The sequence below is a fragment of the Pipra filicauda genome, unplaced genomic scaffold (genome assembly GCF_003945595.2).
Source record: "Pipra filicauda isolate LSUMZ 115617 unplaced genomic scaffold, ASM394559v2 scaffold471_size599564_pilon, whole genome shotgun sequence".
In the NCBI taxonomy this organism is placed as follows: Eukaryota; Metazoa; Chordata; class Aves; order Passeriformes; family Pipridae; genus Pipra; species Pipra filicauda.
In genome coordinates this window covers 498,620-570,708 of record NW_024104611.1, presented here as the reverse complement: position 1 = coordinate 570,708, position 72,089 = coordinate 498,620, and the positions used below count along the sequence as shown (strand labels likewise).

Here is a 72,089-nt window from a genome sequence, read left to right as displayed (position 1 = left end):
ATGAGCACACCTGAGCAGAGCTCAGACTGGGGCAGAGCTCCAGTGGGGCTCCTGTGCCCCTGGGTGTGGGCAGAGGTGCCAGGTAAAGCTCATCAGGGCAAATGATGATTAAGGCCAAGTGTTAAAACCTGGGGAAGTCCCTGGGCCCTGAGGACAAGGGGCAGAGATGCCTCAGCTCCCCGGGGGATATTTGGGGCAGGTGTCCTGCATCAGCCTCCCAAGGTTCACTGCACAACAAGTAATAAATGATTGGGCTGTTTCTGACCTCCATTGCCACTTCCTCTCCTGAACAAGGGAAGCTTAAACCTCAGCCAGGGAATTTCTTTGGTTTCTGTCTTCTGACAGACTGACTGTCCCCCACCTCCCAGACTAGCAAAGCAAAATGGAGCAGTTCTTTCTGAGAGGGAGAAACACTGCTGCTTTTATGCAGGAGAGCCAGCTAACAGCCTGCAAGGCCTGCATTACAGTTAATGACCCATATGCTTCTCTAGCATTGGGCTAAAATCCAATATTTATATTTTTAAGAGCTTACCAAATTGATCTAGATGGAACCAGGGTGGCTGGAAATGATCTGGAATTTAAATGGCTGATGTTCCTGGGAAACTGCATCAACATTTGAAGCCATTTTTGGAGAAATACTAATTAAATTGCCACATCTCTTCCTGGGGAGGGATATAATTTTCCCCTTTTTCTCCAAATACGCTTCCAAAGTTTACCCTGACCATCTTTCTCCTTTGTCAGGAAATCTGTTACCCCACAATCAACAACTGCAGACTGGTGGTTTGGCTGCTGCTCCTGCTTAAGTGCATCCTAGACTTGTTACTGAGTTACAGAAGGAATTCTGATCAATTATTCTTGGCAGATACAGGGAAAGACAAACCTGCTGAATCTATTTCTAACTCTCCTATTCTCCTTAGCTGTATTTGATTTAGTGCAGTGGAACTTGCTGGCAGTAGTAACACCCTGCTTTCATACAGTACCTTTGTCTTTCAAAGCCAAAGCTTTAAAAAAAAATAAATATATTTTTAAAGGCAAATGAAACTGTTTCACCAAGGTCAGAGTGTGTATCACTGGCAGGGTGAGGAAAAGGATTTCCGAGTCCCAGAGCATCACACATTTCAGAGTAGAGAGGGAAATCATCAGTTCAAAAGGAAATATCACTCACCCAGTGCTGAATTAACTTAAAGAGGAGCTCCCAACACTTTCTCTAACATGTAGGTTTGTTTAATCTCCCTGACTTTACTAGATATTTTCATTTACTTTTAACTTTGTCCACTCTATTAATAAATGAGTAATCTCAAAGACAAGAGTAAAGATGAAAAAATAAAGTTCCTTATGGTCACCAAACTCATCACATACAGTCCTTAGGCACAAGCATGGTGCTTAAATAATATTTTGCCAACAAAGCAAAATGTAGATTTCCTTTTAGATTTGCTTTTCATTACCTGGATTAATACCTCAATCTCTGTGCCACCCCCTTGGGAAATTTTCTCACGTATTTCAGACTTATTTGAAAGCCTTTGTCTGGAACCATTTGGAGGTATAAGCAAAGTAAATGAGAGTTTCAACTCAAAAAAAATAGTGTCTAATGTGGTTTAGGAGCTACTGAAAATCATATAATGAAATAGACTTTAAAAATGTATAATACAGTTTAGAAGCTACTAGAAGCAATGTCATAAAACAGACTTTTCAGTAGTGTGGCTGGAGGTTAAGACTGAAACTGTGCCATGCTCTGACTCCACTGGAATCATCATCTGATCTTCCTTCTTTTGGCTTCTCCTCTGTTTCATTCCCTCTTTCTCTAGGCTGCTATTCAGGGCAGAGACAGTTCCTTCTTTCCTGCAGAGCACCTGACCCAGCAGGACCATGGGCTGCCCTGGGATACTGGGCTTCACATCAGAACGTTCCAACAGAACAACTCTCACCTTTCGTGTTTTATCCACCCATGGAAGTTGAATGATTTATTGTGTCATAGTCCTGCATTCTATCCACAACATCAGTTCCACTGCAAGTCCTTCCTATAAAAGGCTGCTTGGTTGGTGTTTTTTTTTTTTTCAAGCTTGCTTATTCTTGCAAAATGTTGCCAATAAATGGCAGGTTTCTGTAAATAAATAGGATTTGTTCTTATGGGGACCTCCTGCAAGTACACCAATGAATATTGAATTTCACACCTCTGATCGCTGGCAGTGCTTCACAATGCCTGACATATATTTACAGAAGAGGCTCTTGTAGACAATTAACTTGAGCTGTGCAGTATTTCCAGATAACCTGACTGCTCTAAGAGGTCCCAGATTAAGGCTGAGTATCGAACAGCAGGGTTGGGGAGGTGCTCTCAGCACTTCATTCTGTTTGCAATTGCTTTTTCTGTTTTGTTTGTAACTCCGAGGCAGGACTGGAGGACAAACAAATATATCACTTAAGGACAAGAGGACACTTGAATACCTGAGTCTACTTCACAGGCAGATCTGCATTTATAAAGCTGGACTTTCCTCAAGTCCTCTCTTGGCAGCATTTTAAGCATGTGGTTCAGGAGAATAAACATGTTCTGCCTCTTAGGGCTGTGTTTAATACCGGGCTCAGCTCATACTTTAGCAAATCAAGGTTGTACAACAGGAGAATTACCCGGGCTGATTTTCTTCTGGCATCAGTGCACACAAGTGCACAACCAGCAAAACGCTGCTCACATCGGGGGGTTTGATCCTGGTGTGCACCTGTGCAAACCACGGGAAAATCAAGTTCCCTGTGCAGGATAGGGAGATAGAATCCCAGTCCCTTGCTTACGTGGGAGCCAGCTTAGCCAGAGGGATACTTTTTACACCGGGAGGTTCTCAGGCAGCGAGAACAAACTCTGTAGATCGAACAGCTCCATCAGAGTTACCCCAAAATAACCCTAATTTGCATTTAAAACTTGAATAAAAGAAGCAGTTTAAACCCAAGCTTTTGATCCCCCTACCTGCCCAGTCCTACCCTCAACATCCTCATTCACCCCTTTAAAATGGTTACGGAGGAGACTAAAAAACACTGAGGTGTTCAAGAGAAGAAAAAAAAAAAAGTTAAAATGAAGCAATAAGTGAATAAAAATAAGAAGCCAAAAGTGGGAAGAGAGCTGTACAGTGTCAGTCTGAAGAACTGCCAGGGAGACAGGAATGAGAGATTCTCAGTAGCTGAGGACACGGGCATGAAGGAATAACAAAATACTTATTTTTAGTCACGTCTGCATGTTGCTTATGTAAGTGATCTTGTACCAAACAAGAAAGGTGCTTTGAAGTGGAATTCCACATAAAAGAGATTGTAAAGATTGGCAGAATAATGGCATAGCTAGTTATTGCTTCCCTTTTTGTCTTTGCTAATTGGTGTGCTGCGCAGGGCTGGAGCTAATTCGGGTCACAGCAGTACCAGCAGCGATCTTACAGCATCACTTTTTTACTTTTTTTGTACCTTTGCAGGAGAAATAACAATTCTGCAAGACCTGTGTGTCTTGATTTCTCTAACTGATGAAAGCAGTGCAAAACCAACAGGGAAATCAGGGGGGCAGCTGGGACCAAGCTGAAGATTCGAGACACTCAGGATTATACGACATCCCAGAAATGGGGAGAGTGGAGCATTCCTAGAGAGACAGCCAATAATGGGGTGCCACAATTTTGAGATTAATTCATCCCTGATTTGTACCAGTACAGTCAAGATGTTTCTCACACTGTAAGCCTGAAGACCTGCAGTTAAAACATGTGAATGTCATGAAAACAGAGGGTTTTCATTCCCGATCGAAGTTTATCTGTGCTTCTCTCAGCTGTATTCAGGGAAAATCCTATCAGTTTTTTATGTTGGTACTTAATCACCCATTAATTTCAGTGGATAGCTGGAAATCAGAACAGGACAAAAATGCCTGGACCCTTCCTTTGGACTTTGTCACAGAGAGACACCCACTTGTGAATGCATTGAACATTTTGCAACCCAGGCATCCCAGGATGAGACAGTCCCACAGGCACAGCTGTTCCACTGGGAAGAGTCATTAGGAGCAGCTGGAAGTACTAGAAAATGAAGAAGCCAAGGAGAAGAGTGTGCTCTGGCAATGTGGAAAATGATCTTCAACACTTTGTATAATCGTATTTTCTCGCTAAGTTCTTTTAAAATAAATATACGTGCACACACACAGACACTTCCCACCTATAGGAAGCCTCCACAGGAATCTTTTTGTGTAATTATGCCTGAACACGTTTTTCTTAACATGTATTCAATGATGTTTTATGCAACACAGTAGAGAAATATTAGACAACAAGTGGCTCAGGCAGATCCAGCCATTAAACTGGCACTGAACTCAGAGTGTCCCTCAATTGGAAATGTACACAAAGGGAAGGATCCTTGGGTACATATTGTACATATAAATAATTTTTAATATTTTTCTTTAATTTGGGAGGAGGGAATCAGAACTCTGCAAGACCTGTTTGTCTTGTTTTCTGTAATTTTGGAAAACACCACAAAAGCAACAGTGAACCCAGAGGGGCATCTGGAACCAAGCTGTAGATTTGAGACATCCAGGATATTACAGAGTCAAACACCACCAGGAAAAAAAATGGGAGAGGAGGATGAGGGAGAGATCACTGAAGTGCTTTATATGGAGATCATACATTAAGCCACCTCAGATTTTCTGGCTTTTCATGGATCTCTCTGGGCAAGGAAGCAGCTTCATATTTTTTCAGAGATAAGATTTTCCTGATTATTAATTCTCTTACCTTGTTCAGACAGCTCTTTTCTCCTTCAAGGTAGGATCATTATTATTGTTCTTTAAGTACTAACACTATGCTTGGCCTGAGACAAGCTGTCCTATGCAACTAGGAATTTGAATAGGTGGATTACATAAATCATGTACAAAATACCTGCCCTGGGGGATGCCAGAATAATGAGGTAAAGTGACCTTAGCCAGAGTCAACACCAGTATTAAATTTACAGCATTGCAAGCATTGTATGTCAAAAAAAGTATATAAAATACTACCTTTTTTGTTTTTTGGGTTTTTTTTGTCTTGAAGCCAGTAACCCTGTGTAAAAATACAAGATTAAAGCTGGAGATTCAAGCATTTTTGAAGAAATGTAGTACTTGATATCAGCCAGACTGCTGCATAATTCATGGTCACTGATTTTCATAAGATGACCCTCGTGTCAAGCTTGTAACTGCTGCATGAAGTTCCAGTCTGACAATTACAGTTCAGGAACACAGGAAGGAACAGAGGGAAAGGAGGGAAAACAAGGCATCTGAGTCAGGACAAGCTTCCTGCCATCCCAGCAGAGCAGTTTCTTTAGTAAATCAGCCCAGAGGTGAGAGAAACCCCTCTAGTGGAAGCCATCCAGTGCTTTTCTGGGAGCATGGATTGCAGCACAGCAGGTTTCCCTCCCTGCCTCTCCTGCTCGAGAAGTGTGGGGTGTTTTGTGCTGTGAACATGCAAAGTGAAGCATTGCCCAAACAGCACACGCAGGAGAGGAGAGGAGAAAAGAAAAAATCACCCAACTGTCTTACAAAGGTCTCCTTTGAAAACAGACCCCATTCAAACCAAGAACAACCGAAGGAAATTCAGAAATAAGGCTGTCAGACCTTCCTGGGCTGACTGACGATTGGAAGGAGACTGGGGAAGAGCCCCCTTGGGTGACACTTTCACCTGTGGGGTGTTTGGTGTTTATGTTTTCCCCGTATGAAACAGGGAATGGGACTTTCCACCTCGATGCTCAGCCTGTTCTCTCCTCTGTCTTTGCCTTCCATAAATCTCTCTGTGGGGTCCTCACAGTTTTGATTTCATCCTGGACGTGTTTGGTAGGTTTTATGGAATGTCCCACATCTTATCACGTGTCCCATCTCAAAGCAAGGCCATTCATTTCCAATTAGGCATTCTTTAAACACACACCCACCCCGGCAGCTTTGCTCCAAAGCAATCAGGAGAAGGAAAAGCAGCTGACAAAATGGAAACCTCAGGATGTTCCCCTGGAAGGAGGAGATGGGGAACAGATGTCACTGCTGAAAGTGAGAGGTTAACCTGACATAAATAACCAAAGGGAAGCAGTGGGGAGTCCAATCAAGGCTGAAATGATGCTCTGATCTTGCACAGCCTGACAAATCTGTCTTGCTATTTATGGCTTCTCTCTCTGGGATTGCAGGTGGCAATTAGGGGAGAAATTGTCAGAGGTGGGAGGTTTTTTCCCCTTTTTGTCACTGTCCAGCTCACGAAACCTGTCAGAGGTTGATGCTGAATGAGGAAATGCAGTTAATCAGCTGGGATTTGAACATAATGCCAACAGCTGCACGACTCAGGTTTTGCATTGCTTTGACCTGTATATTCCCTATAAACTCCTATAAAAGGCAAAAGACATTTATACCCATTTCAGGGAAACTTTTCATCCAGAAACTTTATTTTTGCCACTTAATAAATCACTTCCTTGCACCATGAGACAAAAGCTGTGGTCTCAATAACATGTAAAAATAAGAAAACTCAAGACAGGCAAAGCTGTTTTTCTCTCTGTAGGTAAGTACTTGTGCTGTAAAATCCCATATGCATATTCACAATAGAAACCAAACAGAGCTCAAAAAGTCACTTTATGAGACCATCTAGTTCATCTTTCCACTACGGGAGGCAGACAAGGCCTTATCTGAGACTATAAATCAGAAAAGCAAAGCACGAAAGACAAAATTTATCAAGAGGTAAAGAGCCTTTTGGCATAAATGATATTTTTGCCATATTGAGCCAGAGAACAAGCTGTTTCCTCAACCCTGTTTGGCAACCCTGAATTCAAACAGCATCCTCAAAGCACCTTTTTCCTCTCTTCCTAGCAGGTGTCTACTTGTTGTTTTCCAGTTCAGCCTCACTGACCCACAGGTAAAACTGCTGAGATTCACTCATGGTTTCCAAGTGTGCCAATGCTTTTCCCAAACACAAAGACAGAGCTGTGCACAGACTTTTCAGGAAGGAATACCCAGACAGGGGCGTCACTGCATCATCTCCTGCTGGAAAAATACCTTTACGGAGTGGGGAACCTATAACCAATCACTAATATAACATTTTCCCTTGAATGTGTCTCCATCCTTAGCAGAAACACATCTTTTAAAGGGTAAGCACTTGTCAGCACTTCAGTGAACAGCAAAGGTAAAAACTGTAAGGCAACAAACTTTTCAGGTGTCAGAATTGTTTTACTTTCAGTCCTGAAAGGACACAGGGAAGTACAAGCCTTCAAAGGTCTGTGGGAGCCTGGCAGGGAGAGATAAAGTGAGTACGTGCATGTGTGTTCACATGGGGGCAGGATGGAGAGTAGGAAAACTCTCAGATGTCTACAGCAGAAAGACAAGCTGAATTTGGTGTGAAGGATCTCAATAAAGCTCCTGTTCTATGTCTGTCCCCACAGCTTTTAGACTTGTAACTGCTCAGAGCAAAAAGCGTTTTCTCTCTCCTCTTATCAACAGCTGAGCTGCAGCATCCTCCCCCTCGGTTCTGCTTGTCTGAAAACACAACCATGGGGAGCTGGGAAGCACAAATTAATGTATTTGTGTAGCATCAAAGAGCAAGACACACGGGGGAAGGGTGATCTGTGTGTGGTAGTCAGAGGCAGCTGCTGTTCTGCTGGCTGGGCTGGCACAGGCACCAACAACGACTTTGGGTGGGTCTGGGAAAGGCAGCTCTTACCAGGTGAAAGACACGAGGCTCAAAGGGCAGGTCAGACCAGCACAGAACATAAGAGCAAACTTCTTCTGGGAGCCAGAGGCCAGAGAAAGAATCTTTGGTCTCTCTGTGATAAATGCAGCTCATCCTGACACAGAGCTTTAACCTGCAGCATCACTGAGCCATGGAGTCAGCACTGGGGGTGCTGGTACAAGGTTCAGGAGAGACATTCCTGGCTGATCACACATTATTTCTCCATGCTTTTCCCCCAGTGTGAATAGGAGTACAAGGCTGCCAGGTTCTGAAAGTCAAGGCTGTAAAATATATCAATTTTTGATCATCACTTCTGACCTCCACTCACCATATTTATTGTCAGTGAGCTCCACATCATGACTTCCACATGTCCAGTGTCATTCCTGCCATCTCCCTCACTGAGCCCTGCCAGCAATGCCACAGATATTCTCCAATATTTTAAATAGATATTCCTGCACAGTGCACAAGTACTGACCATTTCAACAACGTGCTCCTTCCTCTTCCCCACCTCTGAATAAACTCTGCTGGGTGGGTGTCCCCACATGCACACCTCAGCTATGGAATCCTTCTTGGGCAGAACTGTAAGAATAAACTGTGCAAGGTTTGCCTCGTGGTATCCCCCTGGTTCTCTTTCTCCTGGATTTCTTTTGGAGTAACCTCCCATTAAATACCTTTGTTCTACTGCTTTCAGGAATTCCCCACCCATTTACCTTCTGATTCTCCTTATGCTTATGTAACACATTTTGAGTTGTTGTGTTTTTGTTTTTATTCTTCTGAAGGGAAAAAAAAACACCTAAAAGCCTTGGAAGAAGCTTTTTTCTAGTACCATTTCTACCCCTTCTACAAATCCTTATTTAAAATCAAATTAGTCTCAGAGAAAAAAATCAAAGAAACATCTTTAAATTCCTCTGATTTGAATGATCAAACCAACTGTGGGATGTTGCTGGAGCGTGGAAAAAAGAAAGACCTAATTACAGCATGAGATGAGTGAGATGGGTCAAAAGGCATATCAGGGAAATTGAGGGAAAGAACAAGGCAAAAAAATGAGTAAGTTGAGCTGAAAGGGAAGTGGGGGTGGATGGATGGAAAGCTGAAACTACTGGCATAGTATCAGGGAGAAAACCTCAAAGTTCAGAGTCATATTTAAGCATTTTGGAGCTGTCTGGAGCCTAAACATCCAAACCCACTGAGTTAAGTATTCCAATAGAAGACACGTTCCCTGTGTAATTGCAAGTGTCACATGGGGAAAATGTGACTTCCAAAGTAATAGCTCTTGTAAACCATTTAATCTTTGCTTTATTAAAGGCAAAAAGAGGAAGAAGTAAAATGACTGCCAGAGAAATGACTCTGTTGTAGGTGGCATTTAAACACCAGGAGCCTCGTGGATGAGTGATGTGTATATTCCAGGACTGCTGCTGAATAGTACAAAGGCTATTTCACACTTCCCTGACCTTTTTGCTGAGGGAACTGCTGGTTTACTTCCCCATAATGAGATTTCTTTAGTGCTTAGAAATTCAGATTGAGTTGGGAAAGCCACAGGAGCCTGATGCGAGGTGTTTTTACTAAAGGAATTATCTTTGCATTTTATAAGCGGGAGATCAATATTAAATTAGCTCTTGCATTGAAAGAATGGGGCTGTTTCTTTGCAGCAGGTTATCACTGCATGTCACATAAATCAGTCTCTTACCATCAGGAAGATGCTGTAAAAGCAGCCTGGAAAAAAATAAATCCCTAATGATCCTTGGTAATTTATCTTTCCTAGCAAATAAGTGAAAGAAATGGACTTTATCAAGAAATAAACTACAGCCAGAAGGGAACACTGACTTAATTTCTGCCTCTGCAACTTCAGCCCAAACACAAGCTGCCAAAACCACCTGGAAGTATGGAATGATGCCCGTGGATCCCCACTGGACACGTGCTGGCAACAGAGAATGCCAGCAGATCCCCCCTGGCACTTCTGTTGGCAGCCTCGGGTGGGAATGGTCTCTTCTGGCTGCAGAGCTGGGTGTTGTGTCTGCACACACATTATCTGATTTTCCTGGTGCCTCTGTTGTGGGCTGGAAAAGATGCTGTAATAAAGATACCAGTGACAATAACATCCATCACTGCGTGGTTTTGAGGTCATTTGCTGTGGGCAACTCACAATTAACCTGCCCTGTTTCTCACCTGTAGAAGAAGGAATTTCAACTTCCTTAATTCTTGCAGGTTTTGTTAAGATTTAGTTCTGTGGGGATTGGGAAGCACTCAGGTATTATTATGAGAAAATCCACGTAAATTCCAAAACGCTTCATTTCACACATCGCTGATTCCTGCTGTTTGTTCTGTCCCTTTCTGGGAAAAATGCACCACTGAAATAAATATATTTTTCAGTGAAGGGGGTGATTTTCCCTCTCTGCTTTGCTCCTGTGACACCCCACCTGGAGCACTGGAGGCTGAGCCTGCCCAAACCACGCTGGAAACTTGTTCAGAACAAGGTGCTGGAGCCGATTTCCAGAGCAACCCCCAGGGCAGAGCATCCCTCCAAACACCAATCCATCAGTGACACAGCCAGCCAGGTCATAGGTGGGCACCACAAAAACGTTGGCAAATGTGTTTTAATTCAAATCTCTGTTAGACTCTGCTGAATATTTTATGAAGCCGAAAAGTTTTAATTATCTCTGAAAAGCAAGATTCGCTTTTTGACTTTAACAGCTCCTGTTACAGAGGACTTCTGAAACATGAGAGCTCCTGGCAGCTTGAATTACCTGCTGGGTTTGTAAAATCATCAGCTCGAGCAGTTAGAAATTGCTGCAGAAAGTTCTTGGATGTGCATCTGAAGGTTATGTTTAATATGGAATTTGGCTTGGTAGGGCTAATCAGGAGTGAAACCAGAGCTTAATTCTTATGAAATTCAGCCACGCTGGGTGACACTGTGTGATGGGATAATGACCCTGTGCAGGTTTGGAATCCAGTTTTATGGCTGCCACAGGAATGAGGAATTGATGCCCAAAACCTGCCCACAATTGCTGGTGCCCATAAAGCTGCAGGGTCTGGGCCTGGGGCCCACAGGGGACCAGAGAGGGGCTGTTCCTCGGGGGCTGCGGTGACAGGACGAGGAGCAACGGGTACAAACTGAAAGAGGGGAAATTTGGGGTAGATATTGGGAAAAACCTTTTACTGTGTGGGTGGGGAGCTCTGGCACAGGGAAGATCTGGCTGCCTCCACCCAGGGAACTGTGGCTCTTCTTGGAAGCTGAGGGATCTTTGCACTGCCCACAGTTTCAGAAGTCCTCTGTAACAGGAGCTGTTAAAGTCAAAAAGCAAATCTTGCTTTTCAGAGATAATTAAAACTTTTCGGCTTCATAAAATATTCAGCAGAGTCTAACAGAGATTTGAATTAAAACACATTTGCCAACGTTTTTGTGGTGCCCACCTATGACCTGGCTGGCTGTGTCACTGATGGATTGGTGTTTGGAGGGATGCTCTGCCCTGGGGGTTGCTCTGGAAATCGGCTCCAGCACCTTGTTCTGAACAAGTTTCCAGCGTGGTTTGGGCAGGCTCAGCCTCCAGTGCTCCAGGTGGGGTGTCACAGGAGCAAAGCAGAGGGGGAAAATCACCTCCTTCACTGAAAAATATATTTATTTCAGTGGTGCATTTTTCCCAGTGCCTGCTCTTTGAGGCAAGGCTAATTAGGCTGAGTAGGGTAGCACTTTAATTAAGCTCTGCTGATCCAGGAGCTGAACTTGCACCTCCTCCCAGCATGGGACCTAATTCAGGGCCTTGCAAAGTGATTAAACAAACTAATTCAAAGCTATTTCCTATCTATGCATTGGCATAGGTACATACATCTATCTGCACTGATAAAACCTGGAGCTCTCAGATTTCTGCTCACTGACGACATTGTTCCAGACTTTTTGCTTGCCTAGGTTGGATTGCAGCTCCCCAAAAAAAGCCCAAAAAGAACTTTCATTTCTGAACCAACAATCTCAGGTCAGGGTGGTTCACATAAAAACTCTATAGAATTATCACCCAGAAAATCTTGCCTAGCAAAGGGAGCAACCCCAATAAGTAGGTTTAAGGTGCAAATCCTGGGCTTGATTTCCTGTCATATGACCTTTTTTAGCTTCAAGGGATTGCTGTCAAGGCAAACCTTCAAAGCTGTTACCTTGACAGGTGGCATTATTAAAATAACATTCACTCAGTGTTGAAGAATTCCTTATGAGAGAACCTGGAGGAAGTGGACAGGAAGAGGAAGCCCAGTGATGGTCCCTGATTCTGCCTCTTTAATGGCATATATGTATTTTTCTAAGTGATTAAGCCCCTACTCACAGTCTGCTTTCCCACATTTCCAGACACCTACACAAAAAAGGAATGTATGTGCAGGACACTGATAAAAGTTATCTGTTCCTGCAAAGGAGGCTCAGGGACAAAGCTCCATGCAGAGATCAGACAGATCCACACTATGACAGCAGAGAAGTTTGCTGTGCAAGATGACAAAATATTGTGGACTGAGCTTACTCTCAAATTTAAGAAGGAGAAACTGCTTACAAATGTACACATGATGGAATTTTAATGCCTTTTACTGGAATTCATTAATCTTTTATCCTAACAATATATCATAGAGTAACAGTCAGTCAGAGGCATCCAAAGGAACTGTGATAAAACAGGTTTGTAGGTCAGGAGTCCCAGGGAGTCTCTGAAAGATCCACAGGAGCCCAGAATAATGGATTATCCTATTTTTCTAATGGAATTTGGCCCAAGTTGGAATGATCTTATACCCTCTATGCCTCATGTCAGTCACTCCCATTACGAACTTCAGTAATAATAATAAATAAATCAAATTTTTATTTCAATTCCATAAGCAAAAGAAGAGAAACATTTGTATGCATTAAGAACAAATTATCTCTGAATTCCTTCAGCTCCAACTAATTAATGATCTTGGAATCTGGCAGCACTGGAAAGACATTCCAGTAAAGGCAAACCTGGAATCTGGCAGCAGTGGTGGGACTGGAAACTCTGTACAAAAAGGAAGAAAAAAACCCCTAAAATGTAGAATATGAATCACATAACAGGGTCCATTTCAGAGACCTCCTGGATAACACTTAGAGAATTAGTGATTTTTAGCTCTGTCTGGTACAGAATTCCCTCTTCTAAAATTCCACTTGAAAGTTCTAAACACCAGCTAAGGAGGTAGATGTGACCAGAGCAGGAATCTATAATGAAAATACCTGGCTGCTAATAGCCCTCAAATAACTGGTTTGGAACACCTAGAAAGGCAATTTTACATAGAGGAAGGAAACCTAAGTTATAGCAGTCAGGTGGGGGCTGGATGGAGCAGCTGAGGACATGAAATTTATTATTTCTTTCCAAACCCATCATGTGTGAGGACCTCTGAATTATCATTCCTTTCCCTCTTAGCATTCCAGAGCTTTCTGGGAATGCTGCTGCAAAGTGCTGTGACCAAAGCAAAGGAAGAAGACTCACTTCTATCTGAACATTTTGATGCCCTTTATTACCAGGTGCCCAGAAGCTGAAAAATTCCTTTCTTGTGCTCCACTTTCAGTGGCACAGGTAGATGATTGACCATGACACTTTGTGGGTGCACCAGAACTCTTTGAGTAGAAGTCTCCCTGTCAGGGGTTTGACACATTGCACGGGGGAAGGATGGTCAAACGCTGGGAAAGAGCCTTTATCCTCCCTGCAGAGGTGCAGAGAGGAAACCATTCCATGGCAAAGTCCCTTCTCAATAACCTGAGGGCACACTTGGCCCCCTGGCCAAAGCTGGAACAGCAGGGGGAGGAAAGTCTTTTGAACAAGGCACAGAAAATAGGAAGGAGCTCTGAACAAAGAGTGAAGTCACAATGCTGGTGAGGTCAGTGGAAATATTGAAGTTTCATTTCAGGCAGGATTTTGTGTCACTCTCTGGGGCCTTGGCAAACTCCACAGGTGAACAGCTAATTAATGGAATACACCTCCACGAGCAACACAGAAATTAAAGGCAGATGCTAAAAGAAGTTCTGTCAGACCCAGAGGAATAAAAACGTTTTCATTAAATAACCTCCCCATTGGAAACCAAAGGTAAATATAATGACGTGTATGGATCTTCTGTATTAATTTTCCAGTTATTCAGATGGCTTTGCTTTAACTCCAAATATCTAGAGTTCAAATGTTCAGGCACTTTCCAGCTTTTATTCCACTGGCACGTTTTTTCCAGTTCTAATAATTTAAATTCACCCTGTTTTGTCTGGACCTGCAAGTAATCTAATTAGGAAAACACAAACAACCCCAGCCACTTATATAACTTAGCAACCATCACCACAGCCAAAGTTCAACCACTCACAACGAATTTAATCACAAGACGTTGCCACGGAAAAAAAACTTGTTTTGAAGGAACCCACAAGTCATTTCAGACATCCAATCTCGGCCCTTCATCATCAGCTCGTAACAGGAGCAGACACAATCAGACTAATTGTTCATTATGAATTATTCACTCAGCCCTGCACTGGCTAATCTGCTGCCAAGTGATGTTTAGGTGCGAAAGGAGGGAGAAATTGGGCTCGGTGGACTGAGTCACTCCAGCCCTTCCCCGGTTCGTTGTGATCTCTGACAGCTTCACCTCAGAGCTGCAAACTGAGCTGAACCCCCACACACAGCCCCTGATGCCTGGAGGTGACACCACCAGAAACTCCAGAGTCCAAACACACTAGAGCTCAATAAAAATGGGCATTAGCCTGCAATTTAAAGGATAAATTGGCTTCAGAGGATATCCTCTTTTCTTCCTGCCTTTTCTTATTTTCCAGCAAGTTGCTACTATTTTTTTGAGATCTGATTTGAATTGAGAACTACCACCTCCCAGGGGATGAGGAGCAGAGCTGTCTTCTCTAGGAAGACAGTTGTCAGAGATCAAGTAACAAGCCCTGCAGGCGCTCAAAACAGTAGAGGAAACAGCAGATCAACTGGAAAATACTGTTTGTAAATAAACTGAGGGGGCTATTTATTTCATTTATGCATATAAATCATCTCATGTGCATATGGAAGTGAAAGCAGTAGTCAGATCCCTCTGCAACGTGATCTTTCACAGAGCCTTGCTACAAACTGGGCTCTGGGAGGTTTGTTCCCAGTCACAGGTCTTTGTCACTTTGTCCTTGAGACGCTGAAGATCGTTATTAGAGACTGACACACCGAACTCCGAAGTTTCCTTGGAGCACACAATAAACCCCTGAGGCTTTATGGAACACCCAAGACTGCCTGGAACATCTCACATGAAACAGGCAGTGGTGGGCAGCTGACGAGAGAATTCACCTCCAAGTTCAAAGTAACCCCCCCTTTCCTCTGACCAGGGGTGAAAGCAAACTTGAAAATGTCCTGGTGAGGTTTGGGTTTTATCAGCTGGATGGCCATTTCACCACCCAGAGGGCAATCCTGCCTCACCCACTGCTCAGAAGGTTAGCAGCAGATAGAAAGCAGGGTTTGCTAAATAGAAAATATTCTTCACAAAAATGTGCTCCGTTTGTTATCTCCCCCTCACAGAGAGGGAGGGAGCCTGGAGGGTGCTGATAAAAAGGGCTGTGCTGGAGGAATGAATGGAAAGGTGCTCTGCCCAGCCTTTCAGACTTGTCACTCAGGCTAAGCAATTCACTGTGCAGATAAGCTATTTCTGTGGAGGCCATTGAAAGGGGGATGCTTGAATACTCTGATTTTTCAGGAAGGGTAGAGAAGAGATTTGAGGCACATTTGAGGAAGATGTGGACTGAATGCAAACTGCGTGGCCAAAAGTCAAGGTGTTGTTTGTATCCTCACTACTTTCCCCTTTTCAGCAGAGACCTCAGCTCTTAAATGAATTAATCATTTTTAATCACTCCATACCAAACTGAAGTGCTCATTTCCTGAAATTGCTATGCATTTTTAGTGGCATGAGAAAGGGTTTTTTATAAAGTGTATCTTTCATAAAGAATACACATCATATATTCTAAAGGACTTGCAAGGGTTTCTCAGATGGGCTGTGATACAATTTACATGGCATAATGAATTAAAGGTGAATTTTGCAAACCCCTGCTGCACAAGAACCCTTTGCTGGGCTCATCCACTGCATTCAAAGCACTGAGTGGAATTTAAGTTGCTGTCTGTCCATAACATATGAAACACTTCTCTCCAGCAACTGTAAAGCAGAAAAGCAAAGTCATTTCAGATTGTTGTGTTTTACCACAGGAGTAACCAGATCCTCAGCAGGGTAACAACAACCAAGTTGGTATCACTAGAAAAGGATCTGACCTAAGATCTCAGCAGGAACACCTTGGAGGAAGTAATATTGAAAGAATCCCTCCTGAATGCAGCCTCCCAGCAGCTCTTTAAAGACATGTCCACTGTTCCTCTGAAGCTGCCTCAGGTTGCCAACAAAATAAAGGACTGTGCACACTCAGATGTATCAAATTTGATTATTTTCTTGGCTATTCTCAGCACCTACTGCCTGTTCTGAACCTGCAGGCCATGACCACCTTCACTCAACACCTGCTGTTCACAGACATCCAAACCCCAGCCTTCCTCCACCCCCGTGAAGTCAACGACCAAACACTGAATTTTGGAGGGTGGGGTTAGCCAGCCTTGAAATGATGTGCTAATGCCCACGGGGAAAAGATTCCTGAGGCAAAGGTGACCATCATTCCTATAGTTCCTTTCTGCTTTGCACAGGTGGAAAAGTATGACCTAAGAACCTGCAATGAGTCAGTTATGTTATTTTTTTCCTGCATTTCCTTTTTGCTTCTGAAACTTCCAACTCTTCACAAGAAAAAAAATATTTCATCCTTCAATTTTATTTTTTTCCTGCAGAAGGCAAAAATTCTGAATTTAGCAGAACAGTTTCTAGCATCATAATGTCTTTTATATCCAATAACAAAGGATTCATTTTAGATGATGAAAAGTATCGAAAAGGAGAGGGAGAAATGGAGCTTACTAGCTGTGTTTCAGTGGTCCTACCATAAGTGTGTACAGGCACCTCCCAGCCTGTGCTCACAATCATTCTGTGAGGAAAACGAGCATCAATTTTCACTTATAATAACTCACAATTAGGGACTCAAGACCCAGAGGAGATAGAAAAGTGTTTGTGTGATGTAGCTTGGCCTGCTTGGTCTTCCTGAATGCTCAGCACAGAGAGACAGCCCTTCCTCCCTAGGGAAAACCAGACACTCCAATCAGGATCCTGCTCTGCACTGCCACTGGAGAAACTCCTGTCTCAGGGATTATTCCAGAAAAATGTGTGCTTCCTGAAGCTGGCACTTAAGCCAGGTGCATAAATCGAGGTGTGGAGAATGTAAAAATGCCAGAAATCACCACCCCAAAGCTGAGAAGTAAGAGATGAAGCCAATATTCCTTTGTGTGTCCTCTGTGCCTGGCTTGGCTTGCTGGCTCTTTCTGCAGTGTTGTCTGTCTCCAGTGCTCAATGAGGCCTTGGTTCATGTGCTGCAGCAACACAAATAATAAATAGTGGACCTGCCAAAGCAGAAAACTCTAACTTTTAGAGATGCCAGGCAGAGAGGTGCAGCAGCAATCCCAGATTGGTTAGTCCTAAGCTCAGGAAGATTTTCAAATGGAGAGATTTCTGAAAAACCAAATGTCTCTCCTTTCTGACTTTGTAGAACTTATTTCTTGCTGTTCCTGTGCTTCTGTTCCTACAGAATGATGCAGAAGCAGGGCATCCTTGCTCTGTATCCTAAAGCCCCCTAGCCCTTTGGGAATACTCTGGATGGCTGGCAGATGGTGGACAGTGACAGTGGGAGTGTTGAAACAACTCTTTTACAGGCTCTACACACAAAGGTACAGACAACAGAAATGTTGTGCCTTGGAGGTTTGCAACGTTGAGATCATGTAAGAATAGCCATCCACTTTCAGGCAATTATACCAATCATTCCACTATTTAGTGTTCATTTTTCAGTGATTAATTTACGTCTCTGTTTGTAAGAAACTGTCTAAGTAGCAAAAACAAACAATAAAAAAAAAAGGCTCTGCAGGGAGATTTGCATGAAAGTCTGTTCACAGGCAGAACCTGCAGAGCCTTCTAATCTCAGGAGCAGCTTTGGTCTTTCAATTATTTCACTGCTAAACAGGAAATTAATTTTCAGTAATTTTATCTTGCACAAAGCGTGGTTGAATTGGGTTTTTCTCAATTTAAAAATCACACATTAATTCCTTTGTGCATCGGTAGAACTTCGGGGGTTTGTTTTGGTTTTTTTACTGGTACGAAACTATAAAGCAATTTTCAAGTGAACATGTGTCGAGTGCCTTACAATGGATGAATTAGAAATCCTTGGAGCATCCAAGTCTGTGTGCTAAATGACTGCTTGAGAAAACGAAAATTGGGACGAAAAACAGAAGAAATACTGAGACTTTCTGATTTAGTCTAAACAAGCTATGATAACTCACCCATTTGGGACTAAATGAAGGCACTTAAGGTTTAAAACATAGCAGGAGGAGCTCATAGTTAAAGAACTTTACATCAAGAACCTCCCTAGTGGTTCTTCCACCCACAGGCAGGTACAAGAGGTTTATGTGGTCATATCACACACACTGCAACCACCCAGCTTTTGACAGCAGCAAAGCATTTCCTCTCAAGGATAAATTCACTCCCCTTAAAAACTCTTCTAGAAATTTCTTCCCAGGCTCAAAATGCTGTTTCCACCCTCCCTTCCCACACAGAATGACACTGGTTTTCCCAGAGGAAGAGTCGTACAAGCTACAACTGTCTTTCCAGACTGGTGGGAAGGGAATATCAAAATCATCTGGCTTTGCTGGTGAGCCCAAGTGTCTCTTCACTCTGAGCTGCATGTGACTGGCACTGCCACCCTGAACTGCTGCTTGCTTGGAGGCCAAAATGCAAAGCAGAGCCATCCAAACCAGGATGTCTTTGGCATGTTCTCAGAACAGAGCCAAATCTCTAAATTAAGTGCAGGGCAAAGGCGGGACGGCTTCCTCACAGAGGAATAAAGAAAATTAGAATAAAAAATGATATAAAAGGTTCCTTTTATATCTTAAACAGCATCCAGAGCACATAATTCCTTCTCATCCCCTCCCCAGAGACAGGCACGACCCAACCCTCTGATAATTCCTGAATAATTCCCCTAGCCTGTATAAGACAGTTTATAAGTGCCAAAGCACTTTGCTGATATTACCCCACACAGATTTGTTCCTGTTTCTCTGGCCAAAATCCTGGTGGCTTCTTGCCAAGGAAACCAAATGAAACCTGACAGGAAATGGTCTTTTGGATTTACCAAACCTGAGCTGAGCTCACCTGGGCTCTGTTCTTTCTGCCTGGTTGCAAAAGGAGAGAAGGCTGACAGAAAACACCTGAGCTGAGTCTCTTCTTTGTTGCCAACGAAACGAAAGGAAGCCTCCAAATTCTGGTGGCTGGGCAGGGACTGTATTAATGGATCTGGACAAATGAAGGGCTTTGTGGGAAGTCCACGAGCTTTCAGGCCCTAGCTGTGCTTAAAATGGACACTGCATTATAGAAATGTTAGGGTTTTAGCTGATTTTCAGATGAAAGTCAGTAAGAGGGTGGGGGGTCCAAACTTCTTCATTAACTGCTCAGCACGCACTGCTGCTGCATCATTATTTTGACATTGGGAGCACTACATGGAATGGAAAAGGAATATTTCATAAGACCTTCAGTAGCTAATGGACCTGATTGAAAGATATTTCCTCAGTCTTGCTGCCTGATACTTTTTCCCTGCGTTCTGGGGGAATGTTTCTTTTGGCTTTTGTAAGCGCAATTTCAAAATTCTCTTTTGCTGTAATTCAGTATCAGAGGACATGACTCAGTTTCTTCATTGTAACAAATCCCCATCCAACTGAAAAGCCTGGCAGAGATACGTGCTGCTCTAAACAAAGCAGGTGATTCTGAGCTCACCTGCCCTTCATTATTTTCTTCTTATTATTCATCTGTATCAATCCAGAGGAGAAAGCTTTGAACAAAGGAATTTCAGGATCTTAAGATGCCTCACACACAAAAACAATTGGATCCAGCTGCAAACTGCCATTCAAGTCTCCCAGTTTTTCAGGTTCTGACTGATTAATTAGAAAGTCAATTGCTTGATATTTTTACCTGATTGTGCTTTCCTGATCTGTTGGTACAGACTGTGCTCCAGGAGTTTAAAACCACATCCCTGCTCCTTCCTCCTCCTCACTGACTCCACTGATATTTTGCCACCAGTAAAACACATTAATTACTGAATTTTAGCCAGAAATTTCATTATTTCACATCTTTTATGATCACCATAGGGTTTTTAAAGCTGATTTTTACAGACAAACACAATTAGATAGATCAGCTCCTTTTTGCATGTCAACAGCAGACGGGGAAAAAAATACATGAATTGGAAGAATTCAGCAGAGTTTGACAGTAAAAACAAAGAGCTGCAACAAAATTTATCTGTGATTGGGAGGTAACTTAGTGTTGCTTAATCTCCAGCAGAGGGGTCTATTAAAGGCAACCAGTGTGACAGGTCAGAGGTGGGACACAAACCCAGGCAGTGGCACTGGGAGATGTCCCCCTCAAAGCAAAGAGAACCCAAATTAACACTGGATTCAGGCCCTCTGCTTCCCAGAATCCAGCCTCTGTCACACATTCATGTACAATGGCTGATTTTTGTCAGGATTATAAACAGCTTGTGTTAAATGTATTAAAAGCCATTTCCTGGGGCCTGTCAGGAATGGTTTAAGACAACCTGCTGCTCACACTACCCAGCTTACAGCAAAGAGCTTCATCATCCTAAGGCAAGCATACAATTTTTCAGGAAAAGAGGAACAGGCACTATTTATAAGGTTTTGTTTTTCAGTTATAGGTGGCTGAAAAATGAATTTAATATAAGGCCCTTCTTTCCATATTTGCTCCTTGGCCATAGGAATCATTTTATTTTATTTTGCTGCTACAAAATATGCTGGCTGACATTGTTTAAAAGGGATTTTATGGGATCATATTCTTGCCCATGGCTTGTTCATTAACTGCCTCTGGCCAGCCTTGCTTTTGTCATCCTTTACTTATAATTTGCTGTTTATACAGCACTGCTACCATTTTAAATCCCAGGGTGTTCATTTGGTTGTCTCCACCATCCAATCACACTTACAAGGGAAAGAAAAAGGACTTGAATAAGTTTTACAGAAGGGAAAATTCATGCAGACAGACTCATCTGAGAATTCTCAACACTTCCAGGGCAAACACATATTGGCATGATTAATTTTAAGTTTCCAAATGAATGTTATTGCTAAAAAATTGCAGCTTGTATGAATATTCATGGGAGCAAACAAACTTTCAAATACCAGACTGAACTAATTTCGTTAGAATGTATTTTCATGATGGCATTTTGAAGTAGTCTCACAGCTCTCATGTAAATTATTTCATTTTTTTAAGCGTTATTAGTTCCCTCCCCATCTGCCAGTACAATGATCTGTCACTGATACTCTGAATAATACCCAGTAAATTTACCATGATAATGCTTAAAATACATATAAATAAGAGACCTGCATATATCCTACAAGGCTAGGTATGGATAGCAGAATCATCAAGGCTGCAGGAGACCTTCAAGATCTAGTCAACCTAGAAACATTTGATCCAAAAGTGATTAATTTAACCCAAATGAAACTACACAACAGCCTACAACAGGGATAAGCTCCTGCTTGCTTTAATTCTACATTAATTAGATTTCTGTGGTATTTTCCAGAACGGCATTATAAAAAAAGTTACTTCTGCAAGTTAGCAACCAAAAAAATATTGGTTACTCAAAAGGATGAGACGGTGAATCATCTAATCCCAAGATAAAACCTGAGTTACAGAAGAGCTGCACTGTCAGAGAACATCCCCCTTCACAGTGAACGAGAGAGAACATTGACAAAGAAACTAAATACGTGCAGAAATTGGTGTAGCCACAGATGAGAACTGAGCATTTCAGGCAGGGGACACTTATGAATGTGGCATAAATTAGAGCCTCTCGGTAGATAGCAATGTGCTGGCTTTGATACACTAAAAATAACTGAAACTGCTCATCCAACAAATGGTAGCACAAAATTCTATCACCATCAAGATGATGTTGGCTCCTTAGGATGTGGCATCTGGCAGATTAGGATGCCAGATGTTTTTTTTTTTTGTTTTGGTAATAGCATTAAAGCCGCTTTCTGAACAAAAATTCCGGGCAGAATCGTGCCATATTTGTGCAGAAAAATGCAGATTACGAAGCTGGGAGACCTGACAGATCTGGGGGTGCCTTGTGGTGTTTCTCAATATCTGTGCAGTGTGTTGTGTTCGTGGGAATTGGGCACGTGTTGGAAAAGAAACAGTAAGGACAGCTCACAGTGAGTGTTTTACTCCCCTCCTTTACTTAGGATGATGTAGGGTGGGAAAAGCTTGGAGAGGACAAGAAAAGGAAGGAAGATTTGCCTTTGTCACCCTCTCTCAGAGGGGAAAAGCAGTTGTTTAGGTCTCTCACATTGAAACTATAGCACATGCAGGGGTTTTTCTGAGGAAAACCCAGATATTTCTGGGGTGATGAATCACCAGGGAAGACAAAAGAATTCACTTAGGTCTTGTTATCTGAAAATGTGCCTAACACTGTTGCTCCTGCCTCTGAATGAGCAGTACTTTGGCTAAGGCAGGATCTCACTGGTCACAGGTTCACACATGAAAAATTGCCAGGACCAGAATTCCCTTGGCTGACTGGAGTGACGAGGGCAGAGACACAAATCACTACATTTTGTTAGAAACTGTGTTCCTTTTTCGTGTTTCCTTATCCCTTACCCTCTGGAAAATATATTTGACTCTATTGAGTCCTGTTTTCATTAACCCCTCATTGAAGTGAATAGAGCCAAAGGAAAATAGTAATAGAAATACATATGAATGACACTAAAGAAAATAAGATGGAATGGTTTCCCTCCTCAACAGCCCGTTCAACACTTTCACAGTGACTAAGAACAAGTCTCTGACTGAAATCTTTGACATTAGTTCAGTGTGAACAGTCATTATTTAATCAGGCAGAAATGCAGTTCTGTTCTGACAGGGGACTTGATAAAAACAGCATCCCAGGTTTCCATTTCCAGCTCCAGTCCCTGTGAGCTGTTTAGAACAGAAATACTTTGTTTCTCATCTCTTCTTACTTGCCTTGCCAAATCCAGCTTCAATCTGGAAGCCAAGCTTGGTTCAAAAAGGAATGAATTTGCACATAAACATGGCAGGGAAATGCACCATCAAGTGTCAGAGGAGAGCTCTTCAAGAGGGGGGAGTAAAAATCCCAAAAAAGAGTTGGAAAAACTTTACAGCAGGTTCCTCTCTGCAGACACACAGATCCAAATAACAAGTGGAGAGTGCCTGCTTGTTATTCCAGTGACAGGTTAAATATTTATGATGTAGCAGTGACAGTTCCACTCATGTCAGTTGGACAGTTTCATTCCAGCCTCTGCATATATTAGATTAATACACGTCGCAGTCATTCCACGGTTTTCCTCCTGTCATAAGTCTAACACGTTTTTGTCCTTCCAAAAATGATATTCCAGTCAGCAGAAGGCTTCTGCTTGAATGGCTCACCACTTCCTCACAGAGTTTAGATAAAATTGCCATTAAAAGTTTCAAAGGCCCGTGGTCTTTGTTTCAATTGCAAAACAAGTGTAGAAAGCACTGCTGCTCAAGAAACAACTCTAAGAAGAACTCAGAGAAGTTTTTTTAAAAGCTGCAAAAATCACCTTTGTGCAAACGAGCACATTCATAAAACCAAAGCTTCGCCTGCTTCAAAGTCCAGCATTGCTAACTTTGTGGCTGAGAATTTTTAAAATCATCATATTTATCTTGTAGCAGTGGAGACACACAGAGAGCAGTAGAACAAATTCTCTACCCAGTGTGTTTCACTGAAGATACACTCAGGCAAAAATAATGGGCTACATCATGCAATCCCCTCCTAAAAAGGAGTTTCACCCTAAATATGCAAACATCCCTCACTTTCTGTGCCTACAATGAGAACTGAGGAGGTGCTGTGTCCCCCACGAACCAGCCTGGCCGTAGGCTCAGGGCCCCCCTTCCCACAGGCTGCAAGAAGTGCTGTGGGGAAATTAATGTGAGTTCAGAGTCAGAAAAAAACCCGTTTCTTTTTATTATGTACACCCTTGCTGGCTAAATAAGGTGCTGTGTTGCAAGAGTTATTTACTGACTTTGAGGAAAAGGACATCAAGGAGAAGTTGCCAGCTGTCCTGATTATTCAGGTGTTACACCCATTGCAGAAGCTGAAAGCATTTTAACCTTCTTGCATATCTGTATGCTCTAATATTAAGTACTAGTCAGCTGTTTAGCAATTGAAGCCAATTATTTCCTGCCTGTTCCACTGCAAACACTGAAACCTGTTATTGTCCTTCCTTTACAACAGCTTCTTCTGTGTCTCAGACTCAGTTATGTCCTTGGTTTTTCAGGCTACCTTCTGGACAACTGTCTCATAGATGCAATTCCTGCTTGGAATCTGCTGCAGTCCACGGGTGCAATTTTACACAACTGTTTCACTTCAGAAGTTTCCCAGTCTAAATTTCTCAGGGTTGTTATTTATTATTGTTGTTGCTTATTTATTTATTTATACTTTATGTATTATTATATTATTTACACTTCGTAAATTTCTATTTTGTATCAATCTGTCTGTGTTATACTTTGTACTTGCCCCCCGCTGAACAGTACCTTCTATTTTTCTTACCAGCTCTTTTATTTTAGTACTGACTGGACTGCAGCCTCAGGCCTATGGAGGTCGCAGCCAGAAAACAAGCAGGAATTCTGTAGGAAGTTGGTGACTATTTAGGTTGTGATATTTCTCTGTAACAAATCAATACTTAAAATGAACTGAGCTATTTAATACAAGCTGGAATGGCACCAAAAGCTTCAAAACAGCCTAAAAAAACCCCCACCTTCTAATCCTGGCTCTGCAGGGACCACATGATCCTGGGGGTTGTTGATATTTCCAGCTGTGAGAAATAGTTGTGAATTGTAGCCAAGCCACTACAAATGTGAAGGTCTTTGGATGAGGAGAAGCAAACTTATCAAACACTATTAAGTGTTTAAATAAACTTCCACTTCGGGGAAAGTTGCTCACTTCATTGGCATTATCCATTTGAAAATTAATATATGTGGGGTTTATTCTGTTTCTACTGCTATTTCCTTTAACAAACCCACCTTGCTGGCTCAGCTTTTCTCCCTGGTTTGCCACACAGATGGATCAAGGACCCACAGTTACTTACCTACCATAACAGGGAGCTTGGCATTTAGACGCTATGGGACTAAGATGTTAAATAAAATTAAAGGACTGAGACCTTCCTCAGACTCATAAACACTTTAAATTAAAGACTATCCAAAAATGTGGCTGCTGTAAATATTTTTTTATATCTTTAACACAAGCAAAATGAACCTGTTCGTCAGTGCAAGTATTGCAAAGCAGCAGGAAAAAAAAAATCAGAGTTATGAACAAGGTGGTTTTAAGAGGAAAATAAATCATGGCTCATAAAAATGCCAAGAGTGATACAAACATGCCAAAATCAAGGAGGAATAGGATGAAATATGAGTGGGACACAGGAAAAGCCTATGGAGGGGAAAGGAAGACCAAATCAGGATTGTTTCTCAGCATCATCTGACCATCTACTTTGCATGACAATTACAAATTACCGTTTCAAAATAAAACAATTAATTTCCATGCACAGCTATAAATCATCAGACAAGAAGATCTCTCGCTTTCAGACGCGAAAGAACTCGATTGTTTCTTAAACAGAGATTGTCTCCCTCGCTGCCACTGAGTGTTTTCCATCCCAGGGCTCTAAGACAGATCTGGCTGATCTTGCTCTCTTGCCTGGCAGGAATACTGAGGGACAGCAAAGACACCTCTGGGGAATTTGAAACTTTTCCCCAGAGTATTAGTTCCCACAAAAAAACTAGGACAAGAGTGCAATTTCTTCTGTCCATAATAAATTACAATTGTAAGAGATAGTAAAGATGACAATATGTTCTAATAGGGATTAGTTTAATTTATTGGATGTGAAGGGACAAGACAGTCTAAAATGTATTTAAGAGTTCGCTCTCTATTGGCCACTAGGTTCCCAGCACAGCAAGTCTAAATAAAAGATAAAATGTATCTTAAAAAGCCTAAAAACAAGGCCGTCTGTGAAGCTTATCCACACGAATTATGGAGAGGCAGCAAGTCACACACCTCCAGAGAAATTTGAACTCTGTTATCTTAACTGCAAAAGTATTTCCAGTGAGACAAATTAGCTTTATATCTCACAAATGCACATGCACACATGTATTTTATACTCAGTGGCTTGCATAAGTGTATCTACACCAACACTTTGGAACAGCAAGGAAAAGAAAACTTCTGGGATGCCCCTTCCAAATCCCTACTGTTGCATTTCTGTGGCACTTCTTCCCTTCTGCAAGTCCTTGATTAGTATGAAAAAAAAGCGAAAATAAAGGAAGATGGTGAGGAAATAATTGGGCTGACATTTCACAGCAATTCTATTTGTCTAGCTCAGGTCACCATCATTGCCTTGAAGCACCAAGACAGTCAAATCACAAGGAAAAGCAAAAATGTGTTCCCAAGTGCTATTTAACTGACAAAAGGGCAGGAGTTCGGGCACTTCTTGCTAATTGCTCTTCATCTCTGGCATTTTTTGCCTGTTGAAATATTAAATACACCTCTTGCAAAGGTTCGAGGTCAAAAGGACATTTGTCAATATGCAAAAAGATAGTTATCTGGTCTTTTAATCTACATTGACAACATAATCCAATAAGCTCTACAGAAGTCTGGCATCAACCCTCTGCAAAAAAATAGGTCTATTTAGTTTAAATTGCTACACAAATAATTGACTTTAAGGATCACAGCTTGGGTCACAGAAACACGGTGATGACTTCTTTGGGAAGAACAAGTTTTGCTACAGATTTATTTTAAAAATTTATTAAAGAATCCCTGACATTTGTGTGGGTTAAGTGATAAAACAGATTACAGAATAAGAAAGTTTAAAAAAACTGGCCTGAGAATGCCCTAGGGCAGGGCACTGACAGCATAATACACTGACTGTCACTGGAAACATCTGAGTAGGATGTTAATTACTTGAAACATTGTGTACTTAATTAGTCCCCTGGGTCTAAAAGGCGCTGCCTTTTGTCCCTAAGTCTGCAAGCTACTGCCTGAACACAGTGAACTGAACAGTTCATTACAGCTCTAATTAACAGATTCTATACATAAACCAAGATTAGGGCCCTGACAGATGACAAATAAGCACAGACCCATCTCGTCTCTCCCAGGCTCAGTTCTTTTCCTCACTCCTGCCTGTTTTCAGCCCCCACGACAGCTGGGCCAAGTTTCCTTGACATCGCAAAGATGTCAGGGCGAGTGATTTCCCCAGACCTTTGTGATGTGTGTCACTCCTTTGAGCTGTTGATGGGCAGACAGCTGCGTGCTGCTGTGCAAACACGGGGCAAAGGAGGAACCGGCCTCAAACCACATGGCTCAGCTTTCCTCTTGCTCACTGTGCACTGAAAGATTTGGGCTTTGCTCTGCCACTGGCTTTGTATAGACTTCATTCAATAAAATGGGTAATATTAGACCAAAATACGTATCCAGCTTTACGAACAGACAGGTCAATAAAAATGCTTCTGCTGCTGCGCGTGATGATGATTAAACCTATTTTCACCCTCCTAACTATGACACCACAACTGACTTCTTCCTGCTCATGCTTTTAGAAGCCACAGAAGGCTACAGCTTTTTCTGTTTGTTGATAAATTCAAAAGGTGTGCAGAGCCTCCTGTACAAACAGTGCTCGTCCTGGTCCCTTCCCTGCAAACGGCATAAAAAGTCTCTCTTAGGAAAATGACTTCAAAGTACTGATGTCATGGGGCTTCCCTGATTTCTGTCAGAACCACATTATGTTCACCAACAGAGAGATGAACTTCACAACAGCTGGTCCCACAGGAGCTCTACTTTACCTCTCTAGAAAAATCTATATATTTTTTTGACATATCATATACACCGTACAGAGGAGTGGAAGAAGTTCTGCAAGGCTTTATCTGACCTATTTGAGCTCAGTGAGGTTCCATGGGTGAAATCAACCTTTTTTTTGTAGATGTACAACCCAAATTACCTTATACATATAAATCAGACCATATAACTTAGGAGCTGCACTCAGTAATAGCTGCACTAGTCCCAAGAGAACAACAGGATTAAACAAAGCCAATGCAAAAGTCAAATAAATGAGAAGAAAAAAATGAGAATTGTTCTATTTGGAGTGGAAGATACCAGTTTTGTAACCTCTTATCAGAACCCTGAACAATTGCTGCAGTCCCACTAGGAAAATCTTGATTTTGAATTGCAGGAAGATGAAAGTGCCTGCTATCAAAAGCAATGGGACAAGTCATATCACAAAAGAGGAGAATGGGAGAATGTATTTAGCAAAAGGAAAATCAATTAAGCCAAAGTTCTTTCTAAGCATTTGTCTCGTCCTCTAAAAGATTAAACCTTTCTTTGTTTTGAATTCGTACTTGTGGCAGGACGTGATTAATAAAAATCCACAAAGGACTGTAATTTTGCATCAAATACCAAAACTTGCAGTTTTAATTCCATATGTTACAGAATGTCAACTCCACCAGAAAGGCAGCTCCATTAGGTTTTGGTGTCTTAAGCATTTCTCAAAACTAATTGATTTTGGCTACTTGGTGCCTGGTAGTTTGGCCCTAAAAGAGAAGTTTTAAAATACAAATCCTTTTTCCTCCCAAAAACTCAAATGTTCACAAAAAAAGAAATGGGAAATTATTTTAAATTTCTCTCGATGGGTGCTAAATCTGACTATTATTAGGTCTTCCCACCTTCCCTGGGAATTTATTTATTCTGCCACAGGGCAATGGAGAGAGATGCCTCAGATCCTAAAAAGGTGTCCTTTGGCACCTGTGCTGAGGGAAAAGCTTAACCACCTCTTGGTTAAAGCACTTCTCAATGTTTTGCTGCTTCCAGAAGGGCTTAATTTGAGATTAGGGGGTTAGAAGGAAGAAAGAATGCTACCACCATCACTAAAGAGTAATTTGTCTTTTGTAATCTCAAAAAAGGACCAGGGAATGTTTATCCTTCTCTCTTTTCCTGAGGTGGAAGGATGGCGACAGGATTATTGTTGGCTGTATTATCATACTCCACCACCCACCCCCGAGAACAAATGCAATTCTATTCGTTGTTTTCCTTCCTAATTTTGCCTTTTCCCTTAAAGCAAAGCACAAATTAAAGTATTCAAAGGTTGAACATAATGAGGTCTTATTCTCTGCTACCTGAAGGACATAATCACCACTTCTTGGAAAGTCTGTCACTGACCAAGGTTTTGTTGCTATGGTGACTTCTGCCACCATTGGCTTTGGTGTTTGCAGTATGACAGTGTGTCAAAAGCTTTTACAAAAAAAGAAAACACACAAAAAACGCCACCCAGTCTCTCACCTTCCTGAAGGAGGTTTTCATTCCCCTCTCCCCTCACTACCCCCGTTTTCTAGGCAGCTTTTAAAGGAGGAAAATGATGGAAAAGTAGTTCTACAAATGTGATGAGCAGGGTAGAAGTGGTTATATTGTTATACCCTAAACATTTACTACAAACCCTTTTTATTTTCTGATCTACACAACTGATACTCATTGGGAGATGTAGGAATAGTAGTCAAAGTTTTAAGGCACTGTAAGTATAAGCCCTGAACCAGATGCAGACAACTCTCCAACCCCTCCGGGGATGGCGACTCCATCACTTCCCTGGGCAACTTATTCCAGTGCCTGATCACTCTAACATGGGAAAAAAAGGTTTTCTAATATCTAACCTGTCTCAGCTGAAGTCCATTTCTCCTCTGGCCCTGTCACTGCAGGCCCAGCAGAAGAGACAGCCCCCACCTCACACCCCCTCCTGTCAGGGAGCTGTGGAGACCATGAGGTGCCCCCCGAGCCTCCTTTGCTCCAGGCCAAGCACCCCCAGCTCCCTCAGGGGCTCCTCAAAGGACGTGTTCTCAGATCCTTCAGGAGCCTCACAGCCCTTCTGGACACGCTCCAGCCTCCCAACGTCCTTTTGAAAGAAAGGGACCCAAAGCTGACTGTGGCACTCGAGGTGTGGCCTCACCCGGGACAATCCCTGCCCTGGTCCTGCTGGACACGCTCTTCCTGACATGGAGCAAGATGCCAGGGGCTTTCTTGGCCACCTGGGCACACACGGGCTCATGTTCAGCCCAGCCTGTCCCCAGGAAGGTCCCTCTGCCTCACTCACTGCTTGTGGCCCCCTGAAGTCATTTCTGCTGCAGCAGAGCACAGTGTGATGCTGGCAAAAGCCACCAAACTGCTGTGGCTGCTCTGACCAGCTGCCCTCAAAGCAGCTCCTCGGCTCAGCAGAACTTTGGTTTCTTTTTCCCAGGTTACCTTTCAGAGGTCAGCAGCCAACTTAGAGACAGGGGGAAGAGAAATAAACCCCGTACAAAACCCAAATCATCATGGGCAAGACTCAGGCTGGGGATTTCTCTTCTTTCAAGACACCTGTGTTGATGGGAAGCTGGGAATTTTTAGGATCTGGACCAAGCCAGTGAGTCCATCTAACACCAGGGGAATCTTCTCAGCTACTTCTGGTGCAGGCAGGAAAATCACCCATGTGGTGCCTGCTGGCACAGACTATGCTAGACAATGCCCAAATTTATCCTCCCACTCTTAATAAAGTAAGGAGGAGGAGGAGTAAAAACCCCTCCATTCCTGTTCTGGAAAATCTGATGGAAAGTTATTAAGTGTTTTCATAGGTTTCAAAATGACTGATGAAGTAAAAGGAAACACAGGATTAGAGAACAGATTATTCTCACAGTGAGAGAGGTTAATGGAGAGTTCAGGGCACCTGGTATTAGATTATTTATTAATAACTCAATGGAGAAAATGGGGAGAAAATTGGCAGAGTGCAGGGCAGGAAAAGGGAGGTTGAGAGGAGAGCAAAAAAAAAATCTGCAGTAATTACGCTGAAGAATTTAATATTGCTGAGAAATGTTATAAATATAGTTATATTTATTATTATATATTTAATACACTGGAAAATATTCATCAGTGAAAACTGATGAATCCTACCCTATGCAGTACAAAAATCACATGGAGTTTTTTGGAAATTATTTCTTTTTAATTACTTTACTGAAGCACTCTGTAGACATCCACTTTTTGGGATCAAAAAAAACGCAGGGTATGAAAAAAAAGTCCCCTTGTTTGTCAGACATTAGTACCTGCTGAAGACCTACACACTACCACAGGTCCCAAATATTTATCTGGAGGCTCAAGGGAGGTATTAACTGTTGGCTTCAACTGCTAATTTACCTGGATTCTTATAGCAGATGAAGCAGAGCTGATAAGGAAAAACCAAACGAAGACATAGAAGCTCTGAGTTGTTACTCTCTGATTCTTACACATTTTTCCTAAAGCACTGCCTTTATTCCATCCCAAAACCTTCCTGAAGCAAAAGTATTCCAGGAAGAACTGACTGAAATGAAGTTTGGACTATTTATGTAGCATATTTATTTTTTTTTATTATGAATATTCATTTAAAGCTTCTAAAACCCCTTCATTTATATAAGGCTTCTCAGGGGAATATGCCTAAAAGCTGAAATTTATGAGTTCATTGTTTGAGCATTAGAGCCCTAGAGGGTAATCCAAGGTATTTTGTGGGTAATTTGTTATAAGTGATTATGCAACTCAGCTCAGCTGTTGAAATGAAGATTAAATGCTTACAGGATTTCACCCAAGGTCTTGGCTCCTAAAGTTAATGTTCTACAAGACCATGCAGACACTAAAGAGGGCAAGGACCTGCCTTCTGGAGAAAGCACTGTGTTTAAAATCCCTGCTCCTGAAAGAGGTTATACCCTTTGCCATCGTGACTTTCAACTGAGGATCCCCAGATCGAGCTGAGAACACACAGAGATTTCAAAAGGGACCTGGCAAAGGGGAACTATAAAAGCAGTTTATTCCCAGCAGTACATTTGCCCTACTGAGCCTGCTACTGAATTTTTTGGGATTTCACAGAACAAGAAAGATCGAAAACTGCTGGTTGAACAAAAGAAAACTAACTAAACCTCACTTTCTCATCCTTCATATGTGGTGAGCTGGCTTCCAAGATTATTCATTTGATCATCTTTCCAGTGATTGAGATAAGAGTGTCCTCACCCTGATCTATCAAAACTGAAAACTATTTAACTTTGAACTAAAAAGCACTAATTCCAGCAGAAATCTTGCATTTTATAACCTTGGTAGCTACAAGAAAGAATAAGGGATTTTTCCACAGATCCCTGTTCCTGTTTTTAGTAACCCAAATCTTCCTATTTTGAAATCCCTCCCAGCTCTCTGGAAAACAGTGGCTGTTCCTCAGCAGCACACCAGGAACCTGTGGGCTTTGCACTCTCTCTAATGCTTCCAAAATGCATTTCCTTCATCTCAGTTCCAGATTCCCTCCCACCTCTTTCTATCCTACCCCTCTGCTCCTTCCTTCTTCCTTTCCCAATCCAAGCCTGCAGCCCAAAGATCCTCAACCTGCTTTGCCCTAGATGACCCCAGTATTTCCACTCCTTCAGCTACCAGAACAGAACTTGGTTACCCTCCACCCAATTTCTACTGAAAGAAGCCTAAAATCTAACTAGAAAAAGCAATATTAACACAGAAACCAAAATATATCAAACCAATAAACCAAGTACCCAAGTAAAGCTCTAGCCAACAATCCATTGGGACAGAGGGCCCAAGTGATGGCAGGCTCTGCTCTCAATGTCTGTAGCATCACAGTTGTTTTTAAACAGCAGACAAGATGAACACAGTCCAGGGGAATGAAAATTAATCACCAGCAGATCAAGTTCTGGCAGTGAAGCCAATTATATTACATAGCATCTAACAGAGATCAGGGTAATTTGACATATTTGGGAATAAGTGTAAGACACTAGGATGGGATCCATTCCCAAACACAGCTTGAGGAATTTATTCCCATGGGGGGGTGGATATTCCCACGTCCCTCTGAGGTTTCCACATCAAACAAGCCCCTGGGAATGGCCTCCAGGTGGCTCCTGACCCCCCCGGGGCACAACAGCCCATCTTTGTTACCCGTGAGGAGATGGTCAGCACTGGGCAAGGCATGATCCCACGTGTTCCATGCTTTACATTTCCCTGCAATCCTTCCATTTCTCTGTGGCTATTGCCCAGTTACAGCTCAGTGCCAGTTCCCTGGAAAGCTGTGGACAGTGACAGGCTGATCTCTGCCCACCCCCCGCGCCACTGCCACTGCCACAGCTCATCCTGTTCCCTCAGGGCTGTTTGGGTTTGTTTTCACTCATTCTTTGTGTGTTTATGAGTGCTGACCTTCCTAAGTGAAGATGGTTTAGTAGGAAGCAGAACAAGTAGCATATACATTATCTAATGTATATTTTTAATGTCTTCTGGGGAGAGAGTATCACATTTTCTCTATTTAGGGATTTAGGATTTCCAGGAAACTACTGTTACTGTCTCAGCCTAACCAAGCCTTGGCTTCCACAGCAGCACCACCAAGAAGATGGTGTGAAGCACTGCCTGACATTGTGATCTGGCTCAAAGCTGTAAAATCATGCACCCATAGCAATAACTTTTGGTGTTACAGCTGTACTGAAAAATCCTGCTTTCACTGCCACAGACCAGCCACGCACACTTCCTCAAAGAAATGCCACTTCTAAAAGTGCTACTGGGGGAATAACAGTCTTGGGATTTGTATTTACTTCTGAAATTTAAAGCAAGAATGAGAGTTTGGTCTCACAATATTGTAGGTCCTCACTCCTATAGAAACTAAGATACTCAGAATCTTACTCTTACACGAAATCAGAGGCACTGAGCAACTTTAAATTTTGTATGGACACTCCACCCTTTCAGACCATCTTTAAACAATGTCTACAGTGAAAGCAGAGAAAATCAAGTAGTGACTGAAGATGCAGCCACCAACAGGACTGTCTCACAGGCATCCATCTGACAGTGTTTTTTTGGCACGAAATTACAGTTAATTGAACACTAAAATATGTTTCTCTTTCCCCACACAATTTATAGCAGACGATTATACGACTCTTGGACACGAATCTACACTTTTCAGTGGAAAGAGACTGGGGGGAACCTGTTTGTAGTTTTATCACAGGATGATTAATGCCTCAGCAGCACTTTTATACCAAAGCTGCAGAGCAGAAGCACCATGGATTTTACTGCAGCCTTACTTAAGAACAGCCATCAGCCCCTGCTCAATATTCTGGTTTTTCCGCAGCAAATGTATGGTGCCTTTTCTCACTTAATCCTTTATAGTCACATAATGCACCATGTTACTTTGTCTGCAATAAAAATCACAGGGGGCAGGGGATGTTGGTTTCTTGAAGCAGTGAGTCATTCAGAAGTTGCCATTTGGAAGCTTTATTATATCTTTTTATATTCTATATTGCATCTAGAATATACTATTAACTGTACATAACTACCTATAAAATATGATATATACCTACAGGGTTATATGACATGCAGAATGGTGTAAAAGCCACAGACTAGATTAAAAAATCAAATTACCAGAGAACACAATTAGGATATTCTCAGTAATACTTCATGACCCAGGGAATAGTTTCAGATAATAACTTCTGAGACAGTATTTTGGCACCAGTACATAAATACATGTTAAATACTCTTAATAATAGTACCCTACAACACACAGGGGGGCACAAGAGTCCGTAGATGACTAGATACCACATGAATTCCAGTTTCAGAATCACAGGTCCACCTTTCTTTTTTCCTCCTCTCTTGAACTTTCCCTGCCCTGGACAGCACTGGTTTTATCACCTAAACCCTCCCAGTTAAAAGGGAAGCAGTTTAGCTCAAAAGTTTTCATCCTGCTGCTGTTGGAGCAGAACGGGTTTCCTTCACTTTTTCCTAAAACTTTCCTGAATTTTGTATGATAACATTTACATTTCACCTGCTCTCACCTCTACTGGTGCCAAAGGGCTCTGGAGTCTCTCAGGAGATTCTGGATCTTAGTGACAGCAGAGCTTTCAATAAAGTCCAGTAAATTCCCCTTTCCCCCTTTTTTTCATTCAATAGCTCCCAAGAACAGCGGAGAAAAGGGTAATTTAATTATCTCTGAGCTATGTTTGTGGGAATTCAAGAGCAGTTGTGTCTGAGGTGTATCTCAGTGCAAACGGGACTTCAAAGGATCCCGTTCCAGCGCTCTCAGCCCCGAAAAGCCACAGCAAGTCCTGCTCTCTCTTGCTTTCATGTCATTACTGGTAATGACCACAATCACAGGCTGTCCTTAAAACTTGTTAACTCGTCTGCTGATGAGGCTGAACTCTCATCATTAGCCGGGCTGGGCCAGTGCCAGGGGAAAAAAAACCAGGGGACCGAAGGGTTGGTAGGACATGGAAACAAAAATGGGTCTCTATATAAGAATATATACACTCTTATATAGATACTCTGCCCCCAAATCAACCCCCACACAGGGTGAGCTCTGAGAAGCAAAGCACAAGCCGATTTTCTCAGGTAAAAAGCACTTTGCCCTTTCCCTGGTGGGTAAGTGCTGTCCCTGCCAGCACAAATTTCCCTTCCATGCTGAACGGACCAAAATACCAAATGTTAGAAACCAGTTTCATTCGATTTGCTTTTACATCTAGAAAAAAGAGTAAATAATTAAGAACGTTCCTTCGGCTTTTCTTACCCCTCCCTGCAGTGAAATACAAAGGTGTTATTCCCATAACTCCCTTTGTCCCTGCTTTTGCTTAGTTTGAGATAAGTCTGTGACACGAAAAGTGGGGACTAACAGTTTGAAAACAGAAGGTCTGGATTTTTATTTGGACAGTGGGATTTGCCTTGATTCCTCATCTTCGCTTTTCTGATCAGAAATATCTTTTTAAAACTCCTAAAGACCAGCTGGTTTCTGCTCCACCTCATAAAATTATGGGCTTGTTTTATCTAGTTTCTTGAGGTGTAAAGGAACTTTCTTATTTGGCTAGTAAAATAAGTTACTAGTTTTATCTAGACAGGTATTTAACTCTTCAACTCTACCTGCCTGTAATTACAGAGAGATAAACTCAGTCCCTTGTGGCTTCACCAGGGTATAAAACTTTTCCTGTGTAATTCTGTTTTCACTTTTGCCCCATTTTTTAAACATTCTCCTTGTACTGATACCATATAGCTGAGTGTACTATTGGACTCTGTCTCGATCTTAAAAGGAACTTCAACACAATATTTTCAGCAATGAAAACAACAAGCAATGATCACATGTATAAATTTGTCTGACACTCACTAAAAGACCCTATGAAGTTACAGTAGCTTTGTCTGCCCCATGAGAGAGACACAACCTCATGTCTAACTTTGCTTTTGCAAAGACTTTTACAACACCGATCTCCGAAATAAATAAAGCGCTGTCTTTCATTTTACCTTTTTATGCGTCTTTCATTGTGCAAAAGGTAATTTTTATTTTGTAACTCAGTGCACTGTGGGGGCATCTTGCCACAATGACAACTTGCAAACAACCCCCACAGACCAGTCAGGAAAAGATCAGTTAAAAAAAAAAAAAAGAAAAGAAAAGAAAAGAGTCCCTAGCACTGGAAATCCTGAGATCCTTGTCTGCCTCTCTCCAGAAACATTCCTGCTCTCCCAGGTATCCCCCGACAGCCTTTCCTCTGAGCTCTTTTGCAGGAAGACAGAATCCAAGCTAAACTTCTCCCTTACGCCCCAGAGCCTCCTGGATTATCCCAGGCACGTCCCAGTCAGGAGTGTGCTCCTGCAGCGTGTGGAGCAGAGGAATTTCCACAGGGACAGAAATAAAGACTACAGCACTTACGGAACAGCTGCTGGGCCCCTTGTGAAAGCAAGTGGTGAGAAATAATTCCGGAGGAACCACGGGTTTGTCTCCCACGCACGATAGACTGAGCAGGCAGCACCAAGGGAGCAGAACCAAGGAGAAAGAAATACCCCGGGAAGAGAAAATAGCCTTATTTGCTCACGTTCACTCTGCCACTCAGGCAAAATGCGGAAGGAAAACAATGCTTCCCAGGTTGTTTACATACAGCCTGATTATGGGTGTCTTTACTCAGAAGGACAGTCATTTTCTCAGGACCAGAAGTTTATAAATTGATTTGTAAGTAAGAATCTGAGTATACAGAAAACAATGAGGAACTGCTCTCTGTGCCTTAGGAGCCCTCTTTAATTGATTTTTGTTTGCAGGACTGAAAATACTAGCAATAAAACCCCGAGGTTGCTATCTGTTTTCTTACACTGACACATACAATCAGGTCTTTTAAAGGAGTGTTTACTCACATCCTTGGAGGGTTGTTAGCACAGTGTAACTGCAGTGCACGGTGAACACTCACTCAGCAAGCAACTTAATTGTTTTATCTCCTCTCTTCTTACAAATACTAGGACAGAAGGTGAGTATTTAGATTAAAAAAAGAAAAGGAATCCTGTGGCCCCAAACTGGCACTCACACCCACTTTTTTAACATACACTAGGTGAAAAGGCAGATATTTTAGCAACTCGTGTATATTTACTTAATTTGTAGGGTTTCAGAGCTTTTTAGCCATTCCTCACATGGATACTCCAGCTTTCCCCACACCTTGCAATCCAGGTGGTTGTTCCCTGCATTCCCAAAAAGCTTCTGTATGTTGATCTACAGAGCCCACCACAGAGGAGGTCAGAGGAAACAACAGCACTGTGCTGTCAAAAACACCGTGCAAAGCCTCAAACATTTATTTCAAATATTCCACCCTAAGTTATTAGCACTGAAAGCACGTTTAAGACATTCAAGCAGCAAATTAGCTCCGTTGTGTCTGATGGAACTATTCATGTGTGCACATGTTATTAAGATAATGGCCTTAATTGCTTTTCATCATTTGTACAGTTTTACTGTTTGCACTAAATTCAGCTGTGAAAATGAAAGGAGATGATTTAGGTTCGAGTTTTAGCTGTAATGCATTAGCAAAATGCTGGAATAGTCACATTGCAAGCCAGAGTGAAGAGCTTGTACACAGTAAAAATATGAATATAGTTCATATAATTTATGGATATATTTCTATCAGAAACCCCAGTTTGAATCCTGAACTGGAACATAAACTTCCTTCCACCTCAATCAAAGCAAAGGAACAAAAAAAGCCCCACATAGACACCACCTATTTTCAGTATTTTTTCAAAAGGAGACCTGAATAGAAGCAGAAATCTTTTCTCATTCTAACTTTAGGAAATGTAGTTAAGACCAGGTCCTGATTTTGAAAGCATCTGTGCATTTTTACTCACTATTTGAAAGGAATGTTTATTCCCATTTTTGTTCAGTAAAGGTACAAATTTTTCCTCTCTACCTAAATTTACACATAGGCTAATTCTTCACTATAAAACGGTTTTAAAAAGATTTCTGCTCATCCTAAAGCACTTAGAGGTTTCCAAAAAACATTGCCAATTAAAAAAAACCAAACAAACTCAGAAAATACAGATGAGAAGTAATTTCCGTGGTTGGTTTTTGGGTTGTTTTTACCTTTTTAGTGTATTTTTTTTACTACCTAGACTTATCTTTAAAATCTCAGGTGCAGGAACCTTGTCTTAGTCTGTTTCTGTAAAGGACCATCTCGTAACAAACACTTCAGACTTAAAACTGAGGAATATAAAAAAAAGGGGGAATTTTTGCAGAGCTGTCTTCGATAGCACTGATATTACCACACATTCAAATATAGTTTTGGCGCTTATTTTGGGAATTGCTCAGCTGGGATAACAATCTGAAGCATTTCAGTTGTGTGCCAATTACTTCAGAAATTTCTAGCAGCTATTCTCACCCTGCACGACCAAGTTATAAATCCTGCTTGCTGGACACAGCTAAACACTGTCATCAGCCTCAAGCTGCTTCTCCAAGGAAGACAAGCAGGATTTGACCTGTATCACGGAGTCAAAGCTGGCCAACAGTTACTGTCACTCTCCCAGTTGTCCAAGATATAAATGGGTGCCAACTCACCCTCCCCACCTCCCCCGCAGCCAGGATGTCTCGGAACATTGTTCCTGGCGAGGCATCCTCGCACAAACCCTTTGTGGAGGTGTCATTCACCAGGAGATGTCCCTTCCCCGGCTGAAACCACTGCTGCCGAATGACTCCGGGAATCTGGTGTTTAAATGGAAGTTAAACACCGTTCCCATGCACTGGGATAAACCACCTGGGGACATTTACAGCGCAGATGACAAACAAACAAACACCTCCGGAGAGAGAAAGGCTTGATTTCCAGATGCTAACAAGATGTGTCTGCTATCTGGGGCAGACACAGAGAGGACAAAGGGAGACGAGAATCCACAGGCTGCCAAATCGTTTGACAAGAGCAGAAGGAGCATCCCGGTAATTGCTGCCACCAGCATTCCAAACCCCTGTGCTGAGAGATGTGCCCCTCGCCTCGCAGAGGTTGATTTGAAGGCAGTTCTCTGGAATCACAGCTTGTCAACTCGAGGATGAGAGAGCCCCGGTGCTATTGCCGCTTAATTGGGCAGAAAGCACCTTTTCAGCGTTTTGATTACACCGCAGCCCCATCGCCCACCCCAGACCTCCTCTAATGACCTCACTGGGGAGGACCAGAGGAGGGGGAGTGCTCATGGAATGCTGCTTAGGTGTTCATGAAAACACAAACTAATCGTATTGCAAATAATAGCAGCATTTTCCTCCACCCTGATTAGTGACAAGAAGAAATTTTGTGAAATGCATTCCAAAGAAACACGAGGAACACTATTGAAATGAAAAATGCTCAGTATGGGGATCCTTAAGAGGAGAAGCCACAAAATCTTTCCGCCAGTTATGCTGTTAGTAAAAGTGAAATAACTCAATTGCTATTACCTGTTCTTTCAATAATCTACATATGGATAATTTAATTTCACATTTCTCACCTAAGTTTCGGCTTATGCTGCTTTAAAACCAATGCCCTTATTCAAAGAATAGACAAATCTTTTGTTTAGATGAAAAGGGAATTTGCCCTACTTTTTTTTTTTTCCACAATTTTAACTTTTCAAAAGGAATTGACAAAATATCAATGATGCTTTGTGGTATTAGGAAAAGCTTTCAAAATATGAAAACTGTGTTTATGATATAACAACACATGCTGCTTAAAACAAGGGACTTACAGGTCTGGTCCAGCCTGGACAGACACAGCATATGTTCTACCAACCACATGCTTGGGATACACCATGTTCCATGTTCCTGACAGTCATAACTTGGAAAATAGCCCACAGAGCTTGTGTTTGAGGACAACTTCCTCATATCATGTCTGCTGTACACAGGGCAAACAGGGAGATGAATTAGGAATGTACAGTTCCAAATTCCCCCCCCCACTGCAAGCAGCAACTGTGGATTATTAATCCAGGGGATGAGAGGGAGCATCCTGGCATGGTCTGCCAGGGATCTGAGAATAAAAGAACATTAACAGCTCCATGCAGGGGGTTGGCTTTGATCCCACAAGCTTTCCAATATGCTTCCTGTTATGTTGTAATAATTCTATACCGAGAAGTCAGGCATTTCCTAAGGGTGCTGATTGATACAGTGGGAGTAGGGTTGCACAGCAGGAAATATCAGTATATTCAGTGTATCCACCAGAGCTGGACATAGAGAGTAGTGCTGAAGCTCCACTTGGCTGAATTAAGATTTCCTCAGAGCCTAACAAAGGATAGCATTTTAAAAGAGGAGAGGAAAGGCAGGCATTTGCTATTTCACTCTTCCCCTGAAGACCCATTTTGGCAATCTTTCCTGGGTCTCCTCACTCACAGGTCATGTTTTCCAGTCAAGCACAGTCTGATTCTCTGCAGGCACTTGCCTTTGACACTTTAGCACTGGTTTTACTGGGTGACTTTTCACAGCCTTGGGCCTTTTTTATTTACTGTCCTCAAGACAGGATTTGTCACCCTCTCCAAACCCTCCTGTTCTGGGTCTGAATTTGGGGGGTGGGGGGTGTTGGATGTCTGCTCAGAGATGCTGCTCAAAAATACACAGTTGGTAGGGACTACATCTTGCACAAAATCTGGATTTCTAAAACAATTTCTCTGGAATTACATTTTGAAATTTCTTGTAATTGTCAAAAAATGTTTGAAAAGTTCACAGAAGTATTTGGTTACTATACCCTGCTTAATATATTTGTACACATTTATACTACAAGATTAAAAAAAAAAAAGCTCTTTTAACACTTTAATTTTCTATTAGAAACAACTTCAGTAACTTAATAAATAGTGGAGAAAGACTTATAATACCATCTAGAATTCTACCTTTATACAGCTACGTACAGATCTGCAGCCTTCACACAAGAGAAAGGATTTAACACCACAGCTAGAACAGAGATAACTGGCACGGCAAAAAAACCCCTGGCAGCCAGAAATAACCAGAATTATGCCTGTTCTGAATCCCTGCCATGTACCAAAGAGTACTTTCGTGGAATTGCTGACTTTTAGGAGCCCCGTCACATCAGAGTCTCTTTCTGGCTGGTATATTGTCACAAAGAGGCCAAAGCTCTGGTTTTGTTCTGTAGAATTGTTTTTGAGACAGTCACTCCAGACTCCCCTTCTTCCACTTCAAACTCAGGACATAAAACTTTAAAAAAAAGTCATTTCTCAAAAATAATGTCAAAGGAACATCCAGGTACTCCCTGTTGCTTTTATTTCTAGTTTATCTGTTTCTCCTCTCCAGAGCAGCACGTCAGATTTCCCGTAATCTCTTTTCCAATAACTGAAAGCTTGGAAGTTTATTTTACTCTATTAAATATACTCATTAAGATATAGAGAGTTTGCACTCCACAGAGACATCTGTTCAGCTATTGAGTGAATTATTTATAACTCGTTTAAAGGCAGTATTGCTATAAAATATTTAAATGTAGCTTAGCCTCTGAATCAAAGTCAATATAAACCAGACTATGTTTTCCAAAGGGAGTTCCACATTACATAGATTCCCTTTCTCTTCTGAAATTTTTCTGTTAGGATAATTTTTTTAGCAGGACAATGCCTATCTCTGAAGAGAATTAAATATATGTGTATCTTATTGGGGGAAAAAAAACCCTACAGCTGTATTAATAGAAATGCAAACAAACCCCAACAAAACCAGATCTGTTTACGCCCACACAGCATTTCACCATCACAAACAAGTTTCACAAAGAGTTATAAATCCTGTAGGTTCACTTCAAATGTACAGCAAATTATGTTTCATATTTGAGGCTTATTTGGGGTACTGACTGTGTTATTACTGTGCTCAAGAGAAAATAATAAAAACCATAATGGTTCTGAATCATAAAAATCCAAAATGTTTAATGGAAAAGGTGTGTTCCCACTCTCAGCACTTCAACCACTTAAATTACCAGATTACTCATGCAAATAGTGATAACAAACTAGGAGCAAAAGCAGATTTTGGAAATGTTCACTTTCTTGAAGGCAGCCAGGAAGATTTATAGGCTGCAAAACAAGACCTAATAATTGAGGGGCAGCAAAATGATATTTAATCTATTTGAAGCATTTAAGAAGTATAATGTTCCTTTTCTTTACAAGTACAGAGTCTCCAATTAGACAAAGATTCTACATTTATTTTGCTTGTGATTTTTCTAAATTCAAAGCCATGCATACACAAAGAACTTACCAAGGGCTCTTTATAGGTATATAAAAGATAAATAAAAACACCTTCTCTCCCACTGGGAGAGCCTGTGACAGCGAGGCAGGAGTCACTGCTGGGATTGGATTTGTCTCAGGACTGTCCATCCCAACATACTCTGTTTGTTGAACATATTTACACTACTGAGACACTGTGTGTTTGCTTTTTTTGGTAGCTTGCAGCCTAAACATTTGTCACATGAGGATGTTATGGGGCAAAAGTCTGTTAGACCTGTATTTCTTGAAGACTAGATCTGGGAAAAAAACCCATCTCAGATGAAGCACTTGCTAAAGTGATTTTGACTTCACTGTTCCGCAGAGGACATAAGTGACATTATTAATTCAGTCACAAATTTCCTGGAATTCTGAATGTTTCCCTATGGAACCTTTATTTAGCATTAACAAGGAGGGGCTCAGCACGTGGGTTGGCTTATTCTTTGAGCTCTGGTGATGTTTTCAGTGCCATGTGGGCACAGGAGAGACAGCTCTGCCCCTGGGGTCTTGCAGAGCAGAGGAAAGGAAGGATCTGCACCTGAGGTGTGTGGGTATATTCTAAGCACACAAGATATCTTACAGTGCAGTTGGAACAAACAGGAGACAGATTTAAAGCAGCACGAGGAATTTAAATTTGAAGGGACACAGGTAGGCAGGAAATGGCTGGAGAGACCAGGATTTGAAACTTAAAGGAAGAAAAGGAGGTATAGCATGCCCAGTCCAAATTCTTTTAAGGTTTTGATTTTACAGAAACCCTAGAGTCCTTCATTCATTTACAGATAAAATAGTTTAAGAAGCTGATAGCAATTTAAATATCTAGCACAAACAGATAACACACGATGCCTTTTTGCCACGACATGTGTAATAAATATGCTTCCCATCAACCTAAACAGATAGAATAGACAATATTATTGTTTGCCAACATTATTATATTGATGTAAAATATACTAGACCGATTCAGTGAGATTAAACCAAGCCCAGAAATCATGTGAAATTGTATATTAGTTTTAACTTAGCAAAGTACAACATCTCTAGTAATGACCAAAGCCAACTGCTTAGAGCTTCAGTCTGTAAAATTCATAACACAGAAAAACAGTAGAAAACAGCACTGGATAGTCAAGAAAAAAAAAAAGAAAACAAGAGAAAGAGTTAAAGCTATGCTCACATTAGATAAAATTACTCATTTGTACTTCAGAAAGCAGCAAGCTGAGCTCCTGAACAAGATGAGGTCAGTTTAAGAGCAGAGTAATTAGCACTTTAACAGCTACATGTGATGGAGTGGAATCTCTGCAACAGAAAAAAACCTATACAACTTGAGAGGCTGGTTTGCTGCCAGAAACACAGTTGTCACCAGGTGACATTTGCCTTCACAGGCAACAGTGCAAGAATAAGGAAGGATGCTTAAAAGTAGAATAAAAGTTGCTGATACAGCCCTGGAGAGAGCAGGATGAAAAACAATGTATTTTAAGGTTAACAGCCTGCACACAGAACTCACCTTGTTCAACCACACAGTGTTGCTGCCTTTTGAACTCTAAAATATCTTTGGTATCAAATAATATACTGAAGTCCACTAAAAGTTCATAAATGCATATTATTCTTATTCTGCAACAAACACATGGCAAAGCTGAAATCCATATGGAAATCACTGGGATATTAAGGAAAGCAATTCTTCAGTAAGGTTCAAATAAAATTAGGAAGTTACTTATGTGAAAACAGAACTTGTAGATAGAAGACAGGAGTCACAAAGGTATCAGAGAAAGAAAATTAAAGATAATTCCTTGCAGAGAGAAATTGCATGAATGGACAATTGTATTATGGGAATGCTTAAACTAATAATTAGGATTTGTAAATTCTTAGTCAATACATATATCCTTTGCTTTCTGATCTCACCTTCAAGTTAAAAGAGGAAAAAAAAAAGGAGCAGTTTGTCAAATACATATTCCACATTTTACAAACCATGGATAATTAAAAATATCTAGCTTAGGTTATCATCAAGGGAACTTGCCAGAAAAAGTCTCCATGTTCTAAGCTTGTTGAGTCAGAAATATGTCAAAGGCTGTAGTAAACAAAAGATCAGATAAGATACTCAGATGTTTAAGAGGGAAGAAAAAAATTGGAATGCTACAGGGTGCTGCTTGGTAGAGCCAAAATCTAGGCCTTGCAGCATGAGGAGCCCTGGGAGACAAGACCTTCCAAAGGCAAAGAAGATGCTTCTGGGAAGAGAAAACAAAGCTTCCTTACATGAAAAAGAAATGCAGCAAAAGACTGGAACCCTCGATTTATTGATTGCTGTGATTTGCTTTAATCTCTTCAGCAGCTGACCAAAATAATCTGGTTATTTGTCATCCAAAACAAGACAAAGGTTCAACCTGCTTATTGCTGGCCAGTAACAATACAGTGTAAGATCCAGATTTCTTTTAAGTATTTATCCTGGAGATAAGTAGAGCTGTGTTTCAGAGCTAATGTAATGTTTGCAAACATCATATCTGTGGAGAAGTGCTGCCATGCCCTGGGTGATGTATATGAAACCAGAGAAAAAATACTAAACACAGACAGATGAGCTGAATCCTGAACTCCTATGGACGCCCTTGGGACTTTGTACAAGTGAGAAAAGCATCCTTCTCAATGTCCCCTCCACCAGCAATGCAAACCCAGGTCCAGCACTGAAAATGAAAATTCAAAGTGTGCCCTGAGCTCACATCCTGGACAGTTGTGGGGATTTGATGGGTCATTTCTCTCAAATGGAATTCTTTCTCCCATCTAAGTTCTGCTTTCCTGTGGAACATGTTGTACTAGTGTGTTAAGAGTGGTTTAAATTGGTTGCAGTATTATGTGGGGTTTTTAAGTGCAGCATCCTATGATGAAAGAGCCACTAATCTTTGTAAGGATTTTTGTGCCTGAATAATTTTATGGATGGCAGTGGTGCAGGCTGATTTCCTTACCACGTAAAATCTCACTGGAAGCCTCAGTGACTGGTACTTCATGTTCTTGGAGTGCCACCTAACTTACATAGACTGCCTACAGTTTTCTGATACTGTAACAAAACCTTTTGGCATGGTACTGGTAATTTATTTCATTACAACTAACAATATCTGCTAAACACAGGCACAATGAGGAGAACAGAAAATTCCAAGCAAAACTTTCTTAAACACAAAAGTTACGTTTGGGGGGGGAAGTATGTGTAGTGAGCTGAGCTGGCTGCTTGTCCTCATTAAACAGCCAAGGAATTGAGCAGTGTCACAGAAAGGGCAATAAATAAAATTAAAATGCAAATTAGAATTAATCAAAGAATTCCCAAGGTCTGCCTGCGATTTCAAAGTACACTCAGATTAATGTAGGATCTCTGCCCTTTCTGGCTGCCTTTTGGGAGTGGTGGGGGCCAGGAGCTACAGAGCTCTTTCTCCTCTGGCAAGCTTTTCCGTGGTTGACTGACTCCTGAGGAACACTCTTAATTCCAGCTCCCAGACAGCCTGTGTGTCCCACAAGTGTCTGCAGAGGGTGGGGGCCTTGAGCAACACGGGGTCTCTTACTGGGGTCCAGGCAGAACCTGCACAGGTCCCAAGGTCACACTGGCTTTCACCTTATGCTGCAATAAGGTGTCCTACATCCTCTTCTGGTTCTCTTGCATCACTGGGAAGCACCTTGAGCTCAATACTCCAGCATTTTCCCAGCAGTGACATGTGTTCCTGCTCTTTTCCCCCCTCTCTTGAACGCCCAGATGTGCTTAAGGCCCAAGGTGAAATGCCTGCCTTTCACATTCCTAAATGCCTGCAAAGACATCCTGCTCATTACCTTTTCTTCCTTGGAGGAAGGGATAACAAGAAATTATTTCCTCCTGCTTCACTTCTACATTGCAAGGCCACAGCTGGCACACTGCATCTTTTTTTATTCTTCATTTTTCATCTGTGAACTCACTCAGGTGCCAGCCCATGAGAAAAACAGTGGAACGTAAAGATACTGCTGAAAGTTTCGTTCTATTAAAACTTTGGGAGGCAAAGGTAAATATGACATTTCTTCTCCCTGAAAAAGTGGTGGCAGGATAAGATCCATGAACAAAGCTTCCATTGCTGACCTCAGCTCTGGAAGCTGCTCCAGTGTGGACAACCCACAAAGGGCAACACAGGGGAAATGAAAGAAGGGAGACACAAACCACCAAGGAGTCCTGGAGGGAAGATGGAAGGAGGAGGAAAGGGAAATGCTGCATAAATCCTTGGGCAGCACAGCACACCTCAGAATCATGGAATACCTGTGGCACCCATTGCCAATCTTTCCTTTGGCCACAGAGGTCAGAACAAGAAGCAACACAGTGCAGGTGTGCTGAAATTTAGTGCCTTTTCAGCTCCTAAATACCTTGAAAAAGCACCCCAGGACAAGCCATTTTCAGGGAAGTCTTGTACAAGGCACCACAACAGAAAGCACCCAAACTCGTGTTGAATCCTCTGATCATCTGGGGTGAGGAAAGATTAACACCAACAGGAAAAGGCACAAGATTATCAGGAGCTGGGCAGCCCCACCACAGCAGAGCACATTGTTTAGCACCCCAGACAGACAAAAAGCCAAGGCCAGGAATAGTCACCCCTGCCTTCGGTTCATTATCCATAACCCTCATTCATACAAGGGTTGTGCGCAGAGAAAATAATTTAAGTTACAGGATAAAGCTGGCACAGAATCAAAATATAAATAAATATAGATAAGAAACTAGGAGAGGTGTGTAACAGAGGAAAAGTATTTCTCTGAAACACTGGCCTGGCAGATGCTGAGAAAGATCTTGAGCCCAGCACAGTTTCAGATGTATTTTTGTAGCAGATAATGTATGAATACATGTCATGCCTGTGACAGCCAGTAAACTGGACTCAGGATACCAGAAGGTCCATCCAGTACTAAATTCCTTCAAACAGTTGGACAGTATATGAGTCTCTCCAGTCCTTATCTGTATTTATTTGTCAAGTGAGCTGTATCTAATAGGGCACAATGAAGCTCTCACCACCACAGTGCCATAAATAACCTCAGTGCAGGAGCAATTCCTCACTGGAACAGAGCCATCCAAACTCCTCCTCGGGCTACAGACACACAAGGAGCTGATTCCACGGGCACCATCCTCCTAACAGCAACTTTTCAATGCACATCCCCACCCTGCCACAACACAACCAAAGCAAGCATCCCACTGGCAGGGTTTCCAGCAGTTGTTCTGAGGTCTTCCCACTATCCCAAGTTTTACAGGCCCTGAGATTTCTCACCTTATGCTTGCAAAGCAGGAGAGAGAGACTGTTGTTCTGTATCTCAGCAGGTCACCTCAAAAGGCTTCTAGGTTGGGAACAAGGCACATTAGAAACCTGGAGAGTGGGGCAGAGCTACTTCAAACACACACACTTTCCCCCCTTGTCTCCAAGCAGCTCCCTGGAAATTATATGGGAAATTACACACAGTGATGTTACTACTCCCTAGCAGAGATCTCTATTCAAAGTGGGGGCATCTCCCTGTTAGAAGGTGAAAATGGAATTGCAGGGAAGGCTGTAAACGTGGACATCCCATTTTCTGGCATGCAGAGGGGTGGGGGAATATCCCTGGCACGTTGCAAGGAGGCGTTTTCCTTGCATCCAACTCAGTTTGTTTGTACCACATGAAAGGAGTAGGATCAGTCAAACTGCACGACTGACTGGCAGGGTTTGGGAGGGGCAAAAAAAAGTATTACCAACTTGTGCAGCTGCAGGACTGGCACAGAGGGACAGGCAAGGTTCAGGAAGGTTTCCTGTGTTTCTAGTAATATTCCTTTCCATCTGCTTTATCCAAACCACATCAGTATGGGCTGCACACTTCAGGAGAACATTTCTTTCTACAGAGAACTAGGATGGCAGCCTACAGTGAGTCATTTTTAAACAGTTTAAGCCTTTATCTGTTCATGAGGAACATCACATCTTTGTATTTATTTACTAGCCAGAACCATTCATTTTATGGCTATTTATCTATGGAGATTGTTCTCCAGTGAGTTCATTACATCTGCCTAGTATTTCAAGTGCCAGGTTTATTGGTTGTTGTCACTGGATACTAATTCTCTTAGCAGTGCTCCTGGCTGAATGAATACTGCTGCTCTTAAAAATCTGGATTATAGAAGGAATATTTGCATACATTAAAGCTCCACTCTTGCTTCTGCAAGTATCTTTTTCTCAACTTAAACGTTTGACATTTCTGGGGACACCTTAACAAATAGCTCACTGTGGAGAATATTTAGGGGAAATAAGATGGGTCCAAAAAAATGCCCCAGAAGACCCATCTTTGCTCTCTCTCTCCCGATCACACAAGATCAAAAGTAATCTGTTTGATCAAGAAACTTTTCTAAGAGTTTTCAGACAAACTGATCTTTGACCCTAACCAGACCCGGACCCAAACCCTGCCAGTTTGTTGGGGTTTTTTGTTTGTTTTGTTTTTAATCACAGGTCTCCCAATTGGTTTTTCAGTCTTCACTAGAGTTCAGTAGTGGATAACCAGCTAATTCAGAATTCCAAAGGATGGACTTGATGGACTTCCTTAACTCCCTTCAAAAGCCACAGAACTGAGAAGGCCACTAATCACATTGCTCTTCCTAAAGTTATTCTTCCCTAAGTCCATTTATTTTAGGTAGGGAAGGGGTTGTGTGAAATTAGCCACAGTTTATTTACTTAGCCTTCAAGTGGTGCTAGTTTTTGATTTCCTTTTCCTGAAACTTCCTATTTGCCCCTTGGGCACAATTTGCTCTTTTTCAGACCCCCAGGGGGCCCCTCTTTCCCCTTTGGAGGCCCAAAGAGCTCAGGAATTCAAATCCTGACAAGAAGCAAAAGGTGAGAAGCATTTCAGTTCCACTAAAATGGAGCTGAGAAACACGGGGAACTGATTCAATTCTTAACCAACAGCCTTTATCTAAGGGAGAAATCTAAGAGGAGAAATCTAAGAGGAGAAATCTAAGAGGAGAAATCTAAGAGGAGAAATCTAAGAGGAGAAATCTAAGAGGAGAAATCTAAGAGGAGAAATCTAAGAGGAGAAATCTAAGAGGAGAAATCTCATCACATTAGGATCTGTGAAATAAAGACTCATATGGCCACAGAGCCATTATCTCACACTATCAATATGCAAAGCCTAGAGAAGCTTTTGTTAATGATCCCTATTGGGGGATCATTATTGGGGGATTGATGGTCACACAAATGGTTGGCATCTGCTGTTCCAGAAATCAACTGAACTCATTTCATTCCGTCTCTTGGAAGAAAATATTCTCCCCACAAGTATCAGACACCGAGTTTCTCTGCATTTCTCTCTCATTTTGCAGACTCTCATTCATTCCAACCACAAGCTGGGCAAACATGAGACTGTAAGAAAACTTGACAGCCTTTGAAATCCAGGCTTTTGAGGAGCAGACACACAACAGAGGAAGGACTGACAATACATTGGCAAAGAAATGAGAACAGGGAAAGAGCAGGTAGAAATGGCAGAATGGAAAGCACATTGATTCCTTGCATTTCCACTACATATACACAGGAGGACTGTTTTGAAAAATCAGTCAGTTAGGTGGTGTTTTTTCTTTCTGGTTACCCAGCTAATTAGTACATAAAAATCTAAAGAACAGAGCACACCAGGAAGAAAGTGAAAAGTCATTTTCAACCAGCACACAGACAGCTCAGTTCCTCTCATGACCAAAATCAGAACTCTTCTGTTCCCTGTTCAGATACTCAGATATCAAACCCTCCACCCTGGAATCATTAGATAACTGCCACAGGGTTTAGAACAGTATTTTCAGGCACACACACTTTTCTGTATCCCTTCAGGCAGGACATGATTAAAGAAGCACATTGGATTAAATGAACTGCACAATGAGACCACAGCTCCTGGAAAACTGAGTCCACTCATCCTACAGTTAATTCTAAAGTCCCACTTGAACCAAAATCTTGGTTGAGACAAAGGTGCAAACTTTCACTAATATCAACAAAGGTGAAGTGAATAAAGGTATGAGCCTTAATCATTGCTTATACTGTTATTTATCTACTCTTAGTGATCTTGGGGTAGGAAAATTATAGACTTTTCTCATAAACATCATATATGCTATTAAACACAAGAGCTTCTTCAATTTTCCAAGTGCTACAAGGAATATTGGAGCCAGGTTCTAACTTCTAGCTCAATGGTACTTCAGTCTGGCACCACTGACTTCCACAGCAGAGGTTTTTAGGCAGATGCTGACAGACACTGTGGATCTGAGGCAGAAAAACAGCCTTTAGTATTTAATGTGGTAATGAGAAAATAATCTGCCCGAGGCATGAAATACAATTGTTCATTTACACTGAAAACATATTAATGCAAAACCAGCCATTACAGTCATGGATGAGAAAAGCAGTAAAACAATAGATCCAAATCTTCCACAAGCTACACTGTTGGGGCTTTAATATTTTCTCTAAGTAGCCTCTGGGGAAATATTCCCCAGGATGCCCCTTGGCAGAGGCAGCAGGTACAAGGAGGCAAGAGGCCTTCAAACACATGTGCAAGGGGGAATTTCCCCCCATTCAGACTGATGAAATGAGCATTTTTTGCGTGTAGATAGAAAGCTTTGATCACCATGGCATGCTACAGGAAGGGAGGATCTCCCAAAATTTTTCTGGAAATTGTGTTATTTTAGTTGCTGTTTAAATGTTTATCCAAAGCGAGGAACTGAGGTTTGCCAGTGGCTGAGTTAAGCACAGGTTTCCTGAGTAATACAAGGGGCACGGATGCAGCACTGAAAATATAACTTCCTAGTCTATTAAACCAGAAACTGAGAAAGCTTGAAACACACACCTCAAATTTTCACTAGGAGAAAATAAATCAACCTGACCAGCTGCAGTGGCAAAGGAAAAGCAAAAATGAGGGGTTCTCTCTCATTTACACCTTTAAAAAACCAGATTCTTTCCAGCCCATCACATTTTCATGCTCTTCCACTGCAGCAGGAGAGCAGCACCTCTTTAATTATTGTTCAAGCCACACTCTGGATATAAAGGCTCCCAAATCACAACATGGTGTATTAGAAATATAAAAGGCAGCTTTTATTAATTACTCTTTATGGAAAACTTCAGCCTCCCCCCGAAATGGGTTATCCCTCTTTCCTCCCACCATCCCCTCACGTATTTAGGATTGGCATCCATTGCCTTTGCCCATCCTTATCCAAGAACTACATGACTGTAGCTGTTGCAAATTGATAACAGTGAGGCTTTTGCATAATATCTTAACTCTCTCTGTATTGAACTTCCACTGTTCATTGCCTTATTCCTTTCTGCCAGGTACTGCAGACACACCAACATTTCCAAGGAAGTTCAGCCTTCCTTTAGAGTCATTAAGGAAGCACAGATACGACAAAAGATTTTTGACAGCTGCAGCTTTAGTTTCAGATTGATGATTGTTTTCTATCCTCAAAATACTTCGGTGACTCAACAAACCTCTGTGACTTAAGCCTTGTATCTCTAAGTGAGCTAAACCAGACTTGGACTTCTCTATGTCCAGGAACAGGACTCTCAAATGTAATTCCCTTAGGCAATGAAGTGCCAGATAAGGTATCTGTGTACATCACGCTCTTTCCCTGGTCTCACCGACACTTTTGTTCAAAACACGGTGACAGTTCCTTTTAAAAAACAAATTAATTTGGTGTTAATGGGTGCTGATCTTCATCTCTCCAGTCCTTTGTTCCCCCTTCCACTCTGACACAGCGTTACCCTGGAGCCCACTTTGTTGGCCAGCATAAAGGAGATATGACTTACACTCCCTTTTCAGCTGGAGGAAGTGAAGAAACAACTGTCACCTTTATATCTTTTATTCCACCTTCTTATTTGAAGCTGCTTTCAGAAAAAAGTCACAGTGAACCGGCTGAGAAAAATTAAATGTAACTTTCTACCCCAAGGACAGTGGAACTCATCAAGGGAACAGATCAGACTTTTGTCCCTGAACAAATAATCAGCTTTTGAACAACTACCTGGTCTACATCTTCAGGAATAAGTTCATTCATTAGCCTCAGGGGAAAGGTAGAGGCACACATATCTTTTTATTCTTGCTGAACTGGGACCTAGAAATTATTCTGTTTGAGAAGAGCAGTTTAAAAATAGCTCATCAGGTGCCTCTCTGATCTATACCAACCCAAAATCTGAAGGGTGTTCAGCAAAGCTGCGTGAACCAGCCTGAGTTTACTTCTGGATTGCTGAAGAGACGAGAACCCCACCTTTAGAAATGACTGTTTCCTGGCAGTAGCATCAGGAGACCACCAGCAGTGCTTGTCTGGAGGCACTTCAAAGGCTTTTAAACCAGAATTTCTTTTAATTTCAGTGACGTCCTCATGGTCACTGTGTAAAAACAAACTGTGGGCATTCACTTTCCAACAGTTTAAATTGTAAAGTACTGGTGGCACAGAAATCTTTTGCTGGACACAGCAGCAGAAGGTTGTGGCTCTCAGGTGAGACACCTGGTTAAAGTTGGGAATATCTGACAGAAAGCCATTAGGTCTCGTGTCAGGCAATCAGTGATCCTGCAGAAGACCCAGGGACATTGAACTGCTTTCGTTATATCCAATATGAATACATTGGGCATTTTGGTCTCTTTCAAAAAAAAAAAAAAAAAATCAACCCCAAACACAAAGAGTTTCCAACTTCTCCCTGCCTTGTAAGCTTGAATTCCCTGATGGCTTCCCCTATCCCAAGCAAATAAATTAAAAATATGCACACCTTACAGTAGAACTTTGGTGTGAGATAAGGCTGCAGTCCCAAAGAAATCCCAGAAATAATGTTCTCGTTATGAATATTCAGATTTCCCACTTCAGAATGAAGCACTTTATGAGGGTTTTTACATGTCATTTTTCCTTCTTGCAGTCAGTGCACCAAAGGTCACAGAGAAAGAACTGGTGGAGTTCAGGGAGCTTAATTGCCTTCAAGCTTTGATATTAAACAGGGTTTATCTGCAATTATGTTTGACTTGCAGCTGAACCCATTCATTAGATGCAGAGGAAGTTGTTTGTTTGATTGTGGAGCAATAAAGCTTCCACTTTCTTACCAGGGAGTCAACACCATTATCATTTGTCAGTATAATTTTCTCCCTCTGCGGAGCAGCAACAATGGATCTTGTTTGCAAAGTGATGGGGAACAGCTTTGCACCCCGGCAGCAGCCCCGGCAGGGAGCTGGGGGTGGGAACACTGCCGGCTGTTTTCCCTCCCCCACCTCTGGATGCCTTCAATAAATAACGAAACTACAGTTTTTCACCATTCCTGGTCGGCACAGCGCACAAGGAGAGCCCCCTGCCACCACCCCTCCTGGCAGCCAGGATCCACACCCAGCACCTGAAGGAGCTGGCCCTCTGCAAATGAACCCGTGGCAACGAAAATAAAGAGAGTTTAGAGGTTTAGAGGTGAGTTTAGAATAGTTTGTTCCTCCCCCAAATTCCTGCACTCAGAGAAATCAGCTTTCAGAAGCACCTTTCCACGTATTTTTTCCCCCCTCTTAGTTCTTTTCTTGCTAGGACAAGAGTCATGAGAAGCCCAACTTAAATGAAACCAGATATTTGGGTGTTTACTTCAGTCTGCCTTGTCCATTTTTTTCTTTCCCCCACCTTCTTTTCCACGCTAATTAAAGACAAAGGAAGTAAAACACTGAGAGGACTCAAGGCAAAAGAAAACAATTCTCAGAATCTTCCGAGAAATTCTTTTTGTGAAACATTCTTTTTTTCAAGGAGTGCTGCAACTGAAATGTGGTTTTTAGAGGAAAGAAGGGGCACCACCCTGGGGAAAAATATATTGAAAAATAACAGATTTAGTGTCATGAGGAGATGGCCACAGTGAGCCACCAGATCCTCATGGCTGATGGTTCTAAGAAAGCAAAAAATATAATATGTGAGGGTAAAAAAAAAATAACTCCTCTGTTTGCCACAGAGAGATGACAAGAGCGACTATTTTTTCTTAGCTTTTCAGAAAGAAAAGCTTCATATTATAATAAAAGAAGGAGGGAGCACAGAGACCTGGTGTCTGAATGGGAAACACTGAGTAATGGGGAAAGAAATAAAAGGAGAATACTGTAAAACCCAAACAGATATCAGTAATATAAACAGATGGTCTGAATGACTGAAGCTGCTCTGAATCACTCACTAAAAATAATTAGCATTTGGGGCTTACACAACAGATTTTCCTCCATTGAGGAAACCACAAACTCAGCTCATAGCACATAAGACAAACCAGTCAAAAAACTCATCCTTTGCTCTGAAATCCTTTCAGTTCAAGTAAAATATCTGAAATCCTCTTTCAGTTTAAGTGAAATTCATTGATTTAAAGCAGTGCAAATAAGAATTGCCTATACTGACCCCAAAATAAAATATTTTGCTCTATAAAAGGAAATAAAACATGTCCAAACCTGATACAAATATTGAGTTAAAACTGGGAAGTTTAAACTGGAAGAAGGCACTGCCTTCATTTTTCTCCTAAGCAGAAAGGGTTATGTAAAAACAATCAATTTTCATAATCGACATTAGTTAGACACTGCATATTTTTTTAACCTTTCCATCTTTTAGTCTCTTCGAAGAACATTTGAGGTGTCAGTGACTGTAACACTTGTTATTCACTGAAGTCACATCTAGAGAAGAGCAATAATTGCAGTGGAAGGGCAGGACATGCAGCACCCTGCCAAGTGACAAAGTTTTAGCTGCTAATATTAACGTTTTAGTACATATAATCAATTGTTATTTGCACATAACGGCTCTGCTTGGCAAGGTGACTTACTAGGCTGTGACTTGACTTCAGCAGAGAAATATTCCCTCTGCAGCAAACCAGAGAAACATTTTGGAGAACTCAGTAGGACCAGCACTCACCCCTTGGGCAGAAGGGTTCTCAGGTGGAGTCTTTGCTCCAGAAATAAAATAAAGGGTGTGACATGGTGACACTTTTCTGCCTGCTGTCACTCTCTGATCTGGGATGATGGTACTGGTTCAGGAGAGTCTTTCCTCTGCTCACTTGGGGCTGGATAACTTAGACTACAGGTGGGGATTTAATTGACTTCATGCTCCTGTTCATCACACCAGCATTTCCACTGCTCAGCAAACCCTCCTGTCCTCTCCAGCTGCCAATCCTTTTTTTTCCCCCCCCCTTCTGAGAATCAAACACCAAAACTTTCTGATCAGCTGGGGGAAAGTGAATTAAGCTACTTTCAAGTGTAATAAAAAACGTTTAGGTGGCTTTGTTCACTTGATAGAATGAACACCTACCCTCTGCACTGCTTTCACTTCATGTACAGTTCTGACAAGGGCTATAAAATTACCTGACATTTTGTGATATGCACACTGCCATTGCCACACACAACAGGACAAGTCAGGCACCCAGGCTATAGCACTGAGAGCTGTTTGGGGCAGATTCTCTGTGCTAAAAGCATTTTTGTACGCAGTCCTGAGAGCAGAGACAGAAAACCAAGCCACAGAATGGCTGTTTCAGCTACAAGTGCTCAGGTTCCACATCAGATAGATTGTGTTTTGCTTTAAGCTACACAGGAGGGCAGAAGTTGAAACGTGATGTTTTGTAAGCACTGAGTGATGCAGGAGTGTGTATATTTAAACAGACTCACAATTATTTGGGTTGGAAGTGACCTCCAAGGGCGAATCCAACCTTTGACCAAACACCACCCTGCCAAATAAACCCGTCTGCCTGTCCCCACCCGTCCATCCCTCATTAGGCATCTGCCCTGTCAAGGGCAGCTTTTCACAGAATCACAGAATCAGCTGGGTTGGAAGGGACCTCCAAGATCATCAAGTCCAACCCTTGATCCAACCCCGCCGTGGTTCCCAGCCCATGGCACTGATGCCACATCCAGTCTGTCCTTAAACACCTCCAGGGATGGAGAATCCCCCCCTTCCCTGGGCAGCCCATTCCAATGGCTGAGCACCCTCTCTGCAAAGAAATTCTTCCTAATCTCCAACCTAACCCTCCCCTGGCACAGCTGCAGACCCAGCCCTCTTGTCTTGCTGATGGTTGCCTGGGAAAAGAGACCAACCCCCCCCTGGCTCCCCCCTCCTGTCAGGGAGTTGCAGAGAGTGAGGAGGTCTCCCCTGAGCCTCCTCTTCTCCAGGCTGAGCCCCCCCAGCTCCCTCAGCCTCTCCTCACAGCACTTGTGCTCCAGTCCCTTCCCCAGCCTCGTTGCTCTTCTCTGGCCCTGCTCCAGCCCCTCCATGTCCTTCCTGAGCTGAGGGCCCAGAACTGGACACAGCACTCCAGGGGTGGCCTCCCCAGCGCTGAGTCCAGGGGCAGAATCACTTCCCTGGCCCTGTTGGCCACCCTGTTCCTGAGCCAGGCCAGGATCCATTGGCCCTCTTGTCCCCCTGGGCACACTGGCTCCTGTTCAGCTCCCTGTCCATCCCCACTCCCAGCTCCCTTCCTGCCTGGCTGCTCTCCAGCCCCTCTGGCCCAGCCTGGAGCTGCCGGGGGTTGTTGTGGCCAAAGGGCAGGACCCGGCCCTTGGCCTGCTTGAACCTCATCCCCTTGGAATCAGCCCAACTCTCCAACCTGGGCAGGTCCCTCTGCAGAGCCCTCCTGCCTTCCAGCTGATGGACACTCCCCCCAGCTTGGTGTCATCTGCAAATTTGCTGATGATGGACTCAATCCCCTCATCTAAATCATCAATAAAGCTATTAAACAGGACTGGGCCCAACACTGATCCCTGGGGACACCACTGGTGACAGATCCCAGCTGGATGCAGCTCCATCCCCAGCACTCTCTGGGCCCAGCCCTCAGCCAGTCCCTGACCCAGCAAAGAGTGTTCCTGTCCAAGCCGTGGCTGCGGCTTTTTCCCCTCTGTTGCTCTGAGAACAGGTGACAACACCCAGAGAAAAGCCAGTGAGAGGGTCACTGTCCTTACCTTGGCCAGGGACGTCCCCCCCGGCAGCACCAACCATGGCCCTTCCCAGCTCACCCCGTTCCTCCTCCACCCCGTTCCTCCTGCAGCTCTGGGGGCGACCCAAGGGGCAACCAAAGGGTTGCCAAGAGCAACTGGTACCAACACGACACAGAACCTCTGCCCACGGCGTGCCAGAAGGTTCTAGATTCTGAGAATCATTGTGACACGAGGGCAGGACCCAGCCCTGGGCCTTGGGGAACCTCAGACCGTTGGCCTCAGCCCAGGGATTGAGACCCCTCTGGAGATCCTTCCTGCCCTCGCAGATCCACACTCCCACCCTGCCGAGAGCCTGAGGGTGCCCTCCAGCCCCTCATCTGAGCCACTGCACATTTGGAGATCACAGAGACACCATTTCAAGGCGAGATTCCGAGTTTCCTGCATTGTCAGGGCCCCTCTGTAGGAAACCACCTTTCCAATCAGACACTGATTTATTACACAGAGATCCCTGAAAAACTGTTTAGATCCACAAAACTCCAAGGCAGTTGTGTTAGAGCACATAAACAACCAGACAGGCTGTGCCTTTCCAATCATGATGATTTTTTTTTGCTGGAGAACAGGCATTTCAGTGCAATATCTGCCTCACGAAGTCTCACTTCCACTGCACAGACCTGTAGCTCTGAAAAAAATTGGAGAAAAGCTTTTTTGAAAACAGGATACGTTGGCAGAGAGACTTATTTTTGTCTTGCAAATAGTCTGCAGGGATGGTTAAGGATTTATGACTCGTTTTCCACCTAAATAAAAGAAAACCTAACATATGTCTGTGTACTTGTCTCCTAGTTTGTCTCTGGAGGTTTTGAGTGTGACTTGCCATTAGTGCAGGGCAATGAAAAGAGAGAAAAATACACCCTCTCAGGAATGTCTTATAAGCTACATCAAAAAAAGAAAGGCTGTTTTTCATTCCTTATTTATGAAAGGAAGGTAACAAGCAAAGGAAAACAGACAATGAAGAGGCATCTTCCTCCCACAACCAACTGTCAGAGTTGATGCCGGGAGAGGAATGACACTCATTTCTTCTTGCATCAGCTACTTTTCAAATCATATATATATATAATTCACAGATTAAAGATAAAAATATTTCTCTTTAAACACTTCATGAAACATCATGATTAGGACAAAGATTTTCCACTCAAGTCTCTCTTCCACCGAGAAGAATTGTTATTTTTAATGGAAATTCCACGTGCACTTAAATGGTGCAAATTAATTACTGAGGACATTTTTTTCAGTGTTTTAAGTGGAAAACTCGAATTTAGACTATGCAAACCCACTGTGTAATACAATTTCCCAGTCCTAGGATTTTTATGGAATTCTATTCATTGATTCAAAGAGATCTGCTTCCAAAGATGATTTTTACAGAAACAGCTACATCAGTGCAAGTTCCAGAAGCAAAGGTACTCCAAGGACTTTTGGGATGTTATTTTGCTTAGGACTTAAATCAGGTGTGGCCAACCTGACTGACCCCACGAGCCATTCATTGTCAATATGAAAACATTGCTGCCTTCCTGCAAAATATTTTCATTACACGTAAAAACAGGCTTACTTCTACTTATTGTTGTTGAACTTCTCAGGTTATACAGGATGAATATATTAAAAAAAATACAAATATAAAAATAAAAAACTCCTCAAAAAAATAAAAAAATAAAAAAATAAAATAAAAAATAAAAAATAAAAATCAAAAATCAAAAAAAAATCAAAAAATCAAAAAATAAAAAGGAAAAAAATAAAAAATCAAAAATTCAAAAAAAATCAAAAAATCAAAAAATCAAAAATCAAAAAATCAAAAAAAGCAGAAAAATCAAAGCAAAAAATCAAAAAACCAAAAAAAAAACCAAAAAAACAAACAAAAAAAACAAAAAAAAAAAAACAAAAACAAAAAACCAAAAAAAATCAGAAATCAAAAATAAAAAAAAAATCAAAAAATAAAAAAAATTAAAAAAATCAAAAATCACAAGATCAAAAAAATCAAAAAATTAAAAAAATCCAAAAATTAAAAAAATAAAAATAAAAAAAAACCAACCCCCCCCAAAACCGCCCCAGAAACCGCCCCAAAAAACCGCCCCAAAACCGCCCCAAAACCGCCCCAAAAAAACCAAAATAAAAGCAAAAAATACCCCCCCAAAAACAACCTCGGGACCCCCCCAAAAGACACCCAAAAAGTGAAAAAAAAACCACCCAAAAATACCCCAAAAAATACCCCAAAAAATTAAAAAAAAATAGTCCAAAAACCCCCCAAAAAATGCCAAAAAAACTCCCCAAAAAACCCAAAAAAACCCAAATAAAACCCCCAAAAAAAACCCAAAAAAACCAAAATAAAACCCCCCAAAAAAACCCGAAAAAAACCAAAATAAAACCCCCCAAAAAACCCACATAAATGCAAAAAAACCCCAAAAAAAAAATAAAAAATTAAAAAAAAAAGTAAAAAAAGAAAAAAAAAATAAAAAAAATAAAAAAAATACAAAAAATAAATCCCCAGAAATCAAAAATAAGAAAAATTAAAAATGAAAAAAAAAACCACAAAAAAACCCCCATAAAAAAAAACCCAAAACCCCACAACACCCCCCAAAAAATACCTCCAAAAATCCACAAAAAAACCCCCAAAAAAACCCACAAAAAACTCCCAAAAAAACCCAAAAAACCCCAAAACCCGAAACGAAAAAAACCCAAAAACAAACCAAAAAACCCACCCAAAAAACCCAAAAAAAACCCACACAAAAAAACCCGAAAAAACCCCAGAAAAACCCCAAACCGAACATATAAAAAGAAAAACCCAAAAAAACCCCCAAAACCGAAACAGAAAAAAACCCAAAAAAACCCCCAAAACCGAAACAGAAAAAAACCCAAAACCCCCGAAAAACCAAATAGAAAAAAAACCAAAACCTAAAACATAAACAACCACAAAAACCTAAAACATAAACAACCACAAAAACCTAAAACATAAACAACCACAAAAACCTAAAACATAAACAACCACAAAAACCTAAAACATAAACAACCACAAAAACCTAAAACATAAACAACCACAAAAACCTAAAACATAAACAACCACAAAAACCTAAAACATAAACAACCACAAAAACCTAAAACATAAACAACCACAAAATAAAAGAAATAAAAATAAAAAATAAAAACAAAACAAAAACCAAAATCAAACAAAAAACCCCACAGAAAACAAAACAAACAAACAACAACAAAAAAAACCCCAAAGCCCCAAAAAAGTGTAGAGCATGACTGAGCAAGGGAAAAGCAATTTGTGGAAATTATTAAGGAGGAAAATAAAAGTTGTTCCATGAGGGAACTGGGAACCACAAGCAGAGGGAAGGACGACTGGAAGGGAAAGACTTGGATAATAGCTTGAACTGTGTTTTGTGTGTGTTTGGGTTTTTTCAAATGCCTGATAATTCAGCAATTTTGAAATAAGTGAAAAAAAGGAACTTCTACCACTGGAGAACGAAGGGAAAAAAGGCCAGGAACTTAAGCAGCTACAGTTCTGCTACTAATGGGCTAAACAGCTCTCAAGCCCTTCCAAAATTTGGAGCGGGGGTTTGGACCGGGGTCCTTCATCCCTCTGCTCAGTGCACTACACCTCTAATCACTCCATATGACAGGAGACTGATGGTCCCATTTGGGCCAAGAATGGAAACTTTCCTTCACCTTATTCAAAACTCTCAGTTGCCATGCAGAGCCTCTGTTTGGATTTATTACAAATAAGCTTTTAAAGTATCATCTACCTCCAAATAGCGAATTTGTGCCAAAATTTAAACCCCAAAGCTTTGAAAAAGAGAAAAAACATATTAAAAAAAAAATACATTACACAAATCCACATGCAGCTACTTTTGAAGACAGGATCAGGTATAAGAGCTTTTTCCTCAGACTAGCACAGATGACACACTGGAATACTTTAAAAAAATACATTAAAAATGTACAGGGTCCAGGTTGGAGATGGATTTTATTAAGGTGTGTTCATCTATGCAGCAAATGTGCTAAAAAATGAGGGATTTTTATTGAGCAGTAGATTGCCCTCACCAAATCATTTCTAGTCCTTTAGACTTTTTAAATTTTATATCTTTAGACTATTATTGTGTAATATAGATTCCTTCCCATTAGATTGTATGTGCTGGGTGAGTTTTTACCACTGGTATACTCAGCTCCAAAGCAGGTTTTCCAGTGAATATCCTTCATTTTATGTTGTAGGAAAGACAGAAAAAAAGCAAATCAAAAGGTACACACACTTTCTCAGTTTTACTAAGAAAGCTTTTACCAGCTCAGGGACATCTGCTTGAGCCACCACCACTGTCACACCCCAAAAAACCCCAAAAACCTGGAGATATGTTTAGGAAAAACATAATACAGAAACATCCAGTGTTTTTAGAAAGAAAAACATCTACAGAAACCCGTTTGCAACTCTGTTTTGTGCTGTTGAATGAGGATGTGAGAACCCTCCTGCTCCAGAGAAATTAATGTCACAAAACTTATCAGTGCTGATCAGGACAGGGGAATTCTGGAGCACAGCTGAGTCAGCAACACCCACAACAAGAATTCAGCTGTGGGGCTCTTGGAAGGATGCAAACAACTTCAACAACTACAGGAGATGAAGTTGTTGGAGAAAACAAACTGTTTATATAAAGGAAGTACAAGGAAAATGATGTACAATTAAGGCTGAACTACATATCCTATTATATCTATAATAGGATTACACTACATATATGTATAATTAGTTTTTCTTGCACATCAAGAGTCTGACTGTGCCCAGAACCACTGGGTTTGTTGAGGTCACAGCCTGCAGCTGAGTACCTGAGTGTTCTGCAATCCCTCATCTAATCTTGGAAAGAAATGGGCTTTGCTTAAACAGGCTGAGAATTCAAGCCCTTGACCAGAACACTGGTGAACAGGCTGCCAGCCAACAGCCCCAGCACGTGGCTTACAGTCAGATGCTTTTTATCTGTTCAAATACTACAACAAACTCAGCAGCCAGCTCATGATTCCTGTTTCACAACTGAAAATAGCAGATCAGAAGCCTCCCACTTCAGTATTTCCTTCGTGGCTAAGAAGCCTTCCCTCTGCTCTCCAAATCACAAAAGGTAATCTTCACCCTCTAACAAGAAAAAGATGTATTTTTCAGTTTAGAATGTAAGTTTATTACCTTATTGTTGATATTGATTGACAACAAATTGGCACAAGTAGAATTTTTTTTAGATTTTCTTTAGCACCTGAAAAAGTTGTTACAAGCTGGAAAAGTGACAGTTTTACAAAGGAAGAAGAACCTCACATGATGATATTTTCTAGACCTCACATGGTGATATTTTCTAGGCCTCACGTACATCTGACAGGAATAGTTTCAAAATCATCCATTAGAGCTCTGCAATGAAATTAAATAACAGCATGAAAATAGCATGATGCCCTTACAGCAGCTGAGCAGAATATTCTTGAAAACTATTAAAGCAAGGGAAAACAATGCAGAAGTGTGACATGCTGGGGAAAGATGGGGGAAAAGGGAGGATTAATACATTTAAATAAAAATAAAATAAAAAAAAAAAAAAAAAAAACAAAAACAAAAAAAAACCAACCCACCCCCCAAAAAACCCAAAAACGCCGCAAGCAAGCCCCCCAAAATAAAATAAAGAATAAAAGACCAAAAAAAAAAAATACAAAAAAACCCCAAAAGATAAAGCACCCCCAAAAAAAGAAAGCACCCCAAAAAAAATAAAGCACCCCAAAAAAAATAAAGCACCCAAAAAAAAAATAAAGCACCCAAAAAAAAAATAAAACACCCAAAAAAAAATAAAACACCCAAAAAAAAATAAAACACCAAAAGTACCAAAAGGATTAATACACTTAAATACATTAATAAGGAAGAAAAGTACAAGACTTTCACAAAAAGACATTCTCTATCTTTACTAATCCTATAAATAACACCTCAAAAATTGTAGTCTTTGAAAATGTGAATAGAATAGACAAGACACCAGATAAAGAAATAGAAAATTGGTAAGATATGAAAGAAATTGTTTAAGCATTGCATGAGAACACATGATGCAGAAGGAGGGTACCTTCCTTTGCCTAGAGAACAAAGGTGATGATTAGGACCACTTAAGTGTCCTAATATTGGGAATGTTGGGACCCTGCAGGAGCCAGAAGTTGTAGGAGTTTGTCACATTACAAACTGTGTTATCTGTCATTGACACATGTGGGGAAAGGAATCTGAATTTTGATCCAGAACCTCAGTGCCTGGAATTTGATTACAATGCCTGCTATTGAAGCCCTCCTGTTTAGCCATAATTAAAAATAGAAAGGTGGTCAGACTCCTTCTTTGTAGAGCAAGCTGAGCTCAGACTGGCACCTGTGAGGAGATGCCAGCACCCTGTGCCCCTGTGCCTCCTCTGAAAAGCCAACAGCTGGCTCTTTTATCCCTTTTTTTCTAAATGAAAAGGAGAACAATGGTTTAGTCAAAAAGGATTAAGGGTATAAGTGAAAACAAACAATGAATTTAAACTGGCCTCAGGTTTTTTTCAATCTGTGTAAATAGGACAATCCTGAAAAAGATGGTTCATTCAGCTGATTGACTGAGGGCTGCTTTAAAGGTAACAATCCAAGGATGATCCAGAAGTTGCTGAACAAGATTCTGGCTCCTTAATACAGGAGGAAAACACAAAGTTTCCCTGCTCAATAGTAAAGAACTGCAAAAAATAGACTGGTAAAATAGAAATAATTAGTTAGCACGAAACTGCCTGAGTGCCAAGACACGGGAGTGACAAATGACCAGAGCAACCCATCTGGGGCCAGAGCAGCATTCCCAAGGTCCCTGACACAGAGCAGCATTCCCAAGGTCCCTCTGCCACAGAGCAGCATTCCCAAGGTCCCTCTGCCACAGAGCAGCATTCCCAAGGTCCCTCTGCCACAGAGCAGCATTCCCAAGGTCCCTCTGCCACAGAGCAGCAGCAGCTGCCAAGGAAAGAACACAAGCAGAGGATGCAGAAATATTTACACACACAGAAATCAGTGATTCATGACTTCATCTCTTCACTTAATAGCCCCAAAAGCATTTTGCTTCCTTTAGTTTGTCTAAAGGAATTGCTCAGCAAAATCACCCATATTTTTATAGCCACATATCCTGCTAATTCTGTGTAAAATGTAAGGTGATTCTGATTAATGGCCATTTACACAAGGGCCAAGCCCAGCCCTGAGGCTCCTTGCAGAGCCTCCACAAGTTGCTCCTCTCTTCCCACAGGAAGTCTCTCTGTGTTGATCCTGCCTTTTATTATTTTGTGGGATAATTTATGCCCTCTCACAGTTGAGGTCTGTGTCTCCAAGGGGCAATTATTTTATTATGGCATAGATTTTATCCACAGTTTATTTAGAAACAAAAACGATATGCAAGTGTTATTACCATTTGGAAGGGGAGGGGTAAGAAGAAATCGTGTTAGAATGGTCAAACTTTTTAGTCCATTTCCTTACAAGAGCTGGTTTTGTGTTACACAGTGGTTAATAAGAAATTACATTTATATACATAAAAACCTCAGTAGAACAGGCTGTTCTGTATTTTTTCCTGTGCCCACATTAACTCCAAGGCAGATGCACATGTTCAGACAGACAGTCCCTACACTGCAGCCATTCCCAAAGAAAGCCTGGACACGCTGCAAAGTGGCACTGGGGATGAGATGCCTGGAGCAGTAATCCCTGTTTACATACAGCCACTGAAGCTAAGAGAGATAAACAGCTTTATTTTAATCAGGAAACATTAAAAGTATAGGCAGAGTGGACACATTTATTACACAGATAAATCCCTCTGATGGATCCCAGAGACTGAGAATCCCATTACTGAAAGGACAAAGAGGTCCTTGATGCAAGTAGGGCAGAATGTAACCAAGAAATAGTCTCCATTTTCATGCTTAAGGTCTAATACACAAACTTTTGGCACAAAAGAGACTGCAAACACCATAAAAACCTTCCAGTTATGCAGAAAAGAATTCTCAGGCTACAGCTGGTCAGCACTGGGCTCAGAGTGGTATTAGGAGATATATTTTTCCTGAATAGGTTCCTTCTGAAATAGCAATTTGCAGGAAACATTGGGTTTCGTATATTGTTTTCCCTGTGGTATTTTGCTTTAGGAGATTAGGAGACAGCAGCATTCTGTCATTTTTCAGGTGGAAAAGTTCCTGGTTTTACATTTCAAACGATGTGGGTTTATCTTAAAAAAAAAGTAATCTATAATAGAAAATTAAAAACAAACAAAAAACCCCCAAAACAAACAAACAAAACCACACACACACAAAAAAACCCCCACCTATCTACAAAGTTTTCTGCATCATAGATTTCCACTGATTTTCTAGTACTTTCTGCCCCTTCTCCCTCACCTTTTTTTTTTTTAATGCCTGGAATTCAAACCTTTCCTCTCTGACCCCCCAGGGCCTGCACTGATGGCTTTCAGAGGGTCATGGCTCAGAGACCCATTTGGTACCACTTGGAAAGGCACAAATGTTTCAGCTCCTTAATCTCTTTGTGGTTTGAACTTTAGGGGGGAAAAAAACCCAAAACCATCAAATGGAAGAGATGGGAGTTCACTGAATTAGCAGATGAGCAGAAAATCCATGCCAGAGGGCACTCATGCCTTTTTAAAAGATGAGGGACAGGTCCCAAGTCTCTTCTCACTAAGAAACTTTAATATTAAAGACCTTTTTAGATGTGTTTCCCAGTGCTCCAGAGAAAGCCAGCCCAGGGAATCCCTGGGACCTGACGGTGCCACAGCACTGCAACAAGAAACACTCAGTGAAAGTATTGTTAAATCTGTGCCACCACCAGGAAACAAATACACATTGCAGCCACCCAGCAGTGGAAATGAAAGGATAACAGAGGATTTTCTGTGTTCAGTGCCAGCTGAAATATCCAGGGAAGGGCAGTTGCACAGGACCCTTCCCCTTATCCCACCTGACTGGCAGAGGATGCATCTGCCCATAAATACTTTGCATTTTACAGCAGTAAGTGTATTAAGAATATGATTTTTCCACAGTTACAGCAAGTTACAGAAGGCAATCAAAAGATATGCATTTTTAGGTCTCTGAAGATAAAGGCCAAGACAGTAAATTAATTCCAAACTGGGGGAAAAAACCCCACCAAACACTCAAAATGAAGTGTCTACTCAGAAGAATTGTATATTATAAAATACAGAACTTTATCACTGATAGTGTCCCTCTCCTGTGGACACTGTGCACTTACATACTCTGCTTTTCACAATATCAGTATATTTATTAGAAACAACTCTTCCTTACAATGGATTCCTCTGCCTTGCTATTCCACACCTACATGAACATGAAGGGATGACAGGAAAACAAAAGCAGCTATTAAAATATTAATGCATATCCATCAGGTAGATAGGGGAATAACTTCATACAGGAGAGAAGAAGGAAGAGTGTATCTCTGATTTCCAACCCAGAGGGGTTTTCTTGAAGCACATCTGTGCTTCTCAGAAGATATTGAGGTTCCAGGCCAAGGAAAACACCATGAAATCTTGGTTATAACCAGAATTTATGGTGCTTGATATCTGCACATGAGTTACTGGATACTATTGTTGAAGATTTTACCTTTCGACCAGACCATTTATCAAATGTAATTAATGTGTCAGACTTCAATTTGAAAACTTTGCACTTATAATACTAATTTCTCCATATTAGGGGGATTATCCACACCAAGTTTAGCAAGAGAAATGTCAGTGATCAGACTGAAAATACAATAGCTTGGTTATTTTGTAACTCAGTGTCCATATTTTACAGATAGTACAAGGCAAAATAAAACAAAACAGTCCCATTTCACTTTTCATGGACCAAAAAATACTACAGAATCGAGTAGGAGTGTCACAGAGGGACTTTAAAAGGCAGTGAGTTTAAAGGAGTGCTAATAAATCACTGCAGAAGTCTGCACTTAATTCAGTTTTCATCCTTATTCCCAAGATCCTCATTCAGACAGACAGGAAATAGCTCAAATTTGGGCAAACCCATGAATGCTTTTACCATTATGGTGCAATTCCCACGTGGCATTAATTTGCCTTGAGGTTGGCACCCCAAACCAAACTTCTGGGACTGCAAGCAGGGGAGAGCCACTTAATGTGATTGAAATGTTCAGCCTTCAAACTGAGCTCTACAGAAAGCTTAGGGACAAAACTGCTGTTATTTCATAGGTTTTGGGTTGTCCATTAAGGTTTTAAGTTACAGAAATAGGCAAAATAATTTACATAGAGACTAAAAAGCCTAAGTGCCTAATCTAGTTACTTTTTAAATCTCTCTGGACACCTGTACCTACATCTTTAGGCACCCAAGCACTACTTAGAGGAGCAAAAATGTTGCTACTTCTTTGCAAAACAGTTCCCAGGAGCCTGACAGAGCCTGCTGGGCACTGCCAAATTTAAGGAAAAAAATAATCTTAATTTACTTCCTGACCCTCCAGCACAGTTTTTTCATTTCCCTTTTCAGAAAGTCAGATGATGAAGAGCCCAAACAACTTTTCCAAGTCACATATGACCCTGACTGCTCTCAAGTGCACACTGTGCTCCGGGCAGACAGAATTTCTCAACACCTTTTTTTCATAAGGAGTGAATCTAATAGAAAAAAACCCAGTTAAAATCCAAAAATCAGTCATGTGCAGTATCCTACTGCATTACCAAGGTGATGTAATTACAAGTAGCATCCAATTCTCATGCTGGTTGAGAGTTATTAGTTTTGCTCTACTACGGTTTGGAAAAAAAATAATTAAAAAAAAATCAAACTTCATTAAAGTGAAAATGAATATCAAGGGGAGTGATTGCAGCTCATGTCTATTCATTTCTTTTCCAGCTGCTTTTAAAGACTCATTTACCAAAACTGGAATGAAGCACCAAATATTGTCATGTTTGGTGTACTGGATGTTTCAGTGTATTCTTTCTTTCAAGGTTTAAAACCAGTTTTCACTGAGTGCAAGTTTCCAAAAAACAAACCCCACCCTTTTCCCAGCATCTACAGGAAACTTGTCCATAAAATTGTCTCTCAGGGATGGCAAAAACATGAACTTCATGGGTTTTTTTCCTGAGCAAGCTGGGCTTCACTTTGGGCAGCATCTCCGCTGTCACAGGTTTTCCAAGGAGGTTCTGTGGTGGGTGAAGCTCTAAAAACTATAGTTTGACTTCTATTGGGCTACAATTCCCTAAACATCACACAACTTTACTTTCCAGCGTGAGAAGTCCCACGGAAATGGCAAGATACTGACAGAGTTTAATAACAAAAAAAACAAGATTAATCTGTCACACGGATCCACAACAGAGACAACCCTTAAAGGCCTGAGTGGCTGCACAAAACATTTCTCCTTCTCATTTTGAGTGTTACTCTCAAAGTATGGCAAAACAAAACCAAACCAAAGCAATCCACATTTTAAAGAGCTTCATTATGGAGGAACCACTGAAAACTCAAAAGCAAGGAAAGATCAGTGCTTTGTGCCTCTCTTGGCACCTGGGGAGCCACTTTAAGGCCGTGCACTTGGGAGCAGGTTTTTATTCATATTATATATGGAGCTGTAAAGTAACTCCTGGATCAAACTGCAGCACAGCAGCAAATACATTTAAGGCAGTAAGTGCTATCAGAAACAACACCAAGATGGACTCAAGCCCACACACCTCTTACTATTTTTATTTACTTATTTCTAAGGCAATAGCTTCTGCCCCAATGGATAGCACTGAAGAAAATTATCCCTTCATAGTTAAATAGTAAAGAAACAAAGTTAGACCTTCTGGGCTCATTTTGTGCACACAAAGCTTTCAGTCTGTACAAGTACAGGGGCCTCCAACAGGAATGATTTCAGATTTCATGCCATTAAAGCCTCATTCTTAACACTCTGCTCAGCTCACATGAGCTGCATTTTCTTTATATTGATAAAAGCCATCACAACGTCCTCACCCCTTTCTTTTCAAAAAACCCCCCAAACTTCCATTTGGATTGTGACATTTGTTGCCACAATCCCTGTCAAACACTGATGCAAACACTAAAATTATCATTTCAGCACTTATTTTTCAGTTTGAATGAAGGTTTTGGAGTGTTTTGAGGTTTCTTTTTAACTCCTTGCTTCTACAGGGATGAGCACTTAGTTTTTAGAAATGCTTTCTCCAGCTTTCATCTAACTAAAATATTTCTTCCTTCAAAGGCCAAGGAAAAGCCTCACTAAAGCAAAAGATGATGTTCATTAAACATCGTATTTATCTACATATACAAGTCAGACTGCCAACAATTTTTTTTAAAAAAAGTAGACTCCTTTATTTCATGGCAGATCTCATTTAAGTATGGGTCTTCCTGTAAGAAATAGTAAATGTTAAAGGCAGCATCTTAACCTTTCAAAATACATCTAATATTTCTGTTTATTAAATTTCTGAAAGTCCAGCTTTGCTTTCTTGGCTTTAAGCAGAATATATTTCCTCACTTTGAGAGATAATTAGCCTAAATATAGGTGTGTGTATATAATAGGTTAGTAACAAACTACCTGTCTCCCTCAAAAACCTACTGCTAAAGGCAAAAAGGGTGAAGAAATGACTGAAAGAGCTGCTGTGCTGTTTCTAAGCTTATTTAGAGAGTGTAACTAGTCTTTCAGCCTTAGATGAACAAATTGAGGCTGGAAAGGACCAGAGCTCTTGGTTTGCCCCAAGAGCCCCACATTGAAGCACAGCAGGTCCCACCTGCCAGCAGCAGGGGCTTTGATGGGATCTGTGCAGCAGGGCTGGGCTCCATAGCCAGGGAAAACCCAGCCTTTGAGTCGTGACAGATTTTCCTCCCATCACTGGGAGGCGACCTTTGCGCCCACAGCTCTGCAGCTCCATTTACCAAACGCCTCCTGAATTATAGAAAAGAGCTGCTCTCCCAGGGATTTGCATCCTGCAGATCACAAGTGCCTTTCCTTCCACTCTGAAGCCAACTTTGCTGCCAGGCACAGCAGTCCTGTGGAAAACCTCGCTGTGAAAAAGTTACTTAAAAAGGGACATTGTGCTTTGCTTGGTCTCTGAGCAGCCAGAAACAACAGCAGTTTTCTCTTTGACAAGCTGAGTGCCACTCACACAAACTCCCAAAGCACACCCAGCACTGGCAGGGCTCAGGGAGGGGAGAGAAAAGCCTTGATGGGCAAGTCATTACTGCAGGCTGTGGACTGAACCCCAGCATTTGGCAGGGCCCCAGAAACCTCCCAGCATCTCACTGCCCTTCCTGTCCTTTGTCCAAAGGGTACTGACTCGTGCAGAAGCTCATGTAGATATTACTTACTGTGGAAAATAACATCCACAGGGAAATTCTCACTGAAGTTGCAGCATTTTTGTTCCCCCCACGCTGCAATATTTGAAGGTGGCACAGGTCACTAAAAGGAACTTTACCAAGGCCCTGCCTCACATCTGTACAGTCATACACACAAAATTTATCTGTTTATATAGACAACTGTCTGTACTAAGCTCATTACTAGGGTTTTACATATCTTACTTAAGGTGGAATGGCATTTTAACAGTGTAACTATTTGAACAAAAGTACCTGAGTCTTGTTTTAATATTAGGTTTATGTATCTACTATTTGAACCTATTTCAAGCCCTCCCTTCATTTCCCAACAAATTATTGCCAGAGCTACAGTACATGCCACTAAAGCATTCACACACTATGAGCAATCCAGTTTATATTCCAAGACTGCTTGCTTTAATATGACCTGTTCTTCCTGAAGGAAGAAAACATGGATCAGCAGAAAAATTAAATCCCAAGAATAGGACAATGAAAACAGAGTTGGTCTTGAAAAAGTAGAGCTGAACTTTCTGATAGAATTGCAGAATTGTTTAGGTTGGAAAAGGCCTTTAAGGTCATCGAGTCCAATCATTCCCCAGCACTGCCAAGCCCTCCACTAAACCATGTCCCCAGGCACCACATCTTCAAACACCTCCAGGGATGGGGACTCAACCACTTCCCTGGGCAGCTGTGCCAGGGCTGGACAACCCTTTCCATGAAGAAATTTTCCCTAATATCCCATCGAAACCTCCCCTGGTGCAACCTGAGGCCATTTCCCTTTGTCCTGTCCCTTGTTCCCTGGGAGCAGAGACCAAACCCTGCCTGTCTTCAGCCTCCTGTCAGGGAGTTACAGAGGATGAGAAGGTCCCTCCGAGCCTCTTTTTCTCCAGGAGGAGCTTCCCCAGGTCCCTCAGCTGCTCCTGGTGCTCCAGACCCTTCCCTGGACACACTCCAGCCCTTCAGTGTCTCTTGCCCTGAGGTCTCAGAACAGGAACAGGACACAGCCCTTGAGGTGCCTCAGCAGTGCCAGCACAGGACAATCCGTGCCCTGGTCCTGCTGCCAAACTATTCCTGATCCAAACCAGGTGCCCTTGGCCTTCTTGCTCCCCTGAGCTCACATCCAGCTGCTGTCACCAGCACCCCCAGGGCTTTTCCAGTCCCTCTGCCCCAGCCTGGATCTGCAGGGGGTTGTTGTCACAGCACCCAGCACTTGGCCTCCCTGAACTTCCTACAACTGGGCTCAGTCCATGGATCCAGCCTGTCCCAATCCTTTCCTACCCTCAAGCAGATCAACACTCTCACAAAACGTGCTGTCATCTGCTGCCAGCACAAGTGATGGAGTGACCTTGTCAAGCCTCCTGTCATTGCCAGTGAAAGCCATTTGGCTGGTCCCCTGTACCACCTGCAGCCACCCCCGCTGTGTCACCCCAGGGAGCAGCCCAAGCCCATCAGCTGACAATTACAAGTGATCAGCAGCCTCCACTGCTTCACTGCTCTGTTTTTCAGACGCCTCTGTTTGCCTGGGCATTGATGCAGTGCAATCAAAATGATCACAAGCAGGGCAAACCTTGATGTAAAGAGCCTAGAACACCCCAGCTGAGTCTGACATGCTCCTCTGCATACTTCCCATGCAGCACCCTAAAATCAAGGGGGGGACATAACACCACCTTT

At 41.7% G+C, this 72,089-nt stretch overlaps 1 long non-coding RNA gene across 1 annotated transcript; it reads right to left on the bottom strand.

The window, feature by feature from the left end:
* Positions 1-51,619: 51,619 nt before the first annotated feature.
* On the bottom strand, positions 51,620-57,292 carry LOC120324246. Its single transcript, XR_005565410.1, has 2 exons — positions 57,127-57,292; positions 51,620-51,877 (listed from the first exon to the last, which is right to left on the bottom strand). It is a non-coding gene; the product is annotated as an uncharacterized LOC120324246 (long non-coding RNA).
* Between the last annotated feature and the right edge of the window lie 14,797 nt (positions 57,293-72,089).